At 34.5% G+C, this 72,089-nt stretch overlaps 1 protein-coding gene and 1 long non-coding RNA gene across 2 annotated transcripts; one reads left to right on the forward strand and one right to left on the reverse strand.

The window, feature by feature from the left end:
- Positions 1–43,585: 43,585 nt before the first annotated feature.
- LOC133333456 (uncharacterized) lies at positions 43,586–56,528 on the forward strand. The gene is made up of 2 exons (XR_009754451.1): positions 43,586–43,741; positions 56,473–56,528. It is a non-coding gene; the product is annotated as an uncharacterized LOC133333456 (long non-coding RNA).
- Positions 51,698–52,759, reverse strand: LOC133333455 (ribonucleoside-diphosphate reductase subunit M2-like). Its single transcript, XM_061541775.1, has one exon. The coding sequence runs from the start codon at positions 52,733–52,735 to the stop codon at positions 51,704–51,706; it is 1,032 nt and encodes a 343-aa protein (XP_061397759.1). The 5' UTR covers positions 52,736–52,759; the 3' UTR covers positions 51,698–51,703.
- Positions 56,529–72,089: the final 15,561 nt, after the last annotated feature.

The following is a 72,089-nucleotide window of genomic DNA, read 5'->3' on the forward strand; positions in this document are numbered from 1 at the left end:
ATAAGACATATCCATTATTTATTGCACTATTTTGCTCATTCGTTATATACCGAATTCGTTAAACTAGGTATTTGTTATACCGAGAGTTAACTGTAATTTCTAATACAACCCTTTTCTTGCACTCATTCCGTCGCTAAAATATGTTAAACTTCAATGTAGCTGCGTTACATAGATATGACTGCAACAACAAATTCCCAATTTTTTTTACATTTTTAATTTCTGGAAGGTCGCTATAAATTGCAGCAAGACCGGCATAAAGAATATCGATTTTGCGGAGAATGTTTCAATTTACACACACAATTCAATTTACACAAAGTTTCTCAATCGGTGTGTGAACGAGATATTCATGTTAATTTTTACACAACATGAAGTATGATATAGCAAACAATTCTGCATAATTAACTCAAAAACCACGATTTTAGTTTTATACCTGTCTTGCAGTAAATTACGGCATTGTTACACGAGGTATCAATGTCATATGTGCTCCCAGCCAACAATTTTTTCGAGGGCTCTGATTTCAGAATTTTTTCCGACCCCTCTGATCCTTTTTTTTTAGAAATTTGCAGATTTCTCTATAATTCTCTTTAGAATTTCTGCACATAGTCCTGTGCATTTTGCCGAAAATCATATGAAATTCGGAAGAAAATATCCCAAACGGAGAGTAAACTCTTTATATTTGTGGCATATTCTCTCTCACATGAATAAATGGTGGTGGGTTTTTATTGTTTTTGTTGTTCATATGGCGTAAACGTAAATTGGACTTTTCTTTTTCGTTGTAACAAATAATTGTGTTGTAAAATGAAAACAAAATCAAAAATTCAGTGTACCGGTTTTGCATTCTTATACTTTTTTAGTTGTTGTTCAGAAGTGGAAGCAAAAGCGCGCACGAGTTTGATTCAAGTGTTAAAAAATTTTTACAAAAAAAAGTGAAGAAGGTGTGACAATAAGAATTATCGATTTTAAGTAAGACAAAAAAATCCATACAAACTTGAAGATCTTACTCTATTTTTAAAATATTGTCATTTTAATATAGATATGGCGACGGCCAAACAGTGTAAAACTAAAAGAAAATCAGAATTGGAATACGCTGTACATTTTTAATTACTAATTTATTGTTATTTTTAAATAATACATGTGCTTCTTTTTTTGCAAAAATTTCAATAAAAAAATACAAAATAAATAAAAAATGAAAGAAATAAAAACATTTTTCCCTACAACTTTTTTTAGAAAATTTAATTTTAATCAGAATTCGGTTCGATTTCTGTCAGAAAATCTAAAGTTTCTTCTGAATTTCAAAGGAATTGTCTTCCGAATTTGGTCCGATTTCTGTAAGAAAATCTATAGTTTATTGCGAATTTTTCAAGAATTGTCTTTCGACCGATTTCTCTCAGAAAATCTAAATTTCCCTCAGAATTTCCCAATATTTTTTATCCGAATTCGGACCGAAGTCGGTTAGAAACTCTAATATTTTTTCGAATTCCATCCGAGTTTTTTTTCCGATTTCGTTGACCACGTCCACACAACTTTTGTACCGAAAACGGAAGGCATTCGGCATCAGAATTGGCAATTTGTTCAGAGATTCGGAACGAATTCGGAAAAAAATGTTTGCTGGGTACATACAAACAAAGTTCTTTTAAATTACTTAAACATAAAAACAGAGCTCACACTCTTCCGTCTGTAACTGAAGAAGGTGAGTAATCCTCATAGGATGATTATGCCCTTCAGTTGTACTCGATGCGATTTGCGTACTTACTCCATTCTTCTACTTTAGGCGTATAGAGTTTCCTGCTTACCACAATCTGGATTATCTTTGTATGGGCAGACTTCGATTTCTTTAACAAAACCAATGAGATTTATCCATAATAACTGGGAGGAGATTGTCTGTTTTCACTTCTCTTAAAATACAATTAAACTGCGAGTATTTTTTTCTTCTGATGGCTGCTTATCAGGCTTTAACGTGGCAAAGCCCAGGCTTATCTTAGTCCCTCTTTCATCTCAATAGTGGACAATCTGCGTCGACGGTGAATGTCGCCATCTATTCTCGGGCATCAGCAGAAGGATGCCTCAGCTCAAAAGGCATATAAAAGCGAGCCAACTGATGGTTCGTACAGAAAGGGGAGACCACGAATTCGATGGAATCAAGTGGAGGACAACATTTCAAAACATGGTCCTTCAAGACGCCATCAAACGAAAGGTTGTCATATATCGCCCAAATTTGACTAATTATGTCATGGCTACCAACGGCTGCGCACAATCATGACGATGTTTTGCCGTCACTTGCGTCGTCGGGATATGGTAGGTTAACTTAACAATAGGTGTGGCTGGTTACTTTTCCAGTAAGATTTACACAGTAAGTTCTAGTTAAGAGAGAAATCCGTTTTTACTCTCTTTTGCGATAATACTGAGAAAAGTAAACAGAAAAATGTAAAACAAACTTGCCCTCTCACTTGACTCTCTTTTACTGGAGTTTTGGGTAAACAGACAACATTTGGTAAGAATTGTTACCAAATATCGAGTAAACAGACACAGCTAATAATGACTAGTTTTGACATAGAAAACTATGAAAATTATTGGAACATGCTGCATATAAAATATTTTACTTAGTAAATTTTACAAATCAACCATAACTGAATAATTATTTCCTACTTCGTGATGATTTTTAAGCCTATTATATCACACTTATTTGAAACAGTCTTCAGATCAAAATAACGTACGGTCAACATGGACTTAATAGAGTTAACTCATTAAAAATAGTAGATGTACTAAGTCTTGGAACTTTTAGTTAAGTTTCAAATAACAAGAGACTCAATGAATCTGAAACGTTGTAGACCACGCGATAATGCTCAATGGATGGACAATAATAGTCGCATTGGTGACTACATATTTCCCAAGGTCGACTTCGAAAACAAGTGTATCTCTATATCTAGCTGTTTTTTTAATATACTGATGGCGCAACATTGAAGATGGCGACACCCGGTATAAAAATGATATATTGTCAAGTCCATTCGTTACATCGAAAAAGTAGTTATATCGTTGTCGATTTCATAAAGGAAAAATTGTTATCGTAGTAAAAAAAATTACATTCTTGTAAGTTCTGCAACGGACATTTAATGTACGTGGATTGTGTATAAGATCCACATTTATAAATCACAGTGGTTTAAAAAGGATTGTATGTACATAAATAATAAATCGAAATAATCAATGTTCATGGTATAATTAAATTTAAATATATTCAGAGGTAGAGCATGAAGCAATGACCGTACGTCGTTAATGTTGATGCCAAGATAATTGAATGTGGAAACAAATAGAATCTCAGTTCCATGTGGAGACAGATATAGCAATTTGCTCATAGAAATAACCTTCTATGACACTTTCCCGATGCGTTGCGTATACAAATAGCTGTACTTTTGTCTGCAATTCCCCATGTTCTATAATAATCATCAATGCATGTGATGATTAATATACCCTCCATAGTATGGAGTATGTACGTCGGTCTGTTGCATTCACGCTATCTTCTAAAGGTGATGAGATAGGCTGCTGAAATTTCGCACAGGTTTGTCTTGTCTGCAGGCAGATCAAGTTCGAAGATGGGCTATATCGGCCCACGTTTAGGCATAGCCCCTATATAAGGGTACCGGCCAAATTTCAATATTTTGGTGTTCTTGAGCGTGTTTTTCAACGGAATTCGATGAAATTTGGTACATTCGGTTCTTTTTGGTTACCAAATGTCTCCACTACAAATTATACATATCGGTCCAGTTTTTCTGGTAGCCCCCATATAACAGTACCCCCAATTTACTGTATTTTGGGGGTTAAGTGCGCTTTTAAACCGAATTCGCTGAAATTTAGTAAAATGGGTTCTTATTGGGCACCACATTTCTTCACTAAAAATTATACATATCGGCCCATTTTTTTGGGGTAGTCCCCATATAAGACACCCTAAATTTCCGGTATTTTGGGGTTTTTGAGCGCGTTTTTCAACCGACTTTGCTGTAATTTGGTATATTGTAGTCGCATATGGTAACATATTTTATCCACAATCTATGTTCTTCTTTACACTTTTATTGTGGTTTGGCATATTCTCCACCATTTTTTATGATTTCATTCCTCTTGTGTATGAAGAAGTTTGAGGAACTCTAGTGGAATTCTTTAAAAGCTGTTGTACCAGGATTAATATTGTTTAATTTGCATTTAAATTATTTAATTATTACGATCAAAGGTGGGTTTTGTTTGGATACAATTCTGTACTCACTGCTAGTCCTATTTCCAGAGCGGTGAAATATGAACTTCAGGTCCTTTTGCCATCGATGTTTTATTTTATAAAGTACTTTGGTTCTTTTAGAAAGTGGAAATTTGATATCGTTAAGTTGTTAAGTGTGAGAATTGTGAATCGACTTGAAAGCATTATTAAAAAGTCACTTATTATGCCATATATTTCATAATTTTCCAGGTTTCCAAATGTAGTAGGGATGATGTTGCGGGATGCAGTGCCCATTTCGCTTTGAAGGCGAAATGGAGTTTGGTAATTGGAAGGGATATATAGAACCAATAAGCCATTTCTGTTGGTTACCAATAGAAGATGAATCTATCATGTTAAACTGTATTGAGGATTTGATTGCTATTGCTACCCAACAGACAAATTATTTAATATAATGTAATATTCCGGTAATTTTATTCGTCTGTTTCCACGTGTTGGAAACGAAGAATGAACTACCTAATACTACTACTTTGCATTTTATATCTGTAAAATATCTAGTTAACATTGTTTTGTGTAATTGTCATGGTATACAGAAAATTATAAAATAAATTTTCATTCGTTGTGAGACCTTTAATATAATAACAGGTTATGGGCCCTTCCGCGTTTTAAACTCGAAAATTAAGATTATTTGTACACGATCAGAGAATAATAGCGAGAAAGGAATATGGCAACGAATATGCAATTGGAGAAACTTCGCGGAAGCGAAAACTTTGAAGACTGGAAGTTTGCAGTAGAGGCATATTTTCAAATGAAAGGTCTGTGGAAATCCATTCAAGGGACCGAAGATAAAGAAGACAAGAAAATTCAAGCCAAGGCAGAATTAGTCTTATTGATTGAGAAGTCTGTTTACCCTCATATACGAGAATGTGCGAGTGCAAAAGATATATGGACTGCATTAGCAAACATTTATGAGGACAATGGCCTGGTCAGGAGAGTTGGATTAATTCAAAAATTCTGCTTAACAAAATTGAAAGATTGTTCAAATGTTGAGGAATATGTAAATGAGATAATTAACTCAGCGTCCAAATTAAGGGCTGTTGGACTCAACGTAGATGAAGAGTGGATCGGATCAATGCTATTAGCTGGATTACCTGATTACTATACGCCTATGATTATGGGTATTCAAAGCTCAGGTATAAAAATAACTGGTGACGCTATAAAATTGAAAATATTGCAAGATGTGAAGAATGAACCAACTGAAATGGCTCTAGCTGGCAACAAAAAGAGAATTGGCAAGTATGTTAAAGGACCCAAGTGTTATAATTGCAACCAATACGGTCATATAGCCGCCAAATGCCCAAACAAATCATCCAAGAAAGCATTTACAAAGAAAGATGGTGGGAATTCTGCGATGGGAGCGTTTTCAGTACGTAAACTGAATAACCATGATTGGTACTTCGATTCCGGCGCTACAGCCCATATGTGTTCAAGTAAGGAATTTTTTAGTAATCGATATGAACAAACAACTTCTGAGGTAATCATAGCAAATAATTCTTCAATGCGTGTTAATGGAGTTGGAAATGTCGACATGGTTTCATTGGTAGGAAACTCCAGGAAAGAAAACGTTACTTTCAAAAATGTTCTGCACATTCCGGATTTGTATATAAATCTATTGTCCGTTTCAAAAATTGTTGAAAACGGATACAAAGTTGTATTTGATGCAAACGGTTGCAGAGTTATCAACAATTGTGGCGATATTATTGTTACAGGAGATTTGGTTGAAGGAATGTTTCGCATGAATTTTTCAAGTAACAAAGCAATGGTTTCTCAATGTAAGATTGAAGAAGGTAAATTGTGGCATAAGCGAATCGGTCATGTGAACAATGAAACATTGAAGAAAATGGCATCAGGGGCAGTTATTGGAATAAATTGTGAGCAAAGTGAAGAAAATTGTATTGCTTGCTTGAAAGGGAAAATATCAAGAACCCCATTTAACGATACTGGAACTAGAGCTAACGGTATATTAGATTTAATTCATACAGACCTGTGTGGTCCAATGGATACAAATTCCATTAGTGGTTCTCGATATATATTAACTTTTATAGATGATTACTCGAGAAAAGTTTTTATATATTTTCTCAAACGGAAGTCTGAAGTGACTGAAAAGTTTCTCGAATTCAAAAAATTGGTCGAAAATCAAACAGGAAGACATATTAAGTCGTTAAGAAGCGACAACGGAACTGAATACTGCAATGAAATGATGAGACGCATTTTTGTTGAACACGGTATTTATCACCAAACTACGGTACCATATTCGCCTCAACAAAATGGTGTATCTGAAAGAATGAACAGAACCATAATAGAAAAAACTAGGTGTCTTCTGATTCAATCCTGCTTGCCCAAGAAATTTTGGGCTGAAGCGGCAAACACTGCAGTTCATTTAATTAATTTAACACCGACGAAAAAGGTGAATGAAATTTCTCCGGAAGAAGTATGGTCAGGTAAGAAGCCCTGTTTAACGTATCTTAGAGTGTTTGGATGTAAAGCCGTGATTCACATCCCAAAGCAAAAACGAAAGAAATTGGATGCAAAGGGAAAAGAAGTTTTATTTGTAGGCTATAGCAATTCCAAAAAGACATATCGTTTCTTTGATCCCAGTAGAAACAGCGTTGAATTAAGTAGAGATGCCAAGTTTTTGGAAAGTCATTTCTACGAAGATATGCCAAAAGACGATGCAAATTTTTATTATTTTCGCCGATGCGATTCAGTGGGGGAAAGAGCACTTAATGAACCTATTGATGAAGATGCAACTAATGTACCTAATCATGGTGATGCAAATGATGATACATTGCAAGGCTCAAGTGATCAAATGAATACATTTCAAGAAATAGAAGAGAGACAAAGTGATCAAGAAAATTCAGAATGTGAATACTTTTCAGACGAAACGGATTGTTCAACTTTTCTTGGTTTCGACAATGTTTCGGAAAATATGAATCAGAGATCATCAGATACGGGAATCGCACCGACAAATAATATAAGAAGATCAACAAGAATTTCAAGACCGACAACAAGATATGGATATGTGTGTCTCGCATCAAGTGAAGATGAGGAACCAAAGACGGTACAACAAGCGTTGAGAGGAAACCAAAGCCAAGAGTGGAAAAAGGCAATGGATGATGAACTAGCAGCTTTATCACAAAATAAAACTTGGGAAATTACTAAATTACCAAAAGGAAAAACACCAATAGATAGTAAATGGTGCTTTAAGGTGAAACGCAACTCGAAGGGAGAGATTGAGAGGTACAAAGCTAGGCTTGTTGTGAAGGGATACTCTCAAAAATCAAAAATATGGAATAGATTACGAAGAAACTTTCTCTCCGGTGGTGAGGTATTCCTCAATACGTCTACTTTTAAGCTTGGCAGTTCAGCATGATCTTGACATAGACCAAATGGATGTAGTAACAGCTTTCCTACAGAGTGAATTGAAAGAGGAAATATATATGAAAATTCCAGAAGGTCTTGAGGAAAACACAGGAAATGTTTGTAAACTAAAGAAGTCGTTATATGGCCTTAAACAAGCCAGCCGGGTGTGGAATAAGAAATTAGATGGAACTTTAAAAAACATTGGACTAACACAATCTAAAACAGAACCCTGTGTATATTACAAATTGAACGGAACAGAAATAACATATGTCGCTATATATGTGGATGACATATTGATTTTTTCAAATAATCTTGAATCCAAAAAACATATTAAGAATTGTTTGTCAAGAAATTTCAAAATGAAAGATATTGGTGAGGCAAGTTACATTTTGGGTATGAGAATCACAAGAGATCGTGAAAATGGAAAATTGTGGTTGGACCAGGAATTGTATATTAAAGGTGTATTGAAAAGATTTAATATGCAAAATTGCAATTCTGTTTCTACACCATTAGATGTCAATAAAAAATTAACAACAGATATGAAATCTTCAAAAATGGACCATAAAGTACCTTATCAAGAAGCTGTCGGAAGTTTATCTTATGCTGCTCAGGTCAGTCGCCCCGATATATCGTATGCAGTGGGGGTTCTGTCAAGGTACAACAATGAACATGGAAAACCGCACTGGGAAGCTGTCAAACGGGTAATGAGATACCTCAAAGGCACAGTGGATTATAAACTTCAATTTTCGAAAATGACACCGAATTTATAGAATGTTTTTCTGATGCTGACTGGGCAGGTGACCTTGATGATAGAAAATCTACTTCTGGGTATATTTTCAAATTTCAAAATGGCTGCATTTCATGGAACTCGAAGAAACAATCAACAACGGCATTGTCTACTACTGAAGCCGAGTACATGGCAATGGCTGCATCTGCGCAAGAAGCATTATGGTTGGGATCACTATTTAAAGAGCTTGGAAATTCTTCTTTCATCAGTATCAAATGCGACAATCAAAGTGCAATAAGTTTGAGTCATAACAACACATACCATGCACGATCAAAACATATTGATATAAGACACCATTTTATCAGGGAATTGGTTGAAGATAAGAAATTATGTGTCGAATATCTAAACACAAACGAGATGATCGCCGATATTTTTACAAAGCCTTTATCAAGATTTAAACACCAGTATTGCTGCGAACTGATGGGATTAGGAGTTCAATCTAGTGGGGGTGTTGGAAACGAAGAATGAACTACCTAATACTACTACTTTGCATTTTATATCTGTAAAATATCTAGTTAACATTGTTTTGTGCAATTGTCATGGTATACAGAAAATTATAAAATAAATTTTCATTCGTTGTGAGACCTTTAATATAATAACACCACGTTTCTCATTAATAGGCGTCTACGTTCCATATTTGTCTTTTATTTTAATTAATAGTCGCAATAATTCATTTTTTGCGTCCACTTTTGGTATGGTTGTGTACCGTGAAAGAAACAAACTAAACTCTTTCTTCCAGAAGTCCTCGATTAGTGACAGCTTTGACGATTGTTAATTTTGTTGCGATTGTTGAGTATTAAATAGGCTGTCGAATGTTTTGCCTGTAGATTCACAGACATACAGTGAGCAGCAAAAGTCATGGTGCCCCATACAAATAAAACATATTCTGTAATTACTCAAAAATAATTTACAAAATTTAAAACAATTATTTTTATTTAATGTATTCGTCCTATACTACAACAATGGAAAGTAATATTTCATTTATTTGTTCCAGCAAACCATAAAAAGATCGAGATCGTGTCAACTCCAAATTTTTGCACAGCATAAGTCATGGTACCCCTGGTCAGAGCTGATATTACACATCATTTATGGGATAAAATCGTTTAGTAAAATAGTTGGCAACTATTTAGAGTTTTCTCAAATTCTCTTTTAAAACAATAACGGTACTTTCCACATTTCCAAAAGCATTTGCTTAGTGCAACAAGTAAAAGCAAGTATTTTATTTTTTTAAATGCCTAGAAAAGAAGTAGAATTGAAGAGCGAAAAATAATAATTAATAACCATGAAATGGGAAATCCTATTTCGAAATAGATCAAATGATAAACAAAACCAAATCAGCAGTCCAATCGATACAAAAAAAGAAAATATAATTGAAACTAATCAGAGAAGAACGAAAAATTTAATCAGAGAAGAACGAAAAATTTAATGCCATACATTCCCCATTAATAAATAGTTGTTTTTTTTATAAAAGCAACAAACTGGGATTCAGCCTGACTATTTTGCAAAAACATTTAATATATTATTAAAAAGATCCATTTACCAGCGCTCCTAAAATTGCACGGTGCGTAGGTGCACCAGACACGTTAGGTAGGTGGATTCAATGCTCGAACTGCCCGCAAAAAACCACTTGTTACAAAACAAGCATAAAGAAGCTTGTCGATTTTGCAAATGATTATAAAAACAAGACAAATGAGTTCTGGGAAAAAGTTATTTTCTCGGACGAATCGAAATTTAACGTATTTGAGTCCAGCGTGACCGTTGTGCCACTAAAGTATCAGTTTTGATACTTTTTTTCGGCCTTGCCACTTTTTTATTTTGATACCAAATGTGTCACTTTTTCAAATTTTGTGCAACTTCTTCCTATATTTTGCCACTTTGTTTTAAAATGCTCGTACACGAAGATATTTACTAAGGAAATATAAATGTGGACCGTTTTTCAATCGGTTTTATTGAAATTGTCTATTAGATTTTGTACATCCTGTGGTACAGGGAATTGTTACTGTGCATTTGATGAATGCAATGAAGGTAACATTAATTATCCGAATGCAATTTAGTACGTCTCATTCGTTTAGCCAATCCAAATTGTTTAGAATCGTTTAAGATGTAGGTATAGCTCCCGGATACAAAATGGTCCGCCAAAGAACCGACTTTTTTCCCAACTAAGGCGAAATTTTCCATTGGATATCGAATAGAGTCCACAATGACTTTTCATGGGATATATGAAATAATTGAACAAAAGACTTAGCATTTGTCCGATTTTAAAATTTGTAAGTACCGTCTATATATAATTTCATCAGATTTCATCTTAATATGTAGCAAAATAATGTGCCACTTTTTGTGCCACATTTTCAAAAGATTTGAGCCACTTTGTGATACTTTTCGAAAAATGTCAGCGGTCACGCTGTTTGAGTCGGATGGACGCTCTTTGCTGTGGCGAAAAAAAGGCGAAGAGCTCAATCCAAAGAATACTCGGGAAACAGTAAAGCACGGAGGGGGTGGAGTAATGGTATGAGGATGCATGTCAGCAACTGGTGTTGGCAATTCATTGAGGAAATAATGAATAAAACAGTTTACATGAATATTTTGAAACAAAATGATCCAAAACACACTGCTATTGACGTTAAGAATTGGATCGTATACAATACACCACACATGTTGATAACACCTTCAAATAGCCCCGATTTAAATCCGATTGAGCACCTACGGGATCATCTGGGCCTTACTGGCTACAATTTCCAGTAAGGCCCAACTCAAAGAAATACTTCTGACAGAATGGGGTAAAATATCGTCGGACTACACTAAAAAACTTGTATATTCAATGCCCGTACAAAATATTAGGTAACTCAATTTAATTATAAAAATTAAGTAACATTAAATAATTCATTATTTTTCTCCAGGGGTAACAAGACTTATGCTATGCAAAAATATAGACATTATGTCGATTTTGTTTTAATAAAAAAAATTAAAATTTACATAATTTGTTGTAGTATAGGATTGAATACATGAAATAACATGTGAAAATGCGTTAAGTTCGGACGGGTCGAACTTTGGATACCCTCCACCATAGAAATACTGACTAGAAATGAAAATATAGGGAACATACCAAAAAGTGGACCTATAACGACAAAAACGGATTATGTAAACCATAACACAAATTTCAGAAATTTTTAATTGATAATTCAAATTCGAAGATGGGGAATATCGGTCCACTCCTTCTGAAACCTGCACACAGGGGCTAGGTCTAAATGCGGCTATAGTTCATTATCGAACCTTACGATCTATTTTTTTATCTCGCTATCCTCCGCAGGTGAAATGATTACAATAGAGTCTTAGAACTAAACTCAAAACGCAGAACAAATCAGATAACTATTTTAATATAAAAAAGGGGGTTATATGGGGACTACCCCAAAAATGGGGCGAATATTATGGTAGAGAGATTTGTTACCATATACGACTACAAAATACCAAATTGCAGCAAATTCGGTTGAAAAACGCGCTCAAGAACCCCAAAATACCGAAAATTGGGGGTACCCTTATATGGGGGCTATACGAAAAATGGAACTATATTCATAATTTTTGTGGAGGGATTTTGTACCTATTAAGTACTCCAAATACTAAATTACATCTAATTCGGCCATCTTCGAACTTGACCTGCCTGCAGACAAAAGACAACCCTATGCAAAATTTCAACAACCGTACCTCAATTCCTTCAGAAGATTACAACAGACGGACGGACATGGCTAGATCGTCTTAGAATTTTACTCTGATCAAGAATATATATACTTTATAGGCTCGGAAATGAATATTTCGATGAGTTACAAATGGAATGACAAAATTAATATACCCCCATAGTATGAAGGGTATAAAAATATATATTTGAAATTTTGTGAATTACTTTTGTCTTACATGTTCATCTCGCTCTAATAGCCTAGACAGACGACAGCCTTAATTTGCATTAACAGTCTTAATTCAAATTAACTTTTACATTATCCTAATTTTTATATGTTGTTAATGCACAAAATCAAATTGAATTTATACTGAATTAAACAATTCCAATATTGCAATGCTGTAGAAAATAAATTGTTTGTTGTCAATTAGTAGGAATGGGTTTTTTTTTAAATTGTCATCATTGAGGCATGATGTGCAAAATACACTTTGCCTTTGTTGACATTCCGAATTTTTACGGTTGTTGTGATTTGTTTTTCTTTGGCTGTCCTCGGCTGCGTGACAGATTGACGTCTGCAAGGACTCCCGCCGAATTTCGTTGTCAGGTCATCTATATTTAAATTTTTTGCAAAATTAAGTAGAAACACATAAGAGGATTCAGGCCTGCACTGTTAAGTTGACTTTGTGTGAAATGTCAATTTATAAAGGAATATCAGAGTCACACTTGATTTTGGACGCCGTTCTCCTTTATTCTTTGCAGTAAAAGAAACAAAATTAACATGACAATCTTGAATTCGTCTTAGGTGTTTCCCCCTTTATCCTTTTACTCGTTTGTTTTGTTTGTGGAGTTTGCTTGAACATCACCCATAATTGGGGGAACATCACCCACGGAGGGGGTGGAGTAATGGTATGGGGATGCATGTCAGCAACTGGTGTTGGCAATTCATTGAGGAAATAATGAATAAACCAGTTTACATGAATATTTTGAAACAAAATGATCCAAAACACACTGCTATTGACGTTAAGAATTGGATCGTATACAATACACCACACATGTTGATAACACCTCCACAAAGCCCCGATTTAAATCCGATTGAGCACCTATGGGATCATCTGGGTAAACGAATCATACAATTTCCAGTAAGGCCCAACTCAAAGAAATACTTCTGACAGAATGGGGTAAAATATCGTCGGACTACACTAAAAAACTTGTATATTCAATGCCCGAACGATTGAATAAAGTTTTAAAATTCAATGGATATCCTACCAAATATTAGGTAACTCAATTTAATTGTAAAAATTAAGTAACATTTAATAATTCATTATTTTTCCCCAGGGGTACCAAGACTTATGCTAAAATTTACATAATTTGTTGTAGTATAGGATTGAATACATGAAATAACATGTGAAAATGCGTTAAGTTCGGACGGGTCGAACTTTGGATACCCTCCACCATAGAAATACTGACTAGAAATGAAAATATAGGGAACATACCAAAAAGTGGACCTATAACGACAAAAACGGATTATGTAAACCATAACACAAATTTCAGAAATTTTTAATTGATAATTCAAATTCGAAGATGGGGAATATCGGTCCACTCCTTCTGAAACCTGCACACAGGGGCTAGGTCTAAATGCGGCTATAGTTCATTATCGAACTTTACGATCTAATTTTTTATCTCGCTATCCTCCGCAGGTGAAATGATTACAATAGAGTCTTAGAACTAAACTCAAAACGCGGAACAAATCAGATAACTATTTTAATATAAAAAAGGGGGTTATATGGGGCTACCCCAAAAAGGAGGCGAATATTATGGTAGAGAGATTTGTTACCATATACGATTACAAAATACCAAATTACAGCAAATTCGGTTGAAAAACGCGCTCAAGAACCCCAAAATACCGAAAATTGGGGGTACCCTTATATGGGGGCTATACGAAAAATGGAACTATATTCATAATTTTTTGTGGAGGGATTTTGTACCTATTAAGAACTCCAAATACTAAATTACATCTAATTCGGCGGAAAAATGCGATCAAAACCACCAAAATACCGAAATTTGGCGGGTACCGTTATATGGGAGCTAAGCCTAAACGTGGACCGATATATCCCATCTTCGAACTTGACCTGCCTGCAGACAAAAGACAACCCTATGCAAAATTTCATCACCCTATCTCAATTCCTTCAGAAGGTAGCGTGATTACAACAGACGGACGGACATGGCTAGATCGTCATAGAATTTTACCCTGATCAAGAATATATATACTTTATAGGGTCGGAAATGAATATTTCGATGAGTTACAAATGGAATGACAAAATTAATATACCCCCATAGTATGAAGGTTATAAAAATATATATTTGAAATTTTGTGAATTACTTTTGTCTTACATGTTCATCTCGCTCTAATAGCCTAGACAGACGACAGCCTTAATTTGCATTAACAGTCTTAATTCAAATTAACTTTTACATTATCCTCATTTTTATATGTTGTTAATGCACAAAATCAAATTGAATTTATACTGAATTAAACAATTCCAATATTGCAATGCTGTAGAAAATAAATTGTTTGTTGTCAATTAGTAGGAATGGATTTTTTTTTAAATTGTCTTCATTGAGGCATGATGTGCAAAATACACTTTGCCTTTGTTGACATTCCGAATTTTTAAGGAAAACTCTGCAATTGTGGATCGTAGAGATTCAACATTATACACAAAAATTGGCGAAAACCAAGATTTTACGGTTGTTGTGATTTGTTTTTCTTTGGCTGTCCTCGGCTGCGTGACAGATTGACGTCTGCAAGGACTCCCGCCGAATTTCGTTGTCAGGTCATCTATATTTAAATTTTTTACAACCTTAAGGGGAAACACATAAGAGGATTCAGGCCTGCACTGTTAAGTTGGCTTTGTGTGAAATGTCAATTTATAAAGGAATATCAGAGTCACACTTGATTTTGGACGCCGTTTTCCTTTATTCTTTTCAGTAAAAGAAACAAAATTAACATGACAATCTTGAATTCCTCTTAGGTGTTTCCCCCTTTAGCCTTTTACTCGTTTGTTTTGTTTGTGGAGTTTGCTTGAACATCACCCATAATTGGGGGAGTTGAAGTTGCTTCCTCTTCCACTACGTCGATGTCGTGTATGATTAGACCAGACATCCTAGATGCAAGTACTTTCAAATTGGATGCCGGGAGATGTTTTTATTTATTAATAAAGAAACAATTTCTAAATTAGTGGCAATTAAAAATTTATACGTCCACCTTTTTAGCCATTTCAATAACACTTGCATATGTTTTTATATAAAAATAAGAAATTAATTCTGTGTGAAACACTTCGAAAATGTGCCGTTTTTTACGGTATAAAAGCGAAGTGATTTTTAGTAATGGAAACGAACTGGTTTTAAACTTAAACCTAGCGAAAACTGTACGAGTCGTTGTTGCTTTACGAATAAGAACTGATTTATCATAATGGATACGTAATGAATAACTGGTTTTATTTCAGTAGTGATGGCGGGTTATTTGGGATACCATTTGTATTTTGTTTTTGCAAAATAGTCAGGCTGAATCCCAGTTTGTTTTTATAAAAAAACAACTATTTATTAGTAGGGAATATGAGGCATTGTTCGCCGAGGGTTAAGGCAGGGAAGACTATAGTTTCGAATCCCGGAACTGATGAGTTCCCTTAGTCTTTTGTTGGGATATTCTCCCCCAAAAGATATTCATTGCTTATTACAAAAAGACATTTCATACCCAAATCTCTCTTACGTTACCTTCGTGGTTACCATCTTTGAAGTGTGTCAGTTTTCAACAAATCTGTTTTTTTAAGTAAACATATTAATAATTACCAAGTGAAACAGCGTTAAGTTTGGCCGGCCCGAACTCTGGATACCCTCCACCATAGGTATACCGACAGATACTGGAAATGAAAATATAGGGAACATACCAAAAATTAACCTATAACGATAATTCTACAAACCGGTTTGTGTAAACCATTACACCAAATACACATTTCAGCAATTTTTAATGAAAACCCCAAAGTGGGGGCTGATACTAATAACACATGGTAGAATATACAATCCTCACACTACTGCAATTTAGATTACAAAGTTAGATTAGGAATTAGCGTATATTTGGGGTTCTAATTATATGAGGGCTATGCCTAATTATTGACCGACATATGACAATTACGAACCCAATATTTTGGTTTTTTGTCTCAATTCTCTCCTTCCGGAGGTATAATTATATGGGGGAGATGCCTAAATGTTGGCCGATATATTTTATAATCGTCAGCTTAGAGTTATTTATCTCGATTTCCAATCTTCGAACTTGACCTACCTGCAGAAAAAATACAACTCTGTGCCAAATTTTGGAAATTTATCTCAATTCCTTCAGAATATAGTGTAATTACAACAGACGGGGGGACATGGCTAGATCGTCTTTGAATTTTACCCTGATCAAGATTATATATACTTTATAAGGTCGGAATTTTAATATACCCTCCATACTATGGTGGAGGGTATAAAAGTAGACAAGAATGCTACGAAGTAATTCAATAACTTAATAGTGTTTGTTGAATTATTGCTTGTGTAAAAATTGCAAAAAATTTAAAGAAGTGAAAAAAATTAAAAATGAAGAAATAGACTTGTTCATTCTTGCGCCGAGAAATTGAGGAGCTTCAGGTCCAATTTTTCCTTCATGTTCCACGATCTACAGCAGAGTCTTTTCTAGAATTGGAGGAACAATTCTAGACAGAAGATGAAGAAAATGTTTTGGTATGAACATGTCAGAATCTATATTCTAAAAGTCAAAATATCAAATTATCTTAACTTTAATTATGTAGAACGGATATTAAATGGACTAACAGGCGCATCCTTACAAAAACATGTACGGAATTGTCTTAAAGAGGCACTTCTAGGCCAAGCAGCATGTAGCTTTTCTTGGTTTGAGCACTATTGCACTGTCCATACACAGTAATGAAAATAATAGAAGGTAACAATTCTACATTTAACATGGAATTACTGATCATCACGTCTCATTCATTTTTTTAATACAGAATGTACATTTCCGTGGCCAAATTTCCCAAGGCGAGGATAACTGATTTCATTGTTGTCGTCAAAAAGTGGTTCTAATATGCAAAGGACTGGCAGCGGAAACTCGCAGTCAACATAAACGGTTAATTTTAAATTTTATTTTAGTGCTAAATAGATTTCAACAGGTTAAAGTAAAATACTGCCGGTTTTAGTTTTTTTACAAATCATCTGTTAAATATAAATCATAAATGTAAATTAAAAAACTCACAGGTAGCATTGAAACCCTGATAAAAAGAAATACTCAATTAATTTTTTTTGTGATATTTTGCGATAAAAAAATAATCATTAATTAATAACATGCAAACTATTTACAAGCGCAACCTTATTGTGATGTGCGTACATTAAATATGGTTATAGTATATTTATAATACTTTTGTAGTATATTTATATATACTGTTTAGGCGAGGGACTTGCTCAACTCCTCGCCGTGGTGATGGGATGGGGGTGATCAACTAATTAACTCAAGGGAGTTGTACGACGACGAGGGCTCCCAAGCAGTTAATGGTGTTACACGCGTGTAGGTGTAAATAGAATGAAAAGAGAAGAAATTACAAGAAAATAAAACGCAAGCTATTAATATAATATTCAAAGTTTCTTGGTTTTATTGGTGATTCGTTCTTCTTTTCTTAAACAAGAAATAAATTACCTTTGTGTAATTTGGTGTGGTGGCGTCAGAGACTTGTTAGTGCTAACACGTAGATGTTAGCTCGAAAAGAGTTAGTTAGCAAGTGAACGCAGAGGTTCAAGTGGATCGCAGATGATCTTAATGATCTTTGTATTTGTACAGCTACAACTACACACGTATATTCCAGTGAGAGAGTGTCAAGCAAGGGGAGCAAACCAACAACAACCGTCGCCCTTTGGTATATACGCTCTTCGGTGTCCGCAGAGGGAACGTGCAGAGGCAATACCCGAGCTGTCAATCAGCATCCGTGATCGACTGAGCTCAGGAAGTTGTAGGCCAATGTATCAAACATAAACATTCCGGCCCCCTTGCTACGACCGACTAGATAGCAATAAAAATAATAAATGGGTTAGTTAAATCTTTCAAATGAACGTAAATTCAGATTTCAAGTGAGCTGTTCAAAGTTACCAGTTACTAGATTAGCGATACGTATAGTAAATAGGCGATGTCTATGTTCAAAACGATATCTGCATTTACTAAAATGGTCGATTTCAAATACATTCGATATCAGGTGGTAGACTTTTGGGCCGACAACGAATTCAAAACAATTTTTGGGGGTTCAGCTTCCAATATTTGGGGGCTGTCATCAAAGGTATCAGCTAAATCTAAAGGAATTTTAAATTTCAACGTCGAAATAGGTGGAGGTGAAAATAATTTCCCGTTAACATTAGGCCGAACAAGTGCCTTTGCTTCAACAATTTTAGAATTTTTAGGGGAGGACAACTGTAGAGAACAAACTTCTCTTGGTGTGGGAGATTTGCAATCTTTCTTCGACTTAACCGAAATGCCAATTGCATTTTTAAGGTTTTTACTAACAATAGATACCGTTGAAGAAGGATCAACGCAGGATGCGTTTTCCCATTATCCCAGCCGTTCCCAAGAGCACATTACTATCCTGGGCGGTAATAAGTATCGGTGGTTGAGCAACTTTTTTATCCGAGGACGGGTGCGACAATTAAAATGCTCGACTTTTGACGTTAGTAAAAGCTGGAGAAGGGTTTTCCGAAGAACGGGACAACAAATTATTTCCTCGACTTCTGACCTTGGTAAAAGCCGGAGGAGTTTTCAGAGATGAAACAACTTTATTTACTTGTGGCCGTTGAAGAAGGCTGTGGTGCCTCTGATTACACAAATTGCAACCATAGAGAGATAGGCAGTTTATACAACATTTATTTTTCTTTACTATCAAAAATTTGTCCTCAAACGAAAGTTTTATGAACTTGGGCAGAGTCGAAGATGATGGCTCTGATTTGGACAAATAGTGCAAGAAATTCTGGATTGAGCAGCACATTTTGAGTGATATAGAGGTAGGAAAATATTTGAGATAGGTGACGCAATACTTATAGGATGTGAAGAAGTGTTGGGTGAAGACATTTTTGGTGACGACAACGAATGTTTGGAGGGGGGAATATTTTCTAAACAAATCAATGTTTGAATTCTTTCTGTCAGGAAAGTATGTAGGCCTTTCCAAGACGACAAAGACGATTTATTTTGGATACTTTGCTCCCAAAGGGTCAAAGTCAATTTTGGAAATCGCTGCAAGCAAATATATACAACTATGGGATCCCACTGATCTGTGGCGACGTCAAAGACAGACATTGCAGCCAGACAGTTATTAATTGCACGTTGGGTGGATTTAAGACCTGCGTAAGATTCAAATTCGATGGAGGGAGTATCAAACAGTCTTTTGAGATGAGCATTTACCACAATCCGTTTATTATCATAATTATCCGACAAAGCTTTCCACGCTAGATGAAACTACAATTGGTGAGTGGAAATGATGCAACGATTTCCCGAGCCTCACCGGTGGTCTTCTGTATGAGATGACAGAGACGTTCAATGTCGGAGAGGCGACAATTGTTAATAAAAATTGTGGTGAAAAGATCACGAAAGGTGGGCCAAGGACATGTGTAGCTGTTGGGGGTGGCTGTATTTTGAAATTCAGGAGTAACGAGAGTAGAGGTGAACTGCACAGAAACAGAAGGGGCGGATTGACTCGAAAGCAATCCAGAAGGTGGAATATTGAATTGTTCGCTATGTGGACTAGATGGAGGTGGTGAGTTTGGAGGAGCTATAGTAAAAGAACTATTATCAGTAACATTAGATTGAAGGCGATCGAGATGCAGATTAATAATGGATAAACACCAAGTGTATGCGATAAAAGAAGCATTGAATTTTTCCTCAACGACATCAATATCCTCAGTCTGTGCAGCATCGGATGTCGTGAGGTATGTTTTGCACTCTTCGTACGTGCAATGAACTTTATTCCACAACTCTCGAATCTCTGAACTACGAATAACGAGATTGTAGACGGAATATGTGGATTCTTTAATATTTTCAAACGATGCTACCCATTTTTCAACAATGACGGCGGCTCTAATGAATCGAGTGAGAGGAGTTATCGACATTTTATTTCTCTTAAATGTGAAAACCTGCAAATTTAAATTTCTTAATTGAAAACTAAACAACAAATATTTCAATTAAAACCCTGCGAAATTCAACAAAGGTTGCTATAGCTCAACCAAAATTAGAATTTATAACAAAAACCTCCAAGAATGTTGACAAATAGCCAAAATATGGACAAAAATATCTTAAGAAGACCACAAAAAGCAATTTTTTCCCAAATATCCTCAAATTTAGCAAAATTCTACCAAATGTAGGGTGTATTTGAGGAGGTGAACGCAAATGTAGGATGTATATGTTCAAAAATACTGCGACAACTGAATACTTTCCAGTAATAATTGCGTACAATTGGCAGAAACCAAAATTTAAAGCAAATAATTCCACTAAATTTTTATAAAAAATGGAGAGAATTTTGCACAAATGTGTCAAATGTAGGGTGCATGTGAATACAAATTTCGAAATCCGTACAAGAAGTACTCAAATTTGCAAAAAGATTGAATAAATTACCAAAAACAATGAAGAAATATTGGAAAAATTAATATTTTTCCATGTGCTAAATATGTTCAAAAGAGTGCAATAGTTGCCGAAAATATCAAATACCCTACCAATAAACAGTAATTATTTCGAAAAGATTCAAAAAATAATTTTTTTGCCAAGGTGACGCTAAAAAAGCGCGTGGAATGCACGTGTGTTGTTATTGCAATATGACAGTGCAAATTATTATGTGAGAATCGATCAGTACAGCCGAACAACAATATCAACCAGGAATGTTTGGTTGGTGGTGGAGTAAGTAACAAATAAACCATACAGCAAGACAGTGGACTGTTGGGTTATGATTGTTGTTATTGTTTTCGAGTAAGAGGTGAGTGAAGAGATGTAAATGTTGTTATTGTAAATAGTACAAAAATTAACTCTGCTTGTTAGAACAAACGAGGGGGGATAACAACACGACGAATTCGTTTGGCTGGTGAGGAATGCAACAACAATTAACCCAAACGACCAAAGTGCGTTCACGAGTAGTGATATTTGTGTTTTTATTGTAATTTGGACAAAGCTAATTTTCAAATACGAAGTGATCGAAAGCTATTACGTTCGGTTGGTGAGAGGGAAAAACAACAAATTAACCAAACGATCAATATGTGTAGCGGAGATCTTTTTTATGTTTCAACAACCGAGAGATTGGAAACAATGTGTGTTGTTAGTGCAAATATCACTCTCACTATTCTCACTAAATGGCTCAACCGCGTAAATGAGAAAGCTATAATTTTACAAACAAGTGATAATGACAAAAACACCGAATGCTTTTGTATGACCAACGCGACGTAGGGTGATCAGTACAAACAAAAGAAATGCAAAGTTAGTGACAACGAAAGAGCGTACAATACAAAAGTATATGATACGACTGGAGTGGACTGTATGGTTTAGCAATAGCACACGCGTATCGACCAGCGCCAATTTTTTAACGATTCTAATTTGCAAACAAAAATAATACCAACACTCGCGATAGCTCACTTTTTAAAGAAATCTGAGTTTACGTACCTGGTGTTAGTAAGGAGATTAGTTCTTGTGATTAGAGGTGATATGATGGTTTCAAATGAATTCTCCGACAAGACCAACAACAAATAGGCGGTTGACTTCTATCCGGCTCGATGCGACCAACTCCTCACCGTGGTGTTGGGGGATCAAGGAACTAACTCGAGGGAGCGGGGTAAAACAATAACGAGAGCTCCCAGGCAGTTAATGGTGATACGCGCGTGTGGTGTAAATAGAATGAAAAGAGAAAATATAGCAAGGAAATAAAACACAAGAGATTAATATAATATTCAAAGTTTCTTTGTTTATTGGTGATTTTCGTATAACAACAAATAAACTAGCTTTGTGTAATTTGGTGTGGTGGCGTCAGAGGCCTGTTAGTGTTAACACGTAGATGTTAGCTCGACAAGAGTTAGTTAGCAAGTGAACGCAGAGGTTCAAGTGGATCGCAGAGGATCTTAATGATCGCAGAGGATCGTTGGATCTTAATGATCTTTGTATTTGTACAGCTACAACTACATACGCATATTCCAGTGAGAGAGTGTCAAGCAAGGGGAGCAAACCAACAACAACCGTTGCCCTTTGGTATATTCGCTCTTCGGTGTCCGCAGAGGGAACGTGCAGAGCCAATACCCGAGCTGTCAATCAGCATCCGTGATCGACTGAGCTCAGGAAGTTGTAGGGCAATGTATCAAACTTAAACATATACATATCTTCTTTTTGTAATAGCCAACGAATTCATTGACAATAAATGTAACAATAATTTTTAAGTATAAAAAGTTTATTTTATTGTCATAGAAAAATTCAGTACGGATACTACACGCTTTGGCGATACTTATACGCGCCGCTTTTTCGTTACGAAAACGGACCGCTTTATTGTTACGTAAACGTACATCTTCAGCTTAGACTTGGCGTACTACCAATACATTCTTCTTTTTTGTACTTCTACGTCGTCAAGTATATCGGTTACTTGAAAGTTATCAGTACTCTTTTATATTCGTTTTCTTCTTTGTTTACAGTATGTGTGGTATAAATGACATAAAAGAGATACCATAACAAAAGCAAGCAAAGATATCAAAATAAAGGTAAAAAACTGAACTTAAATGAAGTCAAACTTCAATTTTACAAAGTACAATAAAATGAATTAGATCATCTTTATTTTGTCGGTTTTTAGACATTAGGATTTCCGGTAAGTTGTTAAACATATTGAACAAATCGATGTTATTCCTTGATTTTTATACTTTTTGCAAAAAAATAATGTGTTTTCCATTTTCAATTTCGTTGCAGGTTTCACAAAGTTTTGAATCAGCAATTCCAATTCTGTGCAAATATTTTTTTGTGAAAGTATGACCAGTGAGCAATCGATTAACAATTTCATGTTGGATGACAAGAACCAGGTGTCGAGACAAAAAAGATTTTATTTAATTGTTAATTAATATTATTTATTATATTGTACACAGTGAAATTGTGTGATGTGTTGTTTTTAAGCAAAAGACAAGACAAGCATGGAGCAAAGGAATTATTTGGAGCAAAGGAACTTAAAGAGCAAAGGTACTGTAAAGAGCAAAGGAACTATAAAGAGCAAAGGAACTGTAAAGAACAGAGGAACTGTATGGAGTAAAGGAACTATATGGAGCAAAATAACTATATGATCTAGGTGGAAGAAAATTTTCAGATTAGATTAGTTTTGAATAGATTTTTTTTGTTGGGAAGTATTGTTTCTTTGATGTAAAATTATCTATGTTTATAAGGATTGGCCTCAAGTGACTCCCTCCTATGCTTGTATTTTTTACATTTCAATTAAAGGTTGAATATGTATTTGTAAAGGTAAGATCTAACACGGACCAGAAAGAGTTGTCGCACATCACTGTCGTGTGTTGCAATACGGACGTGTTTTCAATCGCTCCTCGTTAATACTCAATTATTTTTTATTGTATATAATAAATGTTATATTAACGCAATAACCAACAAGACATACCCCGTAGTTCAAGCAACTGGTTATGAACTAGTTACCACATCATGCCCTCGTTACATATATATACATATAGCAAATTAGCTATTATAACAGTTTGGAAAATTGGAAATATAAAAATTGTTTTGAATACATAATTTTTTATTTATTTCATAATTTATGTTGTACAATATATATCGAGCTTAATGATATCTGATTTTTCACACCCCATTTTGCTATTTCTTTTTTTTGCGACGGTTTTTCACATCTTTCCTTTACGAAATATTGAAGCATCTCAGATAGAAAATTACAAAATATAATATAAATATGCGTCTCTCAAGTAGAAGATTTTCTACCTTATATTGCTGGAGAATATTTGCCTATTTCAGATACTTGAAATGAAAATATAGAAACATACCAAAAATTAACCTATTCCGATAGTTCTACAAACCGGTTTGTGTAAACCATTATGTACACCAAATACAAATTTCAGCACTTTTTAATGAAAACCACAAAGCGTGGATTGATACTAATAACGCATGGTAGAATATACAATCCTGAAACAACTGCAATTTAGATTACAAAGTTAGATTACACAGTGTAGGAATTACTGTGTAATCTAACATTTTTGCTGTCCGTAAATACAGCAGCTGTACTGACACCGTCTTCAATCGTTCTTTTTTCTTTTCCTCTTTTTCTCGTTCTTTTTTTCTGATCTCGTCCCTTTATTCACATATTCTTCATTCGTTCGTATTTCAAATTGCGTAATTAGTTAAATCTTATTTTTTTGTTTTAAATATTTTTATATATTTATAAAAAGAGTATTTTGTGCTTATCGTCCTGCAGTTGAATTCTGTAGCTTCATTTCATTTTTTTAATGTTTGCACAATTTTCAATTTTGCTTATATTAACAAATCAACATGGAACTATGTGAACAGAAAAAATACAAAAAGAACGATGAAAGAGAGAGATTCAAAGGAACTATGTAGGATTCGGAACTATATGGAGCAAAGGAATTATTTGGAGCAAAGGAACTTAAAGAGCAAAGGTACTATAAAGAGCAAAGGAACTATAAAGAGCAAAGGAACTATAAAGAGCAAAGGAACTATAAAGAGCAAAGGAACTTTAAAGAGCAAAGGAACTGTAAAGAACAGAGGAACTGTATGGAGTAAAGGAACTATATGGAGCAAAATAACTATATGATCTAGGTGGAAGAAAATTTTCAGATTAGATTAGTTTTGAAGAGATTTTTTTTGTTGGGAAGTATTGTTCCTTTGATGTAAAATTATCTATGTTTATAAGGATTGGCCTCTAGTGACTCCCTCCTATGCTTGTATTTTTTACATTTCAATTAAAGGTTGAATATGTATTTGTAAAGGTAAGATCTAACACGGACCAGAAGGAGATGTCGCACATCACTGTCGTGTGTTGCAATAGGGACGTGTTTTCAATCGCTCCTCGTTAATACTCAATTATTTTTTATTTTATATAATAAATGTTATATTAACGCAATAACCAACAAGACATACCCAGTAGTTCAAGCAACTGGTTATGAACTAGTTACCACATCATGCCCTAGACTGGTGAATTTAACATGGGTATGTCATTGGGGAAGTCAATTGTCCCCTACTTGCGTTACCAGTACCAGCAATTTCGGTATATACCACTGTTTAGTATTATTTCTCGTTACATATATATACATATAGCAAATTAGCTATTATAACAGTTTGGAAAATTGAAAATATAAAAATTGTTTTGAATACATAATTTTTTATTTATTTCATAATTTATGTTGTACAATATATATATCGAGCTTAATGATATCTGATTTTTCACACCCACATTTTGCTATTTCTTTTTTTTTTGCGACGGTTTTTTACATCTTTCCTTTACGAAATATTGAAGCATCTCAGATATAAAATTACAAAATATAATATAAATATGGGTCTCTCAAGTAGAAGATTTTCTACCTTATATTGTTGGAGAATATTTGCCTATTTCAGATACTTGAAATGAAAATATAGAAACATACCAAAAATGAACCTATTCCGATAGTTCTACAAACCGGTTTGTGTAAACCATTATGTACACTAAATACAAATTTCAGAATTTTTTAATGAAAACCACAAAGCGTGGATTGATACTAATAACGCATGGTAGAATATACAATCCTGAAACAACTGCAATTTAGATTACAAAGTTAGATTACACAGTGTAGGAATTAGCGATTATTTGGGGTTATAATTATATTAGGGTCTCAATTATTTCCTTCCGGAGGAGATGCCTAAATACTGGCCGATATATTTCATTATCGTCAGCTTCGAGTTTTTTATCACGATTTCCTTAGAAAGCGGAATGATTACAACAGATGGCTAAGTCGTCTTAAAATTCCGTAATTTGTAGGGTAAAACTGACTATTTCGAGTAACGACTATCCCCTATACTATGTTAGAATACGCCTATATGGGGACAAAACCTGCACACGGAACTAATCAGCTATTTTAATATATGAAAGGGGTTATATGGGAACTAACACCAAAAGGTGGTGAGTGTTAATAATTTTTGGTTGGAAGATTTGTTACCATATGCGACTACAAACACCAAATTACAGCGAATTAAACTTGGGGGTACCCCAAGTTGTGGTCCGATATTTATAGTTTGTAGTGGACACATTTGGTACCCAAAAAGGACCCAATGTACCAAATGATCGCAGAGGATCGTTGGATCTTAATGATCTTTGTATTTGTACAGCTACAACTACATACGCATATTCCAGTGAGAGAGTGTCAAGCAAGGGGAGCAAACCAACAACAACCGTTGCCCTTTGGTATATTCGCTCTTCGGTGTCCGCAGAGGGAACGTGCAGAGCCAATACCCGAGCTGTCAATCAGCATCCGTGATCGACTGAGCTCAGGAAGTTGTAGGGCAATGTATCAAACTTAAACATATACATATCTTCTTTTTGTAATAGCCAACGAATTCATTGACAATAAATGTAACAATAATTTTTAAGTATAAAAAGTTTATTTTATTGTCATAGAAAAATTCAGTACGGATACTACACACTTTGGCGATACTTATACGCGCCGCTTTTTCGTTACGAAAACGGACCGCTTTATTGTTACGTAAACGTACATCTTCAGCTTAGACTTGGCGTACTACCAATACATTCTTCTTTTTTGTACTTCTACGTCGTCAAGTATATCGGTTACTTGAAAGTTATCAGTACTCTTTTATATTCGTTTTCTTCTTTGTTTACAGTATGTGTGGTATAAATGACATAAAAGAGATACCATAACAAAAGCAAGCAAAGATATCAAAATAAAGGTAAAAAACTGAACTTAAATGAAGTCAAACTTCAATTTTACAAAGTACAATAAAATGAATTAGATCATCTTTATTTTGTCGGTTTTTAGACATTAGGATTTTCGGTAAGTTGTTAAACATATTGAACAAATCGATGTTATTCCTTGATTTTTATACTTTTTGCAAAAAAATAATGTGTTTTCCATTTTCAATTTCGTTGCAGGTTTCACAAAGTTTTGAATCAGCAATTCCAATTCTGTGCAAATATTTTTTTGTGAAAGTATGACCAGTGAGCAATCGATTAACAATTTCATGTTGGATGACAAGAACCAGGTGTCGAGACAAAAAAGATTTTATTTAATTGTTAATTAATATTATTTATTATATTGTACACAGTGAAATTGTGTGATGTGTTGTTTTTAAGCAAAAGACAAGACAAGCATGGAGCAAAGGAATTATTTGGAGCAAAGGAACTTAAAGAGCAAAGGTACTGTAAAGAGCAAAGGAACTATAAAGAGCAAAGGAACTGTAAAGAACAGAGGAACTGTATGGAGTAAAGGAACTATATGGAGCAAAATAACTATATGATCTAGGTGGAAGAAAATTTTCAGATTAGATTAGTTTTGAATAGATTTTTTTTTGTTGGGAAGTATTGTTTCTTCGATGTAAAATTATCTATGTTTATAAGGATTGGCCTCAAGTGACTCCCTCCTATGCTTGTATTTTTTACATTTCAATTAAAGGTTGAATATGTATTTGTAAAGGTAAGATCTAACACGGACCAGAAAGAGTTGTCGCACATCACTGTCGTGTGTTGCAATACGGACGTGTTTTCAATCGCTCCTCGTTAATACTCAATTATTTTTTATTGTATATAATAAATGTTATATTAACGCAATAACCAACAAGACATACCCCGTAGTTCAAGCAACTGGTTATGAACTAGTTACCACATCATGCCCTAGACTGGTGAATTTAACATGGGTATGTCATTGGGGAAGTCAATTGTCCCCTACTTGCGTTACCAGTAACCAACAATTTCGGTATATACCACTGTTTAGTATTATTTCTCGTTACATATATATACATATAGCAAATTAGCTATTATAACAGTTTGGAAAATTGAAAATATAAAAATTGTTTTGAATACATAATTTTTTATTTATTTCATAATTTATGTTGTACAATATATATCAAGCTTAATGATATCTGATTTTTCACACCCCCATTTTGCTATTTCTTTTTTCTCGTATTGTTCCTTTGATGTAAAATTATCTATGTTTATAAGGATTGGCCTCTAGTGACTTCCTCCTATGCTTGTATTTTTTACATTTCAATTAAAGGTTGAATATGTATTTGTAAAGGTAAGATCTAACACGGACCAGAAAGAGTTGTCGCACATCACTGTCGTGTGTTGCAATACGGACGTGTTTTCAATCGCTCCTCGTTAATACTCAATTATTTTTTATTGTATATAATAAATGTTATATTAACGCAATAACCAACAAGACATACCCAGTAGTTCAAGCAACTGGTTATGAACTAGTTACCACATCATGCCCTAGACTGGTGAATTTAACATGGGTATGTCATTGGGGAAGTCAATTGTCCCCTACTTGCGTTACCAGTAACCAGCAATTTCGGTATATAGTATTATTTCTCGTTACATATATATACATATAGCAAATTAGCTATTATAACAGTTTGGAAAATTGAAAATATAAAAATTGTTTTGAATACATAATTTTTTATTTATTTCATAATTTATGTTGTACAATATATATCGAGCTTAACGATATCTGATTTTTCACACCCCCATTTTGCTATTTCTTTTTTTTTTGCGACGGTTTTTCTCATCTTTCCTTTACGAAATATTGAAGCATCTCAGATATAAAATTACAAAATATAATATAAATATGGGTCTCTCAAGTAGAAGATTTTCTACCTTATATTGTTGGAGAATATTTGCCTATTTCAGATACTTGAAATGAAAATATAGAAACATACCAAAAATGAACCTATTCCGATAGTTCTACAAACCGGTTTGTGTAAACCATTATGTACACCAAATACAAATTTCAGCACTTTTTAATGAAAACCACAAAGCGTGGATTGATACTAATAACGCATGGTAGAATATACAATCCTGAAACAACTGCAATTTAGATTACAAAGTTAGATTACACAGTGTAGGAATTAGCGAATATTTGGGGTTATAATTATATTAGGGTCTCAATTATTTCCTTCCGTGGAGATGCCTAAATACTGGCCGATATATTTCATTATCGTCAGCTTCAAGTTTTTTATCACGATTTCCTTAGAAAGCGGAATGATTATAACAGATGGCTATGTCGTCTTAAAATTCCGTAATTTGTAGGGTAAAACTGACTATTTCGAGTAACGACTATCCCCTATACTATGTTAGAATACGCCTATATGGGGACAAAACCTGCACACGGAACTAATCAGCTATTTTAATATATGAAAGGGGTTATATGGGAACTAACACCAAAAGGTGGTGAGTGTTAATAATTTTTGGTTGGAAGATTTGTTACCATATGCGACTACAAACACCAAATTACAGCGAATTAAACTTGGGGGTACCCCAAGTTGTGGTCCGATATTTATAGTTTGTAGTGGACCCAATGTACCAAATGATCGCAGAGGATCGTTGGATCTTAATGATCTTTGTATTTGTACAGCTACAACTACATACTCATATTCCAGTGAGAGAGTGTCAAGCAAGGGGAGCAAACCAACAACAACCGTTGCCCTTTGGTATATTCGCTCTTCGGTGTCCGCAGAGGGAACGTGCAGAGCCAATACCCGAGCTGTCAATCAGCATCCGTGATCGACTGAGCTCAGGAAGTTGTAGGGCAATGTATCAAACTTAAACATATACATATCTTCTTTTTGTAATAGCCAACGAATTCATTGACAATAAATGTAACAATAATTTTTAAGTATAAAAAGTTTATTTTATTGTCATAGAAAAATTCAGTACGGATACTACACGCTTTGGCGATACTTATACGCGCCGCTTTTTCGTTACGAAAACGGACCGCTTTATTGTTACGTAAACGTACATCTTTAGCTTAGACTTGGCGTACTACCAATACATTCTTCTATTTTGTACTTCTACGTCGTCAAGTATATCGGTTACTTGAAAGTTATCAGTACTCTTTTATATTCGTTTTCTTCTTTGTTTACAGTATGTGTGGTATAAATGACATAAAAGAGATACCATAACAAAAGCAAGCAAAGATATCAAAATAAAGGTAAAAAACTGAACTTAAATGAAGTCAAACTTCAATTTTACAAAGTACAATAAAATGAATTAGATCATCTTTATTTTGTCGGTTTTTAGACATCAGGATTTCCGGTAAGTTGTTAAACATATTGAACAAATCGATGTTATTCCTTGATTTTTATACTTTTTGCAAAAAAAATAATGTGTTTTTCATTTTCAATTTCGTTGCAGGTTTCACAAAGTTTTGAATCAGCAATTCCAATTCTGTGCAAATATTTTTTTGTGAAAGTATGACCAGTGAGCAATCGATTAACAATTTCATGTTGGATGACAAGAACCAGGTATCGAGACAAAAACGATTTTATTTAATTGTTAATTAATATTATTTATTATATTGTACACAGTGAAATTGTGTGATGTGTTGGTTTTAAGCAAAAGACAAGCATTTTTGCTGTCCGTAAATACAGCAGCTGTACTGACACCGTCTTCAATCGTTCTTTTTTCTTTTCCTCTTTTTCTCGTTCTTTTTTTCTGATCTCGTTCCTTTATTCACATATTCTTCATTCGTTCGTATTTCAAATTGCGTAATTAGTTAAATCTTATTTTTTTGTTTAAAATATTTTTATATATTTATAAAAAAAGTATTTTGTGCTTATCGTCCTGCAGTTGAATTCTGTAGCTTCATTTCATTTTTTTAATTTTTGCACAATTTTCAATTTTGCTTATATTAACAAATCAACATGGAACTATGTGAACAGAAAAAATACAAAAAGAACGATGAAAGAGAGAGCAAAGGAATTATTTGGAGCAAAGGAACTTAAAGAGCAAATGTACTATAAAGAGCAAAGGAACTATAAAGAGCAAAGGAACTATAAAGAGCAAAGGAACTGTAAAGAACAGAGGAACTGTATGGAGTAAAGGAACTATATGGAGCAAAATAACTATATGATCTAGGTTGAAGAAAATTTTCAGATTAGATTAGTTTTGAAGAGATTTTTTTTGTTGGGAACTATTGCTCCTTTGATGTAAAATTATTTATGTTTATAAGGATTGGCCTCAAGTGACTCCCTCCTATGCTTGTATTTTTTACATTTCAATTAAAGGTTGAATATGTATTTGTAAAGGTAAGATCTAACACGGACCAGAAAGAGTTGTCGCACATCACTGTCGTGTGTTGCAATACGGACGTGTTTTCAATCGCTCCTCGTTAATACTCAATTATTTTTTATTGTATATAATAAATGTTATATTAACGCAATAACCAACAAGACATACCCAGTAGTTCAAGCAAATGGTTATGAACTAGTTACCACATCATGCCCTAGACTGGTGAATTTAACATGGGTATGTCATTGGGGAAGTCAATTGTCCCCTACTTGCGTTACCAGTAACCAGCAATTTCGGTATATAGTATTATTTCTCGTTACATATATATACATATAGCAAATTAGCTATTATAACAGTTTGGAAAATTGAAAATATCAAAATTGTTTTGAATACATAATTTTTTATTTATTTCATAATTTATGTTGTACAATATATATCGAGCTTAATGATATCTGATTTTTCACACCCCCATTTTGCTATTTCTTTTTTCTCGCGACGGTTTTTCACATCTTTCCTTTACGAAATATTGAAGCATCTCAGATAGAAAATTACAAAATATAATATAAATATGCGTCTCTCAAGTAGAAGATTTTCTACCTTATATTGCTGGAGAATATTTGCCTATTTCAGATACTTGAAATGAAAATATAGAAACATACCAAAAATTGACCTATTCCGATAGTTCTACAAACCGGTTTGTGTAAACCATTATGTACACCAAATACAAATTTCAGCACTTTTTAATGAAAACCACAAAGCGTGGATTGATACTAATAACGCATGGTAGAATATACAATCCTGAAACAACTGCAATTTAGATTACAAAGTTAGATTACACAGTGTAGGAATTACTGTGTAATCTGACATTTTTGCTGTCCGTAAATACAGCAGCTGTACTGACACCGTCTTCAATCGTTCTTTTTTCTTTTCCTCTTTTTCTCGTTCTTTTTTTCTGATCTCGTCCCTTTATTCACATATTCTTCATTCGTTCGTATTTCAAATTGTGTAATTAGTTAAATCTTATTTTTTTGTTTTAAATATTTTTATATATTTATAAAAAGAGTATTTTGTGCTTATCGTCCTGCAGTTGAATTCTGTAGCTTCATTTCATTTTTTTAATTTTTGCACAATTTTCAATTTTGCTTATATTAACAAATCAACATGGAACTATGTGAACAGAAAAAATACAAAAAGAACGATGAAAGAGAGAGTTTCAAAGGAACTATGTTGGAGTCGGAACTATATGGAGCAAAGGAACTTAAAGAGCAAAGGTACTATAAAGAGCAAAGGAACTATAAAGAGCAAAGGAACTGTAAAGAACAGAGGAACTGTATGGAGTAAAGGAACTATATGGAGAAAAATAACTATATGATCTAGGTGGAAGAAAATTTTCAGATTAGATTAGTTTTGAAGAGATTTTTTTTGTTGGGAAGTATTGTTCCTTTGATGTAAAATTATCTATGTTTATAAGGATTGGCCTCTAGTGACTCCCTCCTATGCTTGTATTTTTTACATTTCAATTAAAGGTTGAATATGTATTTGTAAAGGTAAGATCTAACACGGACCAGAAGGAGTTGCCGCACATCACTGTCGTGTGTTGCAATGCGGACTTGTTTTCAATCGCTCCTCGTTAATACTCAATTATTTTTTATTGTATAAAATAAATGTTATATTAACCCAATAACCAACAAGACATACCCAGTAGTTCAAGCAACTGGTTATGAACTAGTTACCACATCATGCCCTAGACTGGTGAATTTAACATGGGTATGTCATTGGGGAAGTCAATTGTCCCCTACTTGCGTTACCAGTAACCAGCAATTTCGGTATATACCACTGTTTAGTATTATTTCTCGTTACATATATATACATATAGCAAATTAGCTATTATAACAGTTTGGAAAATTGAAAATATAAAAATTGTTTTGAATACATAATTTTTTATTTATTTCATAATTTATGTTGTACAATATATATCGAGCTTAATGATATCTGATTTTTCACACCCCCATTTTGCTATTTCTTTTTTCTCGCGACTGTTTTTCACATCTTTCCTTTACGAAATATTGAAGCATCTCAGATAGAAAATTACAAAATATAATATAAATATGGGTCTCTCAAGTAGAAGATTTTCTACCTTATATTGCTGGAGAATATTTGCCTATTTCAGATACTTGAAATGGAAATATAGAAACATACCAAAAATGAACCTATTCCGATAGTTCTACAAACCGGTTTGTGTAAACCATTATGTTCACCAAATACAAATTTCAGCACTTTTTAATGAAAACCACAAAGCGTGGATTGATACTAATAACGCATGGTAGAATATACAATCCTGAAACAACTGCAATTTAGATTACAAAGTTAGATTACACGGTGTAGGAATTAGCGAATATTTGGGGTTATAATTATATTAGGGTCTCAATTATTTCCTTCCGGAGGAGATGCCTAAATACTGGCCGATATATTTCATTATCGTCAGCTTCGAGTTTTTTATCACGATTTCCTTAGAAAGCGGAATGATTACAACAGATGGCTAAATCGTCTTAAAATTCCGTAATTTGTAGGGTAAAACTGACTATTTCGAGTAACGACTATCCCCTATACTATGTTAGAATACGCCGATATGGGGACAAAACCTGCACACGGAACTAATCAGCTATTTTAATATATGAAAGGGGTTATATGGGAACTAACACCAAAAGGTGGCGAGTGTTAATAATATTTGGTGGGAAGATTTGTTACCATATGCGACTACAAACACCAAATTACAGCGAATTAAACTTGGGGGTACCCCAAGTAGTGGTCCGATATTTATAGTTTGTAGTGGACACATTTGGTACCCAAAAAGGACCCAATGTACCAAATGATCGCAGAGGATCGTTGGATCTTAATGATCTTTGTATTTGTACAGCTACAACTACATACGCATATTCCAGTGAGAGAGTGTCAAGCAAGGGGAGCAAACCAACAACAACCGTTGCCCTTTGGTATATTCGCTCTTCGGTGTCCGCAGAGGGAACGTGCAGAGCCAATACCCGAGCTGTCAATCAGCATCCGTGATCGACTGAGCTCAGGAAGTTGTAAGGCAAAGTATCAAACTTAAACATATACATATCTTCTTTTTGTAATAGCCAACGAATTCATTGACAATAAATGTAACAATAATTTTTAAGTATAAAAAGTTTATTTTATTGCCATAGAAAAATTCAGTACGGATACTACACGCTTTGGCGATACTTATACGCGCCGCTTTTTCTTTACGAAAACGGACCGCTTTATTGTTACGTAAACGTACATCTTTAGCTTAGACTTGGCGTACTACCAATACATTCTTCTTTTTTGTACTTCTACGTCGTCAAGTATATCGGTTACTTGAAAGTTATCAGTACTCTTTTATATTCGTTTTCTTCTTTGTTTACAGTATGTGTGGTATAAACGACATAAAAGAGATACCATAACAAAAGCAAGCAAATATATCAAAATAAAGGTAAAAAACTGAACTTAAATGAAGTCAAACTTCAATTTTACAAAGTACAATAAAATGAATTAGATCATCTTTATTTTGTCGGTTTTTAGACATCAGGATTTCCGGTATGTTGTTAAACATATTGAACAAATCGATGTTATTCCTTGATTTTTATACTTTTTGCAAAAAAAAAATAATGTGTTTTTCATTTTCAATTTCGTTGCAGGTTTCACAAAGTTTTGAATCAGCAATTCCAATTCTGTGCAAATATTTTTTTGTGAAAGTATGACCAGTGAGCAATCGATTAACAATTTCATGTTGGATGACAAGAACCAGGTGTCGAGACAAAAAAGATTTTATTTAATTGTTAATTAATATTATTTATTATATTGTACACAGTGAAATTGTGTGATGCTGTACTGACACCGTCTTCAGTCGTTCTTTTTTCTTTTCCTCTTTTTCTCGTTCTTTTTTTTCTGATCTCGTTCCTTTATTCACATATTCTTCATTCGTTCGTATTTCAAATTGTGTAATTAGTTAAATCTTATTTTTTTTGTTTTAAATATTTTTATATATTTATAAAAAGAGTATTTTGTGCTTATCGTCCTGCAGTTCAATTCTGTAGCTTCATTTCATTTTTTTAATTTTTGCACAATTTTCAATTTTGCTTATATTAACAAATCAACATGGAACTATGTGAACAGAAAAAATACAAAAAGAACGATGAAAGAGAGAGATTCAAAGGAACTATGTAGGAGTCGGAACTATACGGAGCAAAGGAATTATTTGGAGCAAAGGAACTTAAAGAGCAAAGGTACTATAAAGAGCAAAGGAACTATAAAGAGCAAAGGAACTATAAAGAGCAAAGGAACTATAAAGATCAAAGGAACTGTAAAGAACAGAGGAACTGTATAGAGTAAAGGAACTATATGGAGCAAAATAACTATATGATCTAGGTGGAAGAAAATTTTCAGATTAGAGTAGTAGTAAGACAAATTGCTTTATGCAAATTGCCCTACGCAAATTGATTTGTGTTAATTGCTTTATACAAATGACGTAATAGGTCTGTATTGATGACTCATCCTTCTCTTTTCCTCTTGGTGTGTTGTGTGATCATATTGTGTTCTCTCTCTTTCCCTCTTATTGTTTTATGTCGTCCGTCTGTTCAATATTTTCTTTCGTCTTTGGCCAATGTGGTCCATTTGTATGACCTTGGTGACCCTGAAAGTTTATTGGCCCCCGAAATCAATAGCGCGTGTGTCCCATATTTGTTCTTTCCCCCCTTTGTTCCGTATTTTCCCGTAAGCTTATGTGTGTTTCCCCCTTTCCCTATCCACTTGTTTTCTTTTTTGTCTTGTCCAATGTGGTCCATTTGTATGACCTTGATGACCCTGAAAGTTTATTGGCCCCCGAAATCAATAGCGCGTGTGTCCCATATTTGTTCTTTCCCCCCTTTGTTCCGTATATTTCCCGTAAGCCTATGTGTGTTTCCCCCTTTCCCTATCCACTTGTTTTCTTTTTTGTCTTGTCCAATGTGGTCCATTTGTATGACCTTGATGACCCTGAAAGTTTATTGGCCCCCGAAATCAATAGCGCGTGTGTCCCATATTTGTTCTTCCCCCCCCCCCTTTGTTCCGTATATTTCCCGTAAGCTTATGTGTGTTTCCCCCTTTCCCTATCCACTTGTTTTCTTTTTTGTCTTGTCCAAAGTGGTCCATTCGTATGACCTTGATGACCCTGTATCAATACCGCTTGTGTCCCATATTTGTTCTTCCCCCCTTTCTTCCGTATTTTTTCTGTAAGTGTCCCCCCCCCCCTCCTCCCTATTCACTTGTTTTCGTGATGCAGTGTCGCAGTGCGGCCACCGCTCTTGCCTACATTTATCCCCCCTTCTCTACCCACTTGTTTTTTCTTCGTTGCACAATTTTGTGAAATACATGAAGCAGTGTTTCATATGATTATCTATTGGAACAAGAATCAATCCGATCATGGGTGTCTTATCAGAAAGAATTTGTTAGAATTTACAAGATGCAATGTCTGTCCATTGACCCAATTTGAATCTTAAGTCTCTTATCAGCAAGTGTTTGTTGCTATGGTTGGAGAGGCACCCATCGGTCTATAGATTCTACCAAGACCATATGTCTGTCCCACCATTGATTATCTGTCATATTAGTATTATTATTGTTTCTAATATTTGAAGTGCGTCTGTCAGTTGAAACTATTGATCATGTGTTTGGATGCACAAGTGATAGTTTGTTGTTTTACTCTAATTATTGAGTTGAATGCATTTATGTTGTTTTGTTGTTTCTATATAAATATATTTATGCGTATTGAGAAAATATAATAGGTGAAATGTTAACAAACAATTTCTCTTTCTTACTAATACTTTGTTCTATGATAATCATGCTGCAATTACATTTCTATGATAGAAAAATACTAGATTTTGGGGAGCATTATATGATTGATCCTTACCAATCAGTTATTTAATGTAAACAAATGTAATGTTTAAAAGCGGAGGAAAATTCGAAAAATGCATTCAGTTTAAAAAAATCGCCAAGTTGAGTGAAATTGACAAAAAAATGGAGCCGAATAACCAATATTTGAAGGTTTTATTGAGGAGGAAAACGAAAATTTCGAAGCATTCGACAGAGTAATGAAAGAGTATGAACAAAAACAACAACTCAAGAGAGCGAAACAAGATGTGGAATCCATCGCAAAAAATAAGATTGAAGGAGGGAGCAGGACCAACATGCAGGAAACGGAGTCCAAAACACTAGATGAGGACATCGAAGAAATTGGATTCGAAGAAGGGACCAGCAGCAGCGATGAGTACACGCAGTCGCAGGAAACGGAGTCCACTTCATTAGACGATGAGGAGGACATCGGGAATGAGGAGGACATTAGGAGTGAGGAAGAAAGTTACCCATTCATACCTGAAGGACAATCCCTATGGACATTGGATCCTAATGATCCTTGGTTTGAAGATTAGGAATATTATTATAAAAAATAAAGAAGTAGTTATTGATATAATATTTTCTTCTCTAGATATAAGTTAGAGTTATGCTAAGTTTAAGCTATAGTTATGCAGGTTCAATTAATTTGTATTAACAATAAAATAGAGAAATAAAATAAATGTTCTAAAATTCAATATACTGCATTAGAATTCTAAATCATCAATTCTCTCTATTGAACATGGATTCTAAAGAACAAACAACTATGAAAATTTAAATACATAATATATTAATCGTTTTTAAAGTGATCTAAAGTAATTTTTTCTTATTGGGATATATTGAAAAGTATGGTTTGGGCTTGATTTGTTTCAAAAATATAGTTAATTGGTATTATTTTGTTTGTGTCGTTGTATCATTAAACATGATAGATATATAGAATGTAATATATTTTTGAAAACTTTTCTAGAAAACCAGGATTTGTATCAGAATCTAAAATGGAATTAAACCCATATCAATATATATATATATATATTGTCACTATTTTTGAGTGTGCTACAATTATGATCATAATATAATCATATATGTTAACTAGAGTTAAAATAGCACAAAACTACAAAAACATAATAAAAATGCATTTAAAACATAAGACTTTCCATAGCTATGCAAGTACAATGGCTAAATCGATAACTAGTAATATTAATAAGATTTTTTATTTATAAATTTAAATATCAAATATGTATAAAAACATATATAAAAAGTCAGCTGAAATATAAATAGTTATCAATAATTAAAAATTTAGTACTACTAACGTAAAATTTTCAGAACTAGATGGCGTAGTTTGAGTTCAATGGGTTCTGGTTGGTTGTTATAACGATAAACTGGGGTTCATTTGGGTTCGGGTTGGGTTTCGTTTAGGTTGGGTATGTTGATTTTTAGTATATTGGATATAAATTTGTTATAGGTTCCTTTGGTTACATCATAAATTACCCATTTACCCTTTGGCTTGCATTTGATTAAACAAGTATCATGTTATTTTTGTGTATATTTATTAAATATATTTAATTAGTATAGTTTGCAATAATAAAAAAGTAACTTGTTAATAGTAATGCTAATATTTTGTGATGATATGCACTTTTACCCTTTTTATGCATACATTAATATCTAAATAAAACAGGTATTTCTAGGAGAAGAGTATTTTATACCAATAGTAGGAATCGAAAATGTAACACTTCAAATCAGTATATAGTAGATATCGGATATAAGCACATCTCATATAAGAAAAAATCGAATATAAGAACGATTATCAAAAAAAAAAACCGAAAACTTCATATAACAAAAACGCGAATAAGAAAAACACTGATAAAAGAAATGTTTGTCAAACACCAAAGGTGACAAAGGTATTTGACACGTTTCATATAAGAAAATATTTAAGATTGATGGCCACACTGAAGATGTTTACCTATTGTTAGTCAAACAATGAACTGATTTTAACTTTGTTATTTTTGTTTATTTAAATTTTTAGTTTTTAAGATACTGAATTTGTTCTTGCTAAACTGTTACTTAATTTAGTAACTTTGTATTTTTCTATACTGAAAAGTTTTATTTAATAAACGATTGTTCTTTAAAACATGCTTTTCATTTAAACATTTTATTTTAAGAAAATATATTCGTATAAGAAATAGATTTCTTATATGCGTATGTACTCTTATAAGAAACAACTTTCTTATATATGACAATTCCATATAAGAAAAGAACGCATATAAGAAAGAAATCTCTGACTTTTTTTTAAGTTTCTTATATCCGATATCTACTGTATATTTACAGTAAGCAACAAATAGGTTTGGAATTTTTTATATATTTTCTTTCCGTATCTATGCAAGTGCAATGCCTAGAAGTATAGAATTTAAAAACTTGGCAGCTAGTAATAGTAATAAGATTTTTTATTTATAAATTTATATATCAAATATGTATAAAAACATGTAAAGAAAGTCAACAGAAATATAAAAAACAATAAAAATTTATCAATAGTTAAACTTCTTAATATTAGTGCCGTAGTGGAATTTATCATTTCGTTTGGATGATTTTGATCTCTAATAGTAATATGATGTGCTCCACATATATCTACATTATTTTCAGGTAGACCTTTATTTAGTTCCATAGAATTTATTGATATATTGTTGGTTACATTTCTTCTCATCAGATCACAGCTACTTGACAAACGTGCATGTTCGACAACTGGGGAATCCCTTCCTTTCCAACAGCAAATTTCAACTCCACAAAAATAGCATACTACCCTATCTCTTTCCCCAGTATAATAAAATCCAATCATAGCCAGCTCTTTGGGTTCCGGAGTTTTCAAGGGCCAGGAATTAAACGTTTTCAATCGTTCGTCTTCATTTTCAAGATTTGCTTCAAGGAAGTTGAATGGTTTTAAATTTGAGAAATTCATCTTTACTGTAAAACTTAAGATTGAACACTAAATAATAATTTCAAAAATCAGTTCCATTTTTATAGAAATAAGTAACAACATATGTTTATGTATTCATTATGTTTTTAATTTTAGTATTTTTCTAATGTACTTAGCACTCTTCTTCATATTGAACATAGAATAAATCGTTCGGTGAAAAAAAAATCTTTTAATTAGAATTTGTATTTATTATATTGACCTATGTATGTATTATTTCCTTTGTATATATTATCATTTCATAGTAATAGGAGTATGTATCAGAGTATGGTATAATTATAGAAGGGCATGCCATAGTTCTACATTAAGACATATGATTCCATTTTTAAAAATTCAGCTTTCAAAATTTACACGTGATTGTAATAACTACAAAATAATTTATTTTCTGCCACATTTTAAAGTTCCTTGCCTTTATATATATATATATATATATATATATATAAATATAAGTTTGAAAAATATATAGTCATATCTTGAGAACAATGTGCATAAAAAATGTGATATGAATTTTATTGATTATAAGTTCATATTAAAAAAATATATTTATACATAGCGTGTGTAATTATAAAACAATAGCCATACAAATTTAAAAACTTTAGAAAATAAATATTTTTATTTTTTTTACATGCATATAATATTATAGAATTTATTTTTCATATTATTTGAAATTGACTACCTTCTACATGTCTAATAATTATATAATTAATATATTATGTCTGCTTCCCGTAGTTCTTCAATAATAGAAACTATCTCATTAGTATAATCATCATTTCCTGATTGATGCAATTCCAATAACAACTTTAGTCTTTCAACTAATACGTTTGGATCATGCCAGTATACATATTCCGGTTTTGCAAGATTAACTTTCATTAGACCATCCTCACTATGTGTACCGCCAATCAATTTTTTTATAATATTCTTATATTTGTAGCCTTTGTTTGGCTTTACTCGTTCATTAGGATTATAATCCACTTTGTATGCATTTGAATTGAATAAAATTTTCTTATAAATCTCCAGTTCGGAAGCATCATAATTTTTTGGCTTTTGATGAAATAGAAGTTCAAACAAGCCTGGCGTAAGTGCCCAATGTTGGTTTCCAATGATAATTTTTTCATTGTTCATTTTTAATGGTTTATCTCCAAATTTCCACTCTCCGTTTATGTCTTTATGTGGACCATATACAGTATCTAGTTTATTAATTTGTTTCAAAAATGAAATATTCATGTTTTCCACATCTTCATCATCATTTTCAGAATAGAATGTTTCGTCTCGTGTTTCATTATAGTTATTAGGTTGGTATTGTGTATAATCTAAATTGAAATCGTCCTCTTCTGGTGTATGTGGTTTTATTTTATCTTCTTTAATTTCTTGTATATAGTTCTTGTTAGGAGTACTAGTATGTGGATGTTCCTTGAACCCATCCACATGTTCAGCATTGTGTATCAAATACTTAGGAACATTTTCACTATTTATTTGAACTAATTTTTGCAGTTCTTCTGTTATGGGTTTAAATGTTCTATTCAGTTCTACCGTTTTTACATCCTCTCCCATTTTGATGCTTTGGAATTTTTTCTTCAGTTCATTTCGGGAACGAACAAGTTTTTTTAACAAATGTTCGTTTTCCATGGTCTCTGTTATACTATTAACCCATGACATATATATACTTTATAAATATTGATTCCTTTCATTATTTATTAATATAAAAAATTTTGATATAATTAATTTAAAGTTGCCATATTGTTCCGTTCATAGATTAGTGGAGATATAGAGTATAAAATTGGCAAGAGAAAACGATACTACGAATAATTTTTACAAGCCTATTTGTTGCTAACTGTAAATATACTTAAATAAAACATCTATTGTATCAAATTTCCGTAATTGATTTAAGTATTGTATTTTCGATCATACCAACGTGCACAAAGTTTTATCATGACAATTAACATGTTACATTTATATTATTGTTACTAATATTAATTAAATATATTTAATAAATATTCAAAAAATAACATGATACTTGTTTAATCAAATGCAAGCAAAAGGGCAAATGGAGAGTTTATGATGCAAGCAAAGGAACTTATAACAAACCTGTACCCAATGTACCATAAATCAACATACCCAACCTAAACGATACCTATATGAACCGAGTTTAACGTTATAACAACCAACCAGAACCCATTGAACTCAACTACATGGACAATTTAACGTTAATAATGCTAACTGCAACTCATGGAATGGGTTTGATATTTGTTTCCTTATTATTGAAGGTAATATAAAGTAAAATCTTATAATATAGTTTTTATTAAAATAAAACTATGAAAGCAATACATATTAGATACAATTTTGCTATTCATTACCTTTAATGTACGTCTCATTTGCATTCAATGTCTACACAACATTTGTTATATTTTTTTTATACCCTCCACCATAGTATGGAGGGTATATTAATTTTGTCATTCCGTTTGTAACACATCGAAATATTCATTTCCGACCCTATAAAGTATATATATTCTTGATCACGGTAAAATTCTAAGACGATCTAGCCATGTCCGTCCGTCTGTTGTAATCACGCTATCTTTTGAAGGAATTGAGATAGGGTGCTGAAATTTTGCACAAAGTTGTCTTTTGTCTGCAGGCAGGTCAAGTTCGAAGATGGGATATATCGGTCCACGTTTGGGCATAGCTCCCATATAAGGGTACCCCCCAATTTTCGGTATTTTGAGGTTCCTGAGCATGTTTTTCAACCGAATTCGCTGAAATTTGGTACTTTGAGCTCTTATTGGGAAGCAAATCTCCCTACTAAAATTATAAATATAAGTCAATTTTTTCTGGTACCCCCCATATAACGGTACCCCCAATTTTCCGTATTTTAAGGTACTTGAGCGCGGTTTTCAACCAAATTCGCTGAAATTTGGTACTTTGAACTCTTGTTGGGAAGCAAATCTCCCTACTAAAAATTATAAATATAGGTCAATTTTTTCTGGTACCCCCCATATAACGGTACCCCCAATTTTCGGAATTTTAAGGTTCTTGAGCGCGGTTTTCAACCGAATTCGCTGAAATTTGGCACATTGGGTTCTTAATAGGTTCCAAATCTCCCCACCAAAAATTATGAATATAGGTCAATTTTTTCGGATAGCCCCCATATAAGAATACCCCCAATTTTCGGTATTTGGGGGTTCTTGAGCGCATTTTTCAACCGAATTTGCTGCAATTTGGTAATTTGTAGTCGTATATGGTAACAAATCTCTCTACCAAAAATGTTTAATATTCGCTATATAACCCCCGATATAACCCCCTTTTTATACCCTCCACCATAGTATGGAGGGTATATTAATTTTGTCATTCCGTTTGTAGCACATCGAAATATTCATTTCCGACCCTATAAAGTATATATATTCTTGATCAGGGTAAAATTCTAAGACGATCTAGCCATGTCCGTCCGTCTGTCCGTCCGTCTGTTGTAATCACGCTATCTTCTGAAGGAATTGAGATAGGGTGCTGAAATTTTGCACAAAGTAGTCTTTTGTCTGCAGGCAAGTCAAGTTCGAAGATGGGATATATCGGTCCACGTTTAGGCATAGCTCCCATATAAGGGTACCCCCCAATTTTCGGTATTTTGAGGTTCTTGAGCGTGTTTTTCAACCGAATTCGCTGAAATTTGGTACTTTGAGCTCTTATTGGGAAACAAATCTCCCTACTAAAAATTATAAATATAGGTCAATTTTTTCTGGTACCCCCCATATAACGGTACCCCCAATTTTCGGTATTTTAAGGTTCTTGAGCGCGGTTTTCAACCAAATTCGCTGAAATTTGGTATTTTGAGCTCTTGTTGGGAAGCAAATCTCCCTACTAAAAATTATAAATATAGGTCAATTTTTTCTGGTACCCCCATATAACGGTACCCCCAATTTTCGGAATTTTAAGGTTCTTGAGCGCGGTTTTCAACCGAATTCGCTGAAATTTGGCACATTGGGTTCTTAATAGGTTCCAGATCTCTCCACCAAAAATTATGAATATAGGTCAATTTTTTCGGATAGCCCCCATATAAGAATACCCCCAATTTTCGGTATTTGGGGGTTCTTGAGCGCATTTTTCAACCGAATTTGCTGCAATTTGGTAATTTTTAGTCGTATATGGTAACAAATCTCTCTACCAAAAATGTTTAATATTCGCTATATAACCCCCGATATAACCCCATTTTTTATATTAAAATAGTTATCTGATTTGTTCCGCGTTTTGAGTTTGGTTGTAAGACTCTTTTGTAATCATTTCACCTGCGGAAGATAGAGAGATAAACAATTAGAACGTAAGGTTTGATAATGAACTATAGCCGCATTTAGATCTAGCCCCTATGTGGAGGTTTCAGAAGAAGTGGACCGATATTCTCCATCTTCGATTTTGAATTATCAATTAAAATTTTCTGAAATTTGTATTATGGTTTACATTATGGTATACATAATCCGTTTTTAGACATGTCGGTATAGGTCCACTTTTTGGTATGCTCCCTTTATTTTCATTTCTGGTACCTGTCAGTATATCCATGGTGGAGGGTATCCAAAGTTCAGCCCGGACGAACTTAACGCTTTTTCACTTGATTATATTTTCATGCGAAGATAAAATATATAAAAAGTCTATAGTCTATTTGTTGCTAACATTAAATATACCACCTATTACTTCATTCAAAGATGGGAATGTTCAAACAAAACACCTATTGCAAAACACCTATTGATTTAAAGTGTTGTATTTTCGATCCCTACTATTCATTACTGTTTTTAATTAAATTAATTTGCACATAAAAAGGGTATAAGTGCAGAATTACTATTAACATGTTACATTAATATTATTGTTATCAATATAAATTAAATACATTTAATAGATAGACACAAGATAACATGATACTTGTTTAATCAAATGCAAGTCAAAAAGGAACTGTGTAATTTATCATGGAATCAAAGGAAACTATATCAAATCTGCACCCAATGTACTATAAATCCATATACCCAACCTAAACGAAACCCAACCCCAACCCAAATGAATAGTTTAGGATCAGGATATGGTAAGGGCCAACAATCAAATGTTTTCCATCATTCATTTTCATTATTAAGGAGAGACATCTTTATTGTAAAGCTTCATTAACCAAATGTAATGTTGAAAAAATAATTTTCCCTAATTTTAAAAAATAAAACATCAGTTTTATTTTATATTTTTTATTTATTTTATTGTGTTAAATATGGTTGGTAAACGAAATTTGATTCAGTTTGCTTTAATTGTACTCTATATAAATTATTTTCTTTGTCGCTTAATGACAACTTCGATATGCTATATCCACCAGAACCCAATTCCTTTACATTATCATCCTTTAGTGTTAGAAACCGGGGTGGTAAATATAATATAGCATCTTCCAACTTCAGCACAATTCTATCTCCGTACTTAGTTTGGGTCCTATATGCATCATTGATTATATATTCCTTATTTTCATCCAATTCCTTAATTCTTATAATTCTCTTATAATTAAAGGAATTGAATAAATTGATTAAGTTCGCAATAGAAGCCATCGCTTTCCCTATCTATTTCACACTGTTTTATATAAAAGTTTATTAACTTATTTATATTAAATTTAAATGTTCTATTGATGTTATTTACATGCAATTTTTTATAATTTATTTCCTTATTTAATCACACAAGCGAGCTGATTTTTTCACCTCTGGATTTATTCCATCCCAATGAAATAACAATTGATTTGTTTATAGTTTTTATTATTTTTTATATTGCTTTCAAAAATCTTGAGGAATATTTTGTATACAAGAGGCAAATATAGGGCAAAAACAAAAACAAAAACAAAGAAGTGAAAAACCGTTAAGTTTGGCCGGGCCGAACTTTGAATACCCTCCACCATAGATATACTGATAGAAAATATAGGGAACATACTAAAAAGTGGACCTATACCGACATGTCTAAAAACGGATTTTGTAGACCATAATACAAATGTCAGAAATTTCTCATTGATAATTCAAATTCGAAAATGGGGAATATCGGTCCACTCCTCCTCAAACTTCCACACAGGGACTAGGTCTAAATGCGGCTATAGTTTATTATCGAACCTTAAGTTCTTATTTTTTATCTCGCTATCCTCCGCAGGTGAAATGATTACCATAGAGTCTTAGAACTAAACTCAAAACGCGGAACAAATCAGATAACTATTTTGATATAAAAAAGGGGGTTATATGGTGACTACTATAAAAAGGGGGCGAATATTAATAATTTTTGGTAGAGAGATTTGTTATCATATACGACTACTAAATACCAAATTGTAGCAAATTCGTTTTTTCCTTATTTAAACACACAAGCGAGCTGATTTATATTTTCACCTCTGGATTTATTCCATCCCAATGATTATTTTTATATTGCTTTAAAAAATCTTTAGGAATATTTTGTATACAACAGGCAAATATAAGGCACAAAAAAATAAAAAAAAACTCTTTTGACTACAGGCGACAAATATTGAAAAACAACAACATGTACACAACAAAAAGATCGATTAAGATGACCACAGAATTTTGGGTACGCAGGCATGTTGTTGATAAAAGCTAAAGACCGATGGGTGCCCCAAAAATATGCTTCAATGGACAGACATTTCATCTTGGAAATTCTAACAAACTACAAACAGTGGATTCATATTGGAAACAACAATAACCAAAGACCTGATCAGTAGTTTCAAGAGACAGACGAACTTCAAATATTAGAAACAATAATCATATTACAGATAATCAATGGTGGGACAGACATATGGTCTTGGTAGAATCTATAGACCGATGGGCGCCTCTCCAATCATAGCAACAAACACTTGCTGATAAGAGACTTAAGAATCAAATTGGCTCAATGGACAGACATTGCATCTTGTAAATTCTAACAAATTCTTTCTGATAAGACACCCATGATCGGATTGAGTCTTGTTCCAATAGACAATCATATGAGACACTGCTTCATGTATTTCACAATATTGTGCAACCAAGAAAAAACAAGTGGGTAGAGAAGGGGGATAAATGTAGGCAAGAGCGGTGGCCGCACTGCGACACTGCATCACGAAAACAAGTGAATAGGGAAGGAGGGGGGACACATATAAGCTTACCGAAAAAATACGGAAGAAAGGGGGGAAGAACAAATATGGGACACAAGCGGTAGAAGAAAATATTATATCAAAACTACTTCTTTATTTTTTATAATAATATTTCTAATCTTCAAACCATGGATCATTAGGATCCAATGTCCATAGGGATTGTCCTTCAGGTATGAATGGGTAACTTTCTATGTCCTCCTCATTCCTGATGTCCTCCTCATTCCTGATGCCCTCCTCATTTCCGATGTCCTCATCATCGTCTAATGTTGTGGACTCCGTTTCCTCAGTTTGTGTGTACTCATCGCTGCTCCCTGCTTCGAATCCATCTTCAATCTTAAGTTTATTTGTTATGGATTCCAGCTCTCCTTGTTTCGCTCTGTTGTGTTGTTGTTGTTCTTGTTCATAACCTTTTTTTATTCTGTCGAATCCTTCTAAATGTTCGTTTTCCTCCTCAATGAAAACGTTCAAATATTGGTTGTTCAGCTCCATTTTCTTCACTATTTTTTCAATTTCACTTAATGTGGAGATTTTTTAAACTGAATGCATTTTTTAAATTTTCCTTCGCTTTTAAACATTATATTTGTTTACATTAAATAACTGATTGATAAGGATCAATCATATAATGCTTCCCAAAATAAAAATAAATATAGTATTTTCTATCATAGAAATTTAATTGCAGCATGATTATCATAGAACAAAGTATTAGTAAGAAAGAGAAATAGTTTGTTAACAATTCACCTATTATATTTAGGTACGTTTTCATTTTGTGTTCTTATATATTAATAAATTTTGATAAAATCATTTTTAAGAAGTAAATAATATGTATAAATTTAATAAAAAAAAATGTAGATATGTACAAGTTGCAATTATTTCCATAAATAGTGGTAAAAACTATGTTTGATATGATTATATGATATATATATATATGATTTATATTAATAAATTTTGATAAAATCATTTTTAAGAAGTAAATAATATGTATAAATTTAATAAAAATATGTAGATATGTACAAGTTGCAATTATTTCCATAAATGGTGGTAAAAACTATGTTTGATATGAATGCCTTTTTTGTTTTATAAAAATGTATAATTTAACGGGTTTACCTTTAGTTAAGTGGTGGGGGTGGGTTCATAATCCAACAAAATGCAGATTTGTAATGCAATTTTGAAATGGAAACAGACTGGAAAGAATGCTTAGTTTTCTATCAGTGTTTCTCTACTGCTTTCTAAAAAGTATCGATATGGTGAAGTTGCTTTAAGATCAATATATAATAAAATGGGTAAAATGAAGATAAAAATTTGTCCACAAAAAATATTGGTCCGTAGGCCATATTTTTGATGAATTAATAATGATGGATGATGTCTTCTTACAAACTAATTTAGATTTAGAATACACAAATACAGATATTTTTATATATAGGACAAATTATGAAAAAATAAAGCTTAATTATACTACAAGAAAGGTTAAGTGAGATTGGGGCATGGTGTCACAAAATAAATTGCTGCTTTAGAAATCAGCATCCAATGTGAAAACATTGTCCAAACGATTGGCTGTCACACCCCATTTTTATACCCTCCACCATAGTATGGAGGGTATATTAGTTTTGTTTTTCCGTTTGTAACGCATCGAAATAATCATTTCCGACCCTATAAAGTATATATATTCTTGATCAGCATAAAATTCTATGACGATCTAAGCATGTCCGTCTGTCCGTATGTCCGTCTGTTGTAATCACTCTAACGTCTAAACGAGTTGAGATAGATCGCCAAAATTTTGCACAGAGTCGTCTTTTGTCTGCAGGCAGGTCAAGTTCGAAGATGGGATATATCGGTCCACGTTTAGGCATAGCTCCCATATAAGGGTACCCCCAAATTTTCGGTATTTTGGTTCGGTATTTTGGTTTTTGAGCGTGGTTTCCAACCGAATTCGCTGAAATTTGCTACATTGGGTTTGTATTGGGTACTAAATGTCTCCACAAAAAATTATAAATATAGGTCCATATTTTGGGATATTTTGGGGGGTTTGATCGCATTTTTCGACAGAATTCGTTGAAATTCAGTACTTTGAGTTCTAATTGGGTAGCAAATCTCTATACGAAAAATTATAAACATATGTAAATTTTTTCGGGTAGCCCCCATATAAGGGTACCCCCCAATTTTCGGTATTTTAGGGTTCTTGAGCGCGGTTTTCAACCGAATTCGCTGAAATTTTGTACATCGGGTTATTATCGGGTACCAACTATCCCTACTAAAAATCATAAACATAGGTCCACTTTTTCTGGTAGCCCCCATATAAGGGTACTTCCCAATTTCCAGTTTTTGAGGGGTTTTGACCAAATTTTTTCACCGAATTGGCTGTAATTTAGTAATTTGAGTTCGTATTGGATATCACATCTCTTCACAAAAAATTATAAATATAGGTCAACTTTTTCAGGTAGCCCCCATATAAGGGTACCAGAAATTTTCGATATTTTGAGGTTCTTGAGCGCATTTTTCAACTGAATTCGCTGAAATTTGGTATTTTGTACTCGTATATGGTAATAAATCTCCCCACCAAAAATTATTAATATTCACCCCTCTTTAGGGGTAGTCCCCATATAACCCCCTTTTTATACCCTCCACCATAGTATGGAGGGTATATTAGTTTTGTTTTTCCGTTTGTAACGCATCGAAATAATCATTTCCGACCCTATAAAGTATATATATTCTTGATCAGCATAAAATTCTATGACGATCTAAGCATGTCCGTCTGTCCGTCTGTACGTCTGTTGTAATCACTCTAACGTCTAAACGAGTTGTGATAGATCGCCAAAATTTTGCACAGAGTCGTCTTTTGTCTGCAGGCAGGTCAAGTTCGAAGATGGGATATATCGGTCCACGTTTAGGCATAGCTCCCATATAAGGGTACCCCCAAATTTTCGGTATTTTGGTTCGGTATTTTGGTTTTTGAGCGTGGTTTTCAACCGAATTCGCTGAAATTTGCTACATTGGGTTTGTATTGGGTACTAAATGTCTCCACAAAAAATTATAAATATAGGTCCATATTTTGGGATAGCCTCCATATAAGGGTACCCCCAATTTTTCGGTATTTTGGGGGGTTTGATCGCATTTTTCGACAGAATTCGTTGAAATTCAGTACTTTGAGTTCTAATTGGGTAGCAAATCTCTATACGAAAAATTATAAATATATGTAAATTTTTTCGGGTAGCCCCCATATAAGGGTACCCCCCAATTTTCGGTATTTTAGGGTTCTTGAGCGCGGTTTTCAACCGAATTCGCTGAAATTTTGTACATCGGGTTATTATCGGGTACCAACTATCCCTACTAACTAATCATAAACATAGGTCCACTTTTTCTGGTAGCCCCCATATAAGGGTACTTCCCAATTTCCAGTTTTTGAGGGGTTTTGACCAAATTTTTTCACCGAATTGGCTGTAATTTAGTAATTTGAGTTCGTATTGGATAGCACATCTCTTCACAAAAAATTATAAATATAGGTCAACTTTTTCAGGTAGCCCCCATATAAGGGTACCAGAAATTTTCGATATTTTGAGGTTCTTGAGCGCATTTTTCAACTGAATTCGCTGAAATTTGGTATTTTGTACCCGTATATGGTAACAAATCTCCCCACCAAAAATTATTAATATTCACCCCTCTTTAGGGGTAGTCCCCATATAACCCCCTTTTTATATTAAAATAGTTATCTGATTTGTTCTGTGTTGCGGTTGGGTAGTAGTTACGGGGAATAGTCAATTTTTACCCCACAAAGACCTTCTAAAGATACTGTGATAAAAAACTCAAATATGACGATAATGAAATATATTGGTAGATATTTACGCATCTCCTCAAAATAGTGATACCTCCTGAAGGAAAGAATTGGCATAAACAATTAATATATTGGGTTCAAAATTGGTATATACCGGACATTAATTAGGCATAGCCCTCATGATATCCCCAAATATTCACTATTTCCTACACTATATAATCAATATTGGGCCCCCTTTTAGGCATACCCTTTGTAGTCTAAATTACAGTAGTGTGAGGATTTTATACTCTACCATGCGTTACCACTTTTTGGATCTTACAGATTTTAGGAAAAATCCCCATTAAAAATTGCTGAAGTTGGTATTTGGTGTACATAATGGTTTGCATAAATCGGTTTGTAGAATTATCATAATATGGCCACTTTTTGGTATGTTCCCTACATTTTCATTACATGTATCTGTCAGTATAACTATGGTGGAGGGTATCCAAAGTTCGGCCCGGCCGAACATAACGCTTTTTTACTTGTTTGATATTCACCTACTTTGCGTTCAAAGAAATTTGTTTTGCCATCATTTCTATGAATGGGAAGGGATTCTTGGTATTGTAGATTCTGCCAACATCCAATTCAACCAGCAGACGATCGGCCACAAATTCAATGTATTCCGACATTAGTTCACAGTTCATGCCAATCGAGTTGCAGGGCAATGCTTCTGTCAGGAATTCTTGTTCAATTTTAACAGCCTCTCTGATGATTTCAATGATACGCTCTCGGCTGGGTTTCTGTACCAGATATTTGAACATTAAGACGGCAAAATCACAATGCAAACCTTCGTCACGAGAAATCAGTTCATTGGAGAATGTCAAGCCGGGCATAAGGCCACGCTTCTTAAGCCAAAAGATGGAGGCAAAACTGCCACTGAAAAAGATGCCCTCAACGGCGGCAAAGGCGATGACACGTTCACCGAAATTGGCCGATTTTGATGCTGGCATTGTTCCAATGGCATTGAATAGATATTCACGTTGATCGCGTTCCTTGATGTATGTGTCGATAAGAATGCTATACATTTCCGAGTGAACATTTTCCATGGCTATCTGGAAGCCGTAGAAGCAACGGGCTTCTGTCACTTGGACCTCCTGTGAGAAGCGTTCAACCAAATTCTCGTTAACAATGCCATCGGAGGCGGCGAAAAAGGCCAGAACATGGGAAATGAAAAAGCGTTCATTGTCTGTTAGTTTTTCCCAATCTGTTAAATCTTTGAAGAGGTCAACTTCTTCCACGGTCCAAAATGAAGCTTCAGCCTTTTTGTACATCTGCCAAATATCCAAATATTGTATTGGGAATATAACAAAACGTTTGGGATTTTCCTTTAGCAGGGGTTTAATAGACGGATCAAAGGGAACAGCAGGTCGGTCGGCCAAAGACGTGCCAGCAATATTGCTTGTAGTAGTGGTATTTGTTGTTGCTTCCTTGTTGGGTACGGGTTCATCAGTACCAATGGACATTTTACATACATTATTAACATTCTCGGCAAGAATTTTACGTGGACTCTTCAAACCAAATTTATCCATGTTTTCAATATTTTCTTTAACAGCAGCAAAAGCAGACGACATGTTACAAGTATTTAATATTTTATAGTTAATTACAAAATGCTTACAGTTCAAGCTACAAAGTCAGAATATTTTATTATATTTTCTCAATATGCATAAATATATTTATTCACCATCTACGCTTATGCTAGAAAATGTATAGTTTTCAAATGAAATGCATTGACAACTATAAAAATAAATTAAACTAAAGAAAATTAAAATGTCATGAAATAATGATCATGCAAATATTGTTCTTGAATTCATGTTAGAAACAACAAAAAACAATGTATGTTGCATTCAACTCAATAGTCAGAGTAAAACAACAAACTAAAATTTGTGCATCCAACACTTGATCAATACTTTAAAGAGACAGGCTTACTTCAAATATTAGAAACAATAATAATTTTACAGATAATCAATGGTGGGGCTGACATATGGTCTTGGTAGAATCTATAGACCGATGGGCGCCTCTCCAACCATAGCAACAAACACTTGCTGATAAGAGACTTAAGATTCAAATTGGCTCAATGGACAGACATTGCATCTTGTAAATTCTAACAAATTCTTTCTGATAAGACACCCATGATCGGATTGAGTGTTGTTCCAATAGACAATCATATCAGACACTGCTTCATGTATTTCACAATATTGTGCAACCAAGGAAAAACAAGTAGGTAGAGAAGGGGGGATAAATGTAGGCAAGAGCGGTGGCCGCACTGCGACACTGCATCACGAAAACAAGTGAGGAGGGAAGAGGGGGGACACTTACAGAAAAAATACGGAAGAAAGGGGGGAAGAACACATATGGGACACAAGCGGTATTGATACAGGGTCATCAAGGTCATACGAATGGACCACATTGGACAAGACAAAAAAGAAAACAAGTGAAAAAGCGGTAAGCTCGGCCGGGCCGAACTTTGGATACCCTCCACCATAGATATATTGACAGGTACTATAAATGAAAATATAGGGAACATACCAAAAAGTGCACCTATACCGACATTTCTAAAAACGGATTATGTAAACCATAATACAAATTTTAGAAAATTTTAAAGGATAATTATACCCTCAGCCTTATGGCTAATTAGTGTGTATACACTTTCACACGGTGAAAATGTGCCTCATCGAAATATTGGTTCTAGACCCCATGTTTCTTTGGACCAAATCCGTTTCAGAAAATTTAGATTTCATCCGAACTTTGCCCATCTTATTATTTTTTCCAAACTTAGTTCAAATTCGAAGATGGGGAATATCGGTCCACTCCTTCTGGAACCTCCAATCAGGGGCTAGGTCTAAATGCGGCTATAGTTCACTACCGAACCTAACGTTCTAATTTTTTATCTCTCTATCCTCCGCAGTTGAAATGATTACAAAAGGGTCTTAGAACCAAACCCAAAACGCGCAACAAATCAGATAAATATTTTAATATAAAAAAGGGGGTATATGGGGACTACCCCAAAAAGGGGGCGAATATTAATAATTTTTGGTAGGGAGATTTGTTACCATATACCACTACAAAATACCAAATTGCAGCAAATTCGGTTGAAAACGGCGCTCAAGAACCCCAAAATACCGAAAATTGGGGGTACCCTTATATGGGGGCTATCCGAAAAAATGGACCTTTATTCATAATATTTTGTGGAGAGATTTGGAAACTATTAAGAACTCAATGTACCAAATTTCAGCGTATTCGGTAGAAAAACGCGCTCAAGAACCCCAAAATACCAAAAATTGGGGGGTATCCGTATATGGGGGATATGCGATAAAATTGACCTATATTTATAATTTTTTGTGGAGAGATTTTGTACCTATTAAGAACCCAATGTATTAAATTTCAGCGTATTCGGTTGAAAAACGCGCTCAAGAACCCCAAAATACCGAAAATTGGGGGTACCCTTATATGGGGGCTATCCGAAAAAATTGACCTATATTCATAATATTTTGTGGAGAGATTTGGAAACTATTAAGAACTCAATGTACCAAATTTCAGCGTATTCGGTAGAAAAACGCGCTCAAGAACCCCAAAATACCAAAAATTGGGGGGTATCCGTATATGGGGGATATCCGAAAAAATTGACCTATATTTATAATTTTTTGTGGAGAGATTTTGTACCTATTAACAACCCAATGTATTAAATTTCAGCGTATTCGGTTGAAAAACGCGCTCAAGAACCCCAAAATACCGAAAATTGGGGGTACCCTTATATGGGGGCTATCCGAAAAAATGTACCTATATACATAATTTTTTGTAGAGAGATTTGGTACCTATTAGGAACTCAAAATACTAAATTACAGCCAATTCGGTGGAAAAATACGATCAAAACCCCCAAAATACTGAAAATTAGGAGGTACCGTTATATGGGGGCTACCAGAAAAAGTGGACCTATATTTATAATTTTTTGTGGAAACATTCAGTACCCAATAAGAACTCAATGTACCAATTTTCAGCGTATTCGGTTGAAAAACGAGCTCAAGAACCCCAAAATACCGAAATTTGGGAGGTACTGTTATATGGGAGCTATGCCTACACGTGGACCGATATATCCCATCTTCGAACTTGACCTGCCTGCAGACAAAAGACAACCCTATGCAAAATTTCAGCACCCTATCTCAATTCCTTCAGAAGATAGCGTGATTACAACAGACGGACGGACGGACAGACGGACGGACGGACATGGCTAGATCGTCTTAGAATTTTACCCTGATCAAGAATATATATACTTTATAGGGTCGGAAATGAGTATTTCGATGTGTTACAAACGGAATGACAAAATTAATATACCCTCCATACTATGGTGGAGGGTATAACAAGTGGATAGGGAAAGGGGAAACACACATAAGCTTACGGGAAATATACGGAAAAAAGGGGGGAAAGAACAAATATGGGACACACGCGCTATTGATTTCGGGACCAATAAACTTTCAGGGTCATCAAGGTCATACAAATGGACCACATTGGGCAAAGACGAAAGAAAATATTGAACAGACGGACGGCAATTACGTCATTTGCGTAAAGCAATTATCATAAATCAATTATAAATGCACCACATTAGGGAAAGACGAAAGAAAATATTGAACAGACGGACGGCATAAAACAATAAGAGGGAAAGAGAGAGAACACAATATGATCACACAACACACCAAGAGGAAAAGAGATGGATGAGTCATCAATACAGACCGATTACGTCATTTGTATAAAGCAATTAACATAAATCAATTTCCGTCTGTTGTAATCACGCTATCTTTCGAAGGAATTGAGATAGGGTGCTGAAATTTTGCATAGGGTTGTCTTTTGTCTGCAAGCAGGTCAAGTTCGAAGATGGGATATATCGGTCTACGTTTAGGCATAGCTCCCATTTTTACCATTTCTTGAGCGCGTTTTCAACCGAATTCGCTGAAATTTGGTACATTGGGTTCTTTCTGGATACTAAATGTCTCCACAAAAAATTATAAATATAGGTCAACCGCGTTTTTCAACCGAATTCGCTGCAATTTGGTATTTTGTAGTCGTATATGGTAACAAATATCTCTACCAAAAATTATTAATATTCGCCCCCCTTTTTGGGGTAGTCCCCATACAACCCCCTTTTTATACCCTCCACCATAGTATGGAGGGTATATTAATTTTGTCATTCCGTTTGTAACTCACCGAAATATTCATTTCCGACCCTATAAAGTATATATATTCTTGATCAGGGTAAAATTCTAAGACGATCTAGCCATGTCCGTCCGTATGTCCGTCTGTCCGTCTGTTGTAATCACGCTATCTTTCGAAGGGATTGAGATAGGGTGCTGAAAATTTGCATAGGGTTGTCTTTTGTCTGCAGGCAGGTCAAGTTCTAAAATGGGATATATCGGTTTACGTTTAGGGTACCCCCCAATGTTCTGTATTTTGGGGTTCTTGAGCGCGTTTTTCAACCGAATTCGCTGAAATTTTGTACATTGGGTTCTTTCTGGGTACTAAATGTTTCGGGTAGCCCAATTTTCGGTGTTTTAGGTGTTTTGGTCGTATTTTTCCACCGAATTGGCTGTAATTGTGTACTTTAAATTCTTAATAGGTTCCAAATCACTCCACAAAAATTATGAATACAGGTCCATTTTTTCTGGTAGCCCCCCATATAAGGGTACCACCAAATTTCGGTACTTTGGGGTTCTTGAGCGCGTTTTTCAACTGAATTTAATTTTTTATCTCTCTATCCTCCGCAGTTGAAATGATTACAAAAGGGTCTTAGAACCAAACCCAAAACGCGCAACAAATCAGATAAATATTTTAATATAAAAAAGGGGGTATATGGGGACTACCCCAAAAAGGGGGCGAATATTAATAATTTTTGGTAGGGAGATTTGTTACCATATACCACTACAAAATACCAAATTGCAGCAAATTCGGTTGAAAACGGCGCTCAAGAACCCCAAAATACCGAAAATTGGGGGTACCCTTATATGGGGGCTATCCGAAAAAATGGACCTTTATTCATAATATTTTGTGGAGAGATTTGGAAACTATTAAGAACTCAATGTACCAAATTTCAGCGTATTCGGTAGAAAAACGCGCTCAAGAACCCCAAAATACCAAAAATTGGGGGGTATCCGTATATGGGGGATATCCGAAAAAATTGACCTATATTTATAATTTTTTGTGGAGAGATTTTGTACCTATTAAGAACCCAATGTATTAAATTTCAGCGTATTCGGTTGAAAAACGCGCTCAAGAACCCCAAAATACCGAAAATTGGGGGTACCCTTATATGGGGGCTATCCGAAAAAATGTACCTATATACATAATTTTTTGTAGAGAGATTTGGTACCTATTAGGAACTCAAAATACTAAATTACAGCCAATTCGGTGGAAAAATACGATCAAAACCCCCAAAATACTGAAAATTAGGAGGTACCGTTATATGGGGGCTACCAGAAAAAGTGGACCTATATTTATAATTTTTTGTGGAAACATTCAGTACCCAATAAGAACTCAATGTACCAATTTTCAGCGTATTCGGTTGAAAAACGAGCTCAAGAACCCCAAAATACCGAAATTTGGGAGGTACTGTTATATGGGAGCTATGCCTACACGTGGACCGATATATCCCATCTTCGAACTTGACCTGCCTGCAGACAAAAGACAACCCTATGCAAAATTTCAGCACCCTATCTCAATTCCTTCAGAAGATAGCGTGATTACAACAGACGGACGGACGGACAGACGGACGGACGGACATGGCTAGATCGTCTTAGAATTTTACCCTGATCAAGAATATATATACTTTATAGGGTCGGAAATGAGTATTTCGATGTGTTACAAACGGAATGACAAAATTAATATACCCTCCATACTATGGTGGAGGGTATAACAAGTGGATAGGGAAAGGGGGAAACACACATAAGCTTACGGGAAATATACGGAAAAAAGGGGGGAAAGAACAAATATGGGACACACGCGCTATTGATTTCGGGACCAATAAACTTTCAGGGTCATCAAGGTCATACAAATGGACCACATTGGGCAAAGACGAAAGAAAATATTGAACAGACGGACGGCAATTACGTCATTTGCGTAAAGCAATTATCATAAATCAATTATAAATGCACCACATTAGGGAAAGACGAAAGAAAATATTGAACAGACGGACGGCATAAAACAATAAGAGGGAAAGAGAGAGAACACAATATGATCACACAACACACCAAGAGGAAAAGAGATGGATGAGTCATCAATACAGACCGATTACGTCATTTGTATAAAGCAATTAACATAAATCAATTTCCGTCTGTTGTAATCACGCTATCTTTCGAAGGAATTGAGATAGGGTGCTGAAATTTTGCATAGGGTTGTCTTTTGTCTGCAAGCAGGTCAAGTTCGAAGATGGGATATATCGGTCTACGTTTAGGCATAGCTCCCATTTTTACCATTTCTTGAGCGCGTTTTCAACCGAATTCGCTGAAATTTGGTACATTGGGTTCTTTCTGGATACTAAATGTCTCCACAAAAAATTATAAATATATTTCAACCGCGTTTTTCAACCGAATTCGCTGCAATTTGGTATTTTGTAGTCGTATATGGTAACAAATATCTCTACCAAAAATTATTAATATTCGCCCCCCTTTTTGGGGTAGTCCCCATACAACCCCCTTTTTATACCCTCCACCATAGTATGGAGGGTATATTAATTTTGTCATTCCGTTTGTAACTCACCGAAATATTCATTTCCGACCCTATAAAGTATATATATTCTTGATCAGGGTAAAATTCTAAGACGATCTAGCCATGTCCGTCCGTATGTCCGTCTGTCCGTCTGTTGTAATCACGCTATCTTTCGAAGGGATTGAGATAGGGTGCTGAAAATTTGCATAGGGTTGTCTTTTGTCTGCAGGCAGGTCAAGTTCTAAAATGGGATATATCGGTTTACGTTTAGGGTACCCCCCAATGTTCTGTATTTTGGGGTTCTTGAGCGCGTTTTTCAACCGAATTCGCTGAAATTTTGTACATTGGGTTCTTTCTGGGTACTAAATGTTTCGGGTAGCCCAATTTTCGGTGTTTTAGGTGTTTTGGTCGTATTTTTCCACCGAATTGGCTGTAATTGTGTACTTTAAATTCTTAATAGGTTCCAAATCACTCCACAAAAATTATGAATACAGGTCCATTTTTTCTGGTAGCCCCCCATATAAGGGTACCACCAAATTTCGGTACTTTGGGGTTCTTGAGCGCGTTTTTCAACTGAATTCGCTGAAATTTGGTACAATGGGTTCTTATTGGGTACCAAATATCTCCACTAAAAATTATTAATATAAGTCCACTTTTTCTGGTAGCTCCCATATAAGGGTACCCCCAAATTTCGGTATCTTGGGGTTCTTGAGCGCGTTTTTGAACTGAATCCGCTGAAATTTGGTATTTTGTAGCCGTATATGAAAACAAATCTCCCTACAAAAATTATTAATAGTCAACCCCTTTTAGGCGTAGTCCCCATATAACCCCATTTTTTATATTAATATAATTCTCTGATTTGTCCGCGTTTTGGGTTTGGTTCTAACACTTTGTTGTAATCATTTCACCTGCGAAGGATATCGAGATTAAAAACTAAAAAGTACGGTTCGATAATGAACTATATGTGAACTATAGCCCGCATTTAGGCTTAGCCGTAGCCCCTGTGTAGGAGGTTTCAGAAGGAATGGACCGATATTCCCCATCTTCGAATTTGAATTATCAATTAAAAATCTCTGAAATTTGTATTATGGCTGACATTATGGTTTACATAATCCGTTTTTAGACATGTCGGTATAGGTCCACTTTGTGGTATGTCCCGTATATTTTCATTTCTAGTACCTGTCAGTATATCTATGGTGGAGGGTATCCAAAGTTCGGCCCAGCGGAACATAAAGCTTTTACACTTGTTATATGTGTGTTTGTTTAAATTTTTTAAAAATTTGTAATATTATTTTAACATCAACAGTTTAACATAATAAATATTTTGTAACTTAAAAAGGACGTCTAGTGACGGCCATCTCATAACGGAAAATTCCATTGAATTGCATTTTAGCTGATAATCGATTGCGCTGATCGGAAAAATGTATTGCATAAGACTTCCTGTACATACATCATAAAAAACAAGAGCATTCTAATAATGGATATATGAAATTCGTTTTTTATATGGTACCTGTATGTGGTTTTGTAATATATATCCCAAAATCATAAAACTACTTTTTTCATATCCGCGTAATTTGTACACTTCTTTTCATGAATAAGCAGGTAATAATTATGTTGATTGTGTGACAATCACCAAATTTTGAACATTTTTGCTAAAATATCCAAAAAGTATGAATCATAGATGGAAGCAGGTATAATTTTTTTAAGGAAAAAAATTTCATACTAACATTTTACAAGAAGATCTACTAATATTATAGGAAATATCGTGTTCGTTGTGTAAATTAATGCACACTTTATCCAAAGTGGCCAAAATACCTACATTTTGTAATTGCAAATAAAGTTATATTCATTTTTATACCCTCCACCATAGTATGGAGGGTGTATTAATTTTGTCATTCCGTTTGTAACTCACCGAAATTTTCATTTTCGACCCTATAAAGTATATATATTCTTGATCAGGGTGCAATTCTAAGACGATCTAGCCATGTCCGTCCGTCCGTCTGTTGTAATCACGCTATCTTTCAAAGGAATTGAGATAGGGTGCTGAAATTTTGCATAGGGTTGTCTTTTGTCTGCAGGCAGGTCAAGTTCGAAGATGGGATATATCGGCCTACGTTTAGGCATAGCTCCTATATAAGGGTACCCGCCAAATTTCGGTATTTTAGGGTTCTTGACCGCGTTTTTCAGCCGAATTCGAGAAATTTGGTACATTGGGTTCTTACTGGATACTAAATGTATCCACAAAAAACTATAAGTATAGGTCCCCATGTCCGTATTTTTGGGTTCTTGAGCGCGTTTTTCAACCTAAATCGCTGCAATTTGGTATTTTGTAGTCGTATATGGTAACAAATATATATACCAAAAATTATTAATACTCGGCCCCGTTTTGGGGTAGTCCCCATAAAACCACCTTTTTATACCCTTCACCATAGTATGGAGGGTATATTAATTTTGTCATTCCGTTTGTAACAAATATCTCCACTAAAAATTATAAATATAAGTCTATTTTTTCTGGTAGCCCCCATATAAAGGTACCCCCAAATTTCGGCATTTTGAGGTTCTTGAGCGCGTTTTCAACCTAAATAACTGAAATTTGGTATTTTGTAGCCGTATATGAAAACAAATCTCCCTACCAAAAGTTATTAATAGTCAACCCCTTTTAGGCGTAGTCCCCATATAACCCCATTTTGATACCCTCCACCATAGTATGGAGGGTATATTAATTTTGTCATTCCGCTTGTAACTCATCGAAATATTCATTTCCGACCCTATAAAGTATATATATTCTTGATCAGGGTGAAATTCTAAGACTTTCTAGCCATGTCCGTGCGTCCGTTGCTGAAATCTTGCATAGGGTTGTCTTTTGTCCATCCACTAAAAATTATAAATATAAGTCTATTTTTTCTGGTAACCCCCATATAAAGGTACCACCAAATTTCGGCATTTTGAGGTTCTTGAGCGCGTTTTCAACCTAAATAACTGAAATTTGGTATTTTGTAGCCGTATATGAAAACAAATCTCCCTACCAAAAGTTATTAATAGTCAACCCCTTTTAGGCGTAGTCCCCATATAACCCCATTTTGATACCCTCCACCATAGTATGGAGGGTATATTAATTTTGTCATTCCGCTTGTAACTCATCGAAATATGCATTTCCGACCCTATAAAGTATATATATTCTTGATCAGGGTGAAATTCTAAGACTTTCTAGCCATGTCAGTGCGTCCGTTGCTGAAATCTTGCATAGGGTTGTCTTTTGTCTGCCGGCAGGTCAAGTTCGAAAATGGGATATATCGGTCCACGTTTAGGCATAGCTCCCATATGAGGGTACCCGCCAAATTTCGGGATTTTGGGGTTCTTGACCGCGTTTTTCAGCCGAATTCGAGAAGTTTGGTACATTGGGTTCTTATTGGATACTAAATGTATCCACAAAAAATTTGAGTATAGGTACATATTTCCTGGTAGCCCCCATGTCCGTATTTTTGGGTTCTTGAGCACGTTTTTCAACCGAAATCGCTGCAATTTGGTATTTTGTAGTCGTATATGGTAACAATTATATCTACCAAAAATTATTAATATTCGCCCCCGTTTTGGGGTAGTCCCCATATAACCCCCTTTTTATACCCTCCACCATAGTATGGAGGGTATATTAATTTTGTTATTCCGTTTGTAACTCACCGAAATATTTATTTCCGACCCTAGAAAGTATATATATTCCTAGAAAGTATATATATATAGCCATATCCGTCCGCCTGTCCTTCCGTCCGTCTGTTGTAATCACGCTATCTTTCGAAGGAATTGAGATAGGGTGCTGAAATTTTGCATAGGGTTGTCTTTTGTCTGCAGGCAGGTCAAGTTCAAAGATGGGATATATCGGTCTACGTTTAGGCATAGCTCCCATATAAGGGCTCCCCCCCCAATTTTCGGTATTTTGGGGTTCTTGAGCGTGTTTTTCAACCGAATTCGCTGAAATTTTGTACATTGGGTTTTTCCTGTTACTAAATGTCTCCACAAAAAATTATAAATATAGGTAAATTTTTTCGGGTAGCCCCCACATAAGGGTACCCCCAATTTTCGGTATTTTAGGGGTTTTGGTCGTATTTTTCCACCGAATTGGCTGTAATTTAGTACTTTAAATTCTTAGTAGGTTCCAAACCACTCCACAAAAAATTATGAATACAGGTCCATTTTTTCTGGTAGCCCCCCCTATAAGGGTACCACCAATTTGCGGTATTTTGGGGTTCTTGAGCGCGTTTCAACTGATTTCGCTGAAATTTCGTACATTGGGTTCTTATTGGGTACCAAATATCTCCACTAAAATTATTAATATAAGTCCACTTTTTCTGGTAGCTCCCATATAAAGGTACCCCCAAATTTCGGCATTTTGAGGTTCTTCAGCGTGTTTTTCAACCGAAATCACTGAAATTTGGTATTTTGTAGCCGTGTATGAAAACAAATCTTCCAACCAAAAGTTATTAATAGTCAACCCTTTTTAGGCGTAGTCCCCATATAACCCCATTTTTTATATTAATATAATTATCTGATTTTTCCGCGTTTTGGGTTTGGTTCTAACACTCTGTTGTAATCATTTCACCTGCGAAGGATATCGAGATATAAAACTAGCCCCATCTTCGAATTTGAATTATCAATTGAAAATTTCTGAAATTTGTATTATGGCTTACATTATGGTTTACATAATCCGTTTTTAGACATGTCGGTATAGGTCCACTTTTTGGTATGTTCCCTATATTTTCATTTCTAGTACCTGTCAGTATATCTATGGTGGAGGGTATCCAAAGTTCGGCCCGGCCGAACTTAACGCTTTTTCATTTGTTTATTTTATTTCTTTTCAATGATGTACTGTACAAACAAAGTAATACATGAGTGTTTTTTTCTCTTTTATATGGTATTTGTTGTTTTTTTTTTTTTTATACCCTTCACCACACTGTGGTTCAGGTTATTATGTCTTTGTGCATATGTTTGTAACAGTCAAAAGAAAACGAGATAGACATATGGTTCCTTTTGAAAATATGCATAGAATCACTTTCGATTTACGCATGTCCGTCCGTCCATGTATTTTTGTGAACAAAGTACAGGTCGCATTTATAATCCGATTTGGATGAAATTTGGCATAGATCAGTTATTTGGCCCAAGGGCGAAAACTGTTGAAATTGGGAAAAATCGGTTCAGATTTAGAAATAGCTCCCATATATCCCTATATATCCTTCGATTTGCACAAAGTTCGGCACAGCGTAATGAATTAGATCTAGAATGATGTGTATTAAGTTTCCTGAAAATCGGTTCAGATTTAGATATAGCTCCTATATATATTTTCGTCCGATTTAATGTAAATGGTGCACCAAAGTCCCTATATATCTTTCGATTTGCACGAAATTTGTCACAGCGTAATGAATTAGATCTAGAATGATGTGTGTTAAGTTTCCAGAAAATCGGTTCAGATTTAGATATAGCTCCCATATATATGTTCGTCCTATTAAATGTAAATAGTGCACCAAGGTCCTTATATATCTTTCATTTGCACGAAATTTGGCACAGTGTAGTGATTTAGGTCTAGAAAAATGTGTGCTAAGTTTCTTGAAAATCGGCTCAGATTTAGATATAGCCCCATATATATTTTCGTTCTATTAAATATAAATGGTGCACCAAAGTCCCTATATATCTTTCGATTTAAACGAAATTTGGCACAGCATAATGAATTAGGTCTAGAATGAAATCGGTTCAAATTTAAATATAGCTTCTATATCTGACGAAATGAAAAATTTAGCATAGGTTGCAGAATGGCATGTTTATGGATCCAATTTCATTTTACTGGTCCTTTAAAAATGCGACGTCTGTTAGAATTCATCTGTTTAATATACCCAAAGTGGTAAAGGTATCATTTAGTCGGACCCGTCCGACTTTACTACTTTCCTTACTGGTTTTTTATGGGTTATGTTGTAACAACACAACAAAACTAAATAAAGTCTAAGATTCCTCAAAGACTAGAGAAGACTTTAGAAATAAAGTTTCACAGAGTAATACAAATTAACCATGGAAATTATGTTGTTTCAAGCAAAAAAAGTACTACAAATGTATAAAATTAAATCATAAATGCACTTCTTTATATGATATTTATATACTTTGAACCGCTGGTCCCAGTTAGATTATACGGTCTCGATGAACATTTAATATAATTTAATCAGATCTTACTCGTTTGGAGGTTTTTAAGTTTATATGAAGGGAGTGGTTTGATTATTCTGTGTTAATGATAATATATGTATATACTAATGGGAATAATTAGCACGGGAATAACATTTGCGTGACATCCAAATATTCTCAGGATATTCGAAATTCCTCTCGCAAATTTTCACATGTGAATATGCCATTGGAAAGGAAATTAGTTATTAGGACAATTGTTCCTGAGGGTAGAAAAAGTTTAATAGGTGCTTATGCATCCTGGTTATTATTATTACTCAATGTTGTGTTGCCAAAGAAGCAAATAAGTTAACGAAAAACTTTCGATATATATTCAAGAGACAATTTGTCTTATCAATATTTTATAGCAGGATTTTCATTACGGTTGTGTTTAGGAAAATTTTAATGTGATCTTCCCGATGGATTAAATAGAAAAGAATCAATTTAGTTCCAAGGTTTTTGTCGATCCCTGTTCCAACTCGTGCTCAGAGCAGTGAATGGTTATTAAGCACATTATGTTAGGCAATGTAATAATCACATTACAAATATTTATAATAATGGAAATTATTTTATTGTACAACATGTCGTTAATTGGCCGTTACGGATTATAACAGTTTACGACCCTAACAATAATATTTAAAAACAGATAAAATAAGATACTGTAATGTTGTGCAAAGTCCACCACAGGTTACGTAGGCTTTTTTTTTGATTCATTCATTTGTGGTTGAATCAATAATACACACATCATTTTAGATAATAAAATGTTTGCTTAATAATCACATTAACGTAATTCATAAAATTAATGATTGGCATAGCTCCCATATAAGGGCCCCCCCCCCCCCCCCCAATTTTCGGTATTTTGGGGTTCTTGAGCGTGTTTTTCAACCGAATTCGCTGAAATTTTGTACATTGGGTTTTTCCTGTTACTAAATGTCTCCACAAAAAATTATAAATATAGGTAAATTTTTTCGGGTAGCCCCCACATAAGGGTACCCCCAATTTTCGGTATTTTAGGGGTTTTGGTCGTATTTTTCCACCGAATTGGCTGTAATTTAGTACTTTAAATTCTTAGTAGGTTCCAAACCACTCCACAAAAAATTATGAATACAGGTCCATTTTTTCTGGTAGCCCCCCCTATAAGGGTACCACCAATTTACGGTATTTTGGGGTTCTTGAGCGCGTTTCAACTGATTTCGCTGAAATTTCGTACATTGGGTTCTTATTGGGTACCAAATATCTCCACTAAAATTATTAATATAAGTCCACTTTTTCTGGTAGCTCCCATATAAAGGTACCCCCAAATTTCGGCATTTTGAGGTTCTTCAGCGTGTTTTTCAACCGAAATCACTGAAATTTGGTATTTTGTAGCCGTATATGAAAACAAATCTTCCAACCAAAAGTTATTAATAGTCAACCCTTTTTAGGCGTAGTCCCCATATAACCCCATTTTTTATATTAATATAATTATCTGATTTTTCCGCGTTTTGGGTTTGGTTCTAACACTCTGTTGTAATCATTTCACCTGCGAAGGATATCGAGATATAAAACTAGCCCCATCTTCGAATTTGAATTATCAATTGAAAATTTCTGAAATTTGTATTATGGCTTACATTATGGTTTACATAATCCGTTTTTAGACATGTCGGTATAGGTCCACTTTTTGGTATGTTTCCTATATTTTCATTTCTAGTACCTGTCAGTATATCTATGGTGGAGGGTATCCAAAGTTCGGCCCGGCCGAACTTAACGCTTTTTCATTTGTTTATTTTATTTCTTTTCAATGATGTACTGTACAAACAAAGTAATACATGAGTGTTTTTTTCTCTTTTATATGGTATTTGTTGTTTTTTTTTTCTTTTTATACCCTTCACCACACTGTGGTTCAGGTTATTATGTCTTTGTGCATATGTTTGTAACAGTCAAAAGAAAACGAGATAGACATATGGTTCCTTTTGAAAATATGCATAGAATCACTTTCGATTTACGCATGTCCGTCCGTCCATGTATTTTTGTGAACAAAGTACAGGTCGCATTTATAATCCGATTTGGATGAAATTTGGCATAGATCAGTTATTTGGCCCAAGGGCGAAAACTGTTGAAATTGGGAAAAATCGGTTCAGATTTAGAAATAGCTCCCATATATCCCTATATATCCTTCGATTTGCACAAAGTTCGGCACAGCGTAATGAATTAGATCTAGAATGATGTGTATTAAGTTTCCTGAAAATCGGTTCAGATTTAGATATAGCTCCTATATATATTTTCGTCCGATTTAATGTAAATGGTGCACCAAAGTCCCTATATATCTTTCGATTTGCACGAAATTTGTCACAGCGTAATGAATTAGATCTAGAATGATGTGTGTTAAGTTTCCGTTTAAGTTCGATACATTGCTTACGGCAATGTATATGTTCGATACATTGTTTCCCCTTCTACAGCATTACAATTAACCACTTTAATTGGCCGCTCTTCGGAGCCCAATGGGGAAATCTTCTCTGCATATCTTCCAGGAGCCTCATTCGCCTAGTTCGGATTGTAGGGGAGAGTTTCGCTCTCTTCTACTATATCTCCTGGAAGCCACATTCGCTTAGTTCGGATGCAGAGAGGCGCTTTCCAATGCTGTGGTCGTAGTTGTTGATCACGGCCTTGCTGTTGCTTTCATGCCCATCGCAACATCACTTGCATTCGAACTCTCGTAGAGTAAACACTTGCAAACTCGCTCTCGTTGGTTAAACTTGCTTTCTCGCACGCACACCTAAAGGTAAAGTTTGTTGCTTTTCGAAACAAAACCACTTGCCAAATAAAGTTGAAAATATATTCTAAAACCAAATTTTTTTTTGTTCTGTTCTATTTCTTTTTTGGTTTTTCCCCTTAACCGGTATCACGCCAACATTTTGATCCATTCGAGCCGGATCAACCACCAACAAATTACGAAGTTGTTGCTAATTTGAGCTCTTCCCTATTTTTTTTTAAGGAGAAAAACAACATTCCTCACAAAAAACGGCATCATCATCAACAACGCCAAAATTTGCATCATCATCATCCAAACAAACTAAAAGGTACGTAGTTCAGTGTCCTATTATTGAGCATACCGCGAGTGTTGTCGTTTTTTATTTCGTTTTCCAAAAACAAAATATACATTTTTATTTTTCTAAATTGTTCGCTACACCGCGTACTGGTCGCCCTACAGTTGCTTTACCGTGTGTGTTTCTAATATAAATCTAATACAGTCCACTCATTGTCGCATATCACTGCTTTAATTTGTTAGCCAGTGATCTATTGTGTAGTGCTTATTTGTTATTTCTCACTAAAGGCTACATATAAACCCCCGCATTCTCGTTAACTCCGCTAGCCACTAGTGAGAAAAAGCACTAACAACAATACGAATACTCATCGTGCCCTTTTTCTAATTTCTTTGTTATTCTTAAACCTACCAACCATTTCTATATCGAATCATCTCTCGTTGTTTGGTCGAGTAAACACAACAACAATAATCGAATATTCCACGCGCCTTTTTCTAGCGTCTGTTTATTAACATTCGATCTACCAACAAATAAATTCTCTTCTCCACTATTACTGTTTCAATCTTTCGATTCCCAACACTCACTGTTGGTTCATTCTCGTTGTGTTGTTGATCGGGTGATATCAACAACAAATATCACTCTCGCATTCCAGCCGCCTTGTTTAGTGTGAGCCGACTAACAAACAAACGTACCAACAAGTTCTTACTCTCCCCACACATCTCTGTTGGTTCGTTGTCGTTGGTCTGTTTGTAGTGCGTTAGCCGCTCACTCAACACTGCTTGTGTTTTATTCCCTTTTGTGCGGTATTCGTTGTTCACCACTGCACAGTGGGTCCGTATGAAAAATAGTGGATTTTTATAAATAATTTTTTAAAAAACAGTTAATAAAAAATTGTTGTTATATTTGTTGGTCTATTGTAGATTTTTGGACTTTTACCAAAAAATACCCTACTTTCGGCATTTCACAAGCGCATTCAAAGCATTAATTTGTTGTTAATTAAAAACTCTTTTTGGGCAATTTTTATTGAAATTTTTTGCGAAAAAATAGATATTTACTTTTACAACAAAAATTATTTGTCTGTAAAATTATAGCATAATTTGAAATTTCGTGTACCCTACTGTCGGTAATTGCGATTTTCAAATTATTTTCCTAATTTTTGTTCCTTTTTTTGGAAATTTCACAAAATTTGTTGTTTTTAGTTGTTCCTATCGACTATATTTCCTCTTTTTTCACCGATACTATTGCAAATTCGACTGTGTGTACCCTACATTCGGTTCTAGTCGACCTCAAACAGTAAAAATATAGATTTTTTTGGACTTTTTTGCTTCGCTATCGTTTGTTTTTCTATAGAATCATGTCGGTCACTCCATTGACACAATTTATTCGCGCTTCAGATAATGTGGTCAAATTTATTGCCTCATACCATATACTTAAGCCAGAGACTCATACAATTTTCAGCCTTGAAATTCAAAGTTCGGAACTTCAAGAGTTATGGTCTAAAGTCAAGGACACTTACGACAAGTGTATTGACTATTTGTTGACAATAGAGGGTACGACTTCAGAGCAGATCTCTTCTGTCGATTCAAAATATCAATCATCTAATAAAAGTTTCACTGATTGTTTGTCGGAGATCAATGAAAAGATACATAATTTTAAGTCGGTGAAATCTCCTACTGCAACTCCTGTCGTCGTTAATGCTAGCACACCGCAAACTACTTTAGCTCCGAATCTTCCACAAATCGGTATTGAATCTAATCAACCTCCTGCTCAAATTAATAGTTCTAGTAATAGTTTGAATATGAATATCCAAAATTCATCAAATATTGTTCAAACAGAATTTCCAAATCCTGCAGAAGTTTCCATTTCTAATTGGAGTTTGCCTCCAATAGTTTCAAATACCATGCATTACCTCAACTTACCACCGTGTGAGATTGAGGAATTTCATGGAGACTTCTTATCGTGGCCCACATTCCGGGATCTTTTCTCTGCTATATTTATTAACAACTCTCGATTAAGTGACATCGAAAGGCTTTGTCACTTAGTTCAAAAAACAAAAGGTGAAGCTAGGGAAATTGTGTCTAAGTTTCCACTCACCCATAAAAGTTTCGCTATGGCTTGGCAGTCGTTGAAGGATACGTACGATAATAAACGTATTCTAGTGCATAACCATCTCAAGCTCCTTTTTGACCTTCCCGTGTTAGATTCTGAATCTAGTTCTAATTTAAAAATTCTACAGCGTGGTATCAACGGCTGCATTTCTGCTATGTCAGTGTATGATGTAGCTACGGATCACTGGGATCCTATTTTAGTATATATTTGTCAACAGCGTTTACCTAAACTAACTGTAGCTTTGTGGGAACAGAGTATTAAAGATAAATCTTCGCTATCGTCGTGGGAAGACTTAAACAAATTCCTTACTGAAAGGATTCAAACTTTAGCTTGTTTACGAGACATGAGATGTTCTCCTTCTAGTCCGATTTCGAAAAATAAAGTCAAAACCCATATGGTTACTTCAGTGGTTAAAAATAAGTCGAAATCATGCATTCTTTGTAGAAATGAATTTCATTCATTACGCTCATGTCCAAAATTTAGAACTCTTTCGTTTGAAAAAAGATTTGAAGTGGCTAAAAAACAAGGTTGTTGTTTAAATTGCCTGTCTGTAGGACATTCCGTCAAGAATTGTGCCAGTAGTAATAACTGTAATATTTGTAAAATTCGCCATCATACTTTGTTGCACAGGCCTACTGCTTCTCCTCAATCATCTAGGATTGGTTCTCCTCACACCTCTAGTAATGGTTCTCCTCTATCGTCTAGGCCTTCGTATCCTATCGCGACAAATGTTGTCAATCCTCCACAAGTAGATGGCAATGTGGCATCAACTTCTACTGGCAACACTCCTCGAGTAGTAAATAGTCAGGTGTTCCATACCTCCCAAAATCGAAATGTTATGTTGGGTACTGCTATGGTCAACATCGTTCATTCCGGAGTTTCATATCCAGTTCGTGCGCTTATCGACCCTGGTTCAGAGGCTTCGTTCATATCTGAACATTTGCAAAAACGACTCAAATTGCCCACTCAGTCAATCTCTGCCATCGTTTCTGGGGTAAATAGTTCAACTTATGCCACTTCCAAGAAAAATTGTTCAATTCGCATCGGTTCACGCTTAGATACTTCTTTATTTGTTGATGCAAATGCTTTCGTTCTTCCAAAAATATCTGGAAATCTTCCTTCAGTGCCCCTTAGTTCTAATCTCACTTCTTGCTTGCCCAATCTTCCTTTAGCCGATGCTCATCTCTTCAATTGTAGACCTGTAGATTTGTTGTTAGGGGCAGATTTGTATCCACAGATCTTGAAGGAAGGGACGCAACGAAATGTTTTGGGTTCCCTTTTAGCCCAAAACACGATATTCGGCTGGATTCTGACTGGTCCTATGCCTTCGTCCTCAGTCCAGGTCTTTAGGACTGCGTTGGATTTTGCTGAGGATGAATCTCGCCACAGAACACTACTCCGACTTTGGGGACTTCCATATGTTCCCAAATTGAAGCATCCTTCGCCGTCGGACATGTTCTGTGAGAGGAATTATCGTCGTTGCGTCCGATCAAAATTCATCTAATTTTCGTAATTCTCGCTTACCTATACTTTCGTTGCTAGATCAGCCTTTCTTTGCTTTCAAACAGTGCACTCCTCCCCAAAGCTTTCAGTATCTAACGCTGCCATACATTGTACGTCAATCAACTATCTTGCCGTTTTCATGCCAACTTGTTTGTATTCTTGCAGAATTCGTTCACGCGATTTCCATTCATGGTGGAAATCAGCCTCGTAGCCTTCTTATCGATATTTGGTTTCTAAAATTATGGGTTTTGTTATCAATCGTTTAATCTTCTTGAGATTTCTTGGTTGCTCTTTTTCGAAAAAAAAATATTTACTCGAATCCTTCGATATGAAGTTGTATACGAATTTAGCGTGTCGTATCGTC

This window comes from Musca vetustissima, unplaced genomic scaffold (assembly GCF_032173495.1).
Source record: "Musca vetustissima isolate MV318-11 ecotype Yass unplaced genomic scaffold, APGP_CSIRO_Mvet_v1 utg3767, whole genome shotgun sequence".
In the NCBI taxonomy this organism is placed as follows: Eukaryota; Metazoa; Arthropoda; class Insecta; order Diptera; family Muscidae; genus Musca; species Musca vetustissima.

What these genes read in the sequence shown, in the direction of transcription:
- LOC133333455 (XM_061541775.1), bottom strand. Translation starts at nt 52,735, where the DNA reads ATGGATAAATTTGGTTTGAAGAGTCCACGTAAAATTCTTGCCGAGAAT.